Consider the following 69,768-nt stretch of genomic DNA (forward strand, 5'->3'; position numbering starts at 1 on the left):
GACTTTAATTTTAATTAAAAGAATAATATATTTTCTGATTTGGCAGAATTCAATTGGATGTCTGTGTAAAACTATTTTACACTGTCAGTGCATATCCATTAAACTCAAAAATTATATCTAAGGTGGAATTTTTTATAATGGATGAAATGAAATAGGTTCAGAGATGTTCATATATTGTATCATCTTTTCGAAAATTTGGACGGGGTGAAAATAATATTATTTGGAATTTATATCCTTACTTTGATAGTTTTTATAAGTATTACCTATGTTTTATTCTTAAAAAAATAATTTACCTTTGAGTGTAACAAAAAATAAAATTAATGTGATTACTGGTATGTAGCAATTTACTTTTGTTGATATATTATTTTTTTATAAGCATTTTTTAAAATTATTTATGTATTGTGTATGTGGCCATAATATTATTAAATTTAGCAATTCATGAGATAAAAAAAAGTTGAAATCATTTTTTTTGTTTTCGAGGGAAAATAAATTACTTAAGAGGATACATGTGGCATAGGTCTTCTAGAATAAAACTTTCTTACATTCTTTTCATATTTATATAAATATAGATATAGATAAATTATTATTTGGAAAACGTAGCTTTTAAAATCAACTCTGAAGGAAAGAATCACTTTCTTCAAAGCATCTAGTTAATTATTATGAAGCAACTGCTACCTAGAAGAAACATTAAAGAGGAAAAATTTGTATGGCACTAATTTTAAGGGTATATTATCCAAAAAAAAACCATTTTAAAAGTACCTATAGAAAATTAACCCTGCATATGAATGAAACTAACCTTGAAAGAAAATATGATGGAGCAAAAGGAAATGAGCGAACATAAGTACGGTAGAGTGAATGATGGGGGAAGAGAACGTGAGTGAAAAAGAATATACCTTTAAGAAATTGTTATTGCATCTAAACAAACTCCTTAATGATACCAAAGATAAACATGAATGAGTAAAAATAACGAAGAATCGTGAGTTACAACGAATAAGAAGGTCTTGCGTTTATAATTAATAGTAAACATATAAGAATTACAATTTAAATTAGTGTGTTTTAATTGCTAACAAAAAATATAGTCTGATTTGATTTATTATTATATTATACTGTATTAATTAGAATAACTAAATAAGAAATTATTAAGAGTTTTTATTCATTCCATGGAATGATTAGGAGTTGATATAACTGAATAATGGAAAACATTTAAAAGTGTATATTTTATAATTGAATCACAAAATTGATTGTGCTAAATAAATTATTTGAATTTGAAACACTTGCTAATTTAAATGTTTAAAGTATTTATAAAATTAACTAAATAATTTAAATATGCAAAGTAGATGACTTTTTTTTTTGAAAGTAGAAGTAGAGAACTTGAATACGGGGCATTAATAATTTTTTGACCAATATATGCAGATATATCTTTGTAAGAATAAGAGTCATAAATGTAGTAATAATTATTTGAGATTGATTGCTCTTTATATTCCTTAATTGACTAATTTGAATTTAAATTTTAAAAAATTTACTTATATAAATTATTTAATATTTATAACTTAATTTAAATAAATTACATCATATTTATATGTTGATATTTTCGAATTTCTTATTTTTCTTATAATATTTGATATATTTAAAAATAATTTCAAGTAAATTTTACTTTAAAAATATGAAATTTTATAATAGTAGAGGATATTAAATATGGTGAGAGATGATCATATGCTCTTTTTTTGAAATTTTCCGAGATGATCATATGAAATAAAAAACGTGGGAGTACCAAAATTAAAAATTTAATTAGAAAAAGAACTAATATCCTTACCATATAGTTTTCATAAGTAATATTGATGTTTTATTCTTAATTTTTTTTACTTCTAAGTGTAAAAAAAAATGAAGTTACTGGTTTCAAAATAAATTTCTTTAAGTTTATATTTTTATAAACTCTTTTTCAAAATTATTAATTTAGTGTGTATGTTGTCATGGGTATTATTGAACATAGCAATTAATGTGACAAAAAAAGTGGAAATGAGTTTTTTTTGTTTTGGAGGGAAAATGAATCATTTAGGAAGGGACATGTGGCATTGGTCTTCTAGAAGAAAACCTTATTTTCATATATATATATATATAGATTTTATTTTAAAATAATTTTTTCTATGGTAATTTAAATTCATATCAAAAACATATTAGTGTGGTTGGATGACTAAGTGCGCAGCCACTGTTAATAAGCAAGCGTAGCAGGGGTAAATATGTCAAACCAAGGGAATTAGGGTTTCTTGGCTTTCCCTATATAAGCGACCCTGCACCTCTTCTCCTCCATCATCCTACTCCTATGTGCAGATTTTCAATCTCTTGATTTTTGTTTTGTTTCTTCTATGTCCTTGTTTGTTTTTTCTTTTTCCATTTCGTTGTTTCAATAAACATCACATTGAGTTGAATGGGCTATGATGAGATATAGAGATAGTCATGCACCACTCTGATTTCGTGCTGAGAAGTTTCTCAAACCCATTTTACTCTGAGCTCATTCCTTTCATCACAAACTGAATCTAGACAATTTTGTTGTTACTTTTTCTTTTCTTTTTTAATCCAAAGTTTTATTCATGTATTTGATCTACATAGTGTTTGTAGAATTTTAAAATTGAAAGTGGAACCGTGTGATGCGGGGTTTCAACCCCAACCATGATGCGGACCGTATAGCTTTATAGCTGCTGGGGATGAAATTTGGTTTCTGATGGTTCCTGTTCTTTCTGATTTGATTTCTTTTTTATTTCATTGACATTTAGAAAACTAAAGATTTTTCAGAATGTGATTAGTAGTCAGTGCTTAAATCTTGTAATGTCTTTCTGCATTTTTTTATCTTGGTATAATTTCTCATCTAGAATTTAAACAGCCCAGTCACAATTTTAATGTAAGATCTTAAGTAAACAAGGTTTTAGTTAATATGTTTTGTTGCTGAAAGGTGATTTTTCGAAGTGAAATTTTGATTGCTTCTTTTGGTTTATTTTTTGTTGGTATGCCTTATAATAATTTGATGTCATACTATAGTTGTGTGCATAGTACATGCTGTAATTTGGCTGAATTGATTGTGATCATGGAGTGACTTTTGTATGGTGTTCTACTATTAGTCGTGCAGTCTGTATAATGAGCTGAAAATCAAAGCAGTGGATTAAGCTGACATTATAATAACCCTCTAATTGGTTTAATCCAGTTCTTTGATTTTCAGCGTCATTTTTCAGAGTATTCGAGTCTGTGAGCGCTGGTGGATGGTAATTTGGCTGAATTGATTTTGACCACGGAGTCCATGAAAGGTGTATTTACTGCGGAGGCCCATAAGATATGGAGGAATCGTAGTTGTAGTTTAGATGGCGTTGTTCATGATGTTGAATTGATTGATTGATTAAACTTATATTTAATTGTTTTCATTTGTAATGAGTTGTATGTAAATTTCTGTTTCATATCAGCACCTCTACCAGCGATGATGGGGGCTTTAATTTGTACAGGACATATTTTATACAAGGCATATTTTTACACTCGCAAATGAGTATTGTATCATTTAAGTGAAGGCATACTACAATTTCTTTAGAAGAAACTTCATCGGAAGTGCCTTTAATCTTAAAGACCCCTCATGTTTTCTTATACACAACGGGATATATTAACATCCTATCTTCTAATAAAAACCATCCTAATTCTTATACACAACCGGATATATTAACAATGCTTTGTTTTTATACTAACAATGCCCTGTTGGGAGCTATTTTTTGATCAAATTTTTACTATAAATTAAGATTTTGATACTTGAGTCACCCAAGATGGCATAAAATGCAACGCACATTGTAGGGCTTTACTGATATAGGCTCCTAACATCAATGAGGTGTTGAAACAATTGGCTGGTTAATTTTCTTGATAGTAATTTCAGTCTTGTGCCTTTGGCGTAATTTTGAAGCTACCTATTAACACCTAAATTAATTCTCTACCCACTTAATGTGATTTGGGCATTAGTCTTGTACCCACCGGCTGTGGGGAAACAAAGGGTAATTTCATCAAAGATCTGTCCTTGCTAACGAAGGGCGATTAAGAGTGTAGGCCTACCTTATTTCATAGGTCTGCGGTCGTCCAATCCATGTTATGAGTTGAGTTCAGTTTTGTTGGGTCTTGGTTTTGCTTAGTGGGTTCATACCGTAACAAAAATGACTGACATTGCAAATATAGAAGATGAAATCAAGCCAATCAACCCAACAAAAAAAAACCTTACAAGTGATTAAAGACTAAACCATCAATTCCAATACAAGTGCAGATAGGTTGAGAAATTTTAATATAAGAGTATCTCCAATGTTAGGTTCTTAGTTCTTAGCACTATTTATGTGGGTCTGTACTGCCACATGTGCTTAAGTAACTCTTTGTAGATTTTACTCCAACCATGAGTTTATGAATGAAAGAAAAAATTAATTTTTTATGCTAAAAACTCAGTAAAATTTCTTATATAAGAACTGTTCTTATTTTTAAGAACTAAGAAGTCCACGTCAACACCCGCCAAGAAAACAATATTACAATGATCTGGAACTTAAAATGTTGCAACAGAAAAAAGTTGTGGTGTTTATTATTGATCTGGAATGTTATGCAGCAAACTTCATCTTCTTCAGCGAATTAGAGATCTGATCTTGGTGGGGGTGGCTAGAGAGACTTGACTGCACCTCCAAAATCTAGAAATTAGTAGGGAAGAGAGGAGAGGTTGGATCTTTAAAGAAATCCAGGGGATAATATCTAAAAAAATCCAGGGGCTACTCTCTCTAGTTTACCTACTCTGTTCATTCCTATTTGGGAATCAGAGAGCTAGCAATATAGAATTCTCATTCAGTTTCTTTTCTAGTTCTTGGCTGTTCTTATCACAATACATCAAACTGTGGAAAGATCAAGCCTGGACACAATTCTTTTCCATGTTTATTGGCAATATCTGTAACATAGAGTCAAGAAAACTTGTAACAAAATGCGTCTCTCAAGGCAAATGCCAGATATCTCATTCAACCTTCAATTTTTGAGTACTCCTAAGTTTTCAACAAACCACAACACAACCTTAATAAGCTTCTAATCAATTCACATTATCATTTCCATCTCAGTAAACAAATTTAATCTTAAACAAATTCATGCAGTGTCAAGTCAGTGTGATTTGTATCTAATATCTCTACTTTGTTAGTTTACACATGTATAATTTGACCGAGCCAGGGTGACTATGCCCATGGGAGTGCACCAGTATAAGTAGTTGGTCCACAATATCTAAATAAAGCGGCAATTTCAGGACACCCATTAGGATAAGGAATTGACCGATGAAAAGGGTCACGCTTTAGTTTCTTGTGATATAGTGAACCTCGACATCCATATGGATCTCTTAGGAATTGAGTTCTCACTAATTCTTCACCTTTAAGAGCAGCAGCTTTTGCATTTGATGTAGCAGGAGTGCCAGCATAGAAGAACCTTGACTCTGGAAAGCCCATTGCGGATCGATGTAGATGTGCAAATCTTTCTTCCTTGAAATCGTAACTTACAACCTGGATCCAAGATTCAGCATATCAGATTGAAACTCATGATGCAACTAGAAAAATACTGCAATTCATGATTAAAACAGTAATTTAAAAATTCCAAGGTTCTATAAACTGACGAAGAAGTCTAAAATCACCATTTAATTTTCTTTTACTTATAGAAGCATGAAACTCGAATAGAAAATGTCGTTCGAAAAGGAAAACTTAATATGCTGTTATATATCTATTGATGACACTATACATCTCATATGCCACAAAAATGTAAGGGCTGCCAGTCCAATATGGATGGAATTATAGTGGCCATCATGTAAAGAAGGTCTAATTCTAACTGCAACAACATAAGCCAAAACTTTATAGTCCAGGAGAGTTTACAGACTAAAAAATCATAATTAACATATTTTTCATATGGTGCAATTCAAAAATTCCATCAGTTAACAAAATGTTAATGAGGGGGAGCGAAAAATGCTCTAAATCATTTTACAAAGGCAAGAACGTGAGCTACATCATTTTTATGCCTTCAATAGTTTTGATTAATAATTTCCTACTTGTTTTTCTGCTATTTCTGCTATTTCACAAGCTTAGTAATTTCATATGGAATGTAAAATGTGGAGTACATATGCAACATGTAAGCTGTATGCAAACTAAAAATACTTTCCACCAATTAATTTGATGTATTTGTCACAAGCCATTACAAAAACTTGAGGAGTTTATGAGTTTTCATGCAATAAAAGTATTGCCACAGATTCTAATAAATTCCTTTTCCTCTTTCGTTTTATATTCACCATTCCATAAAATTAGTGCATATTCTGTCTTTATACAAAAAGGAACCGAACAGTTTGCAACAACAGAAGCTAAAACTTTCAATGAGTTAACAAATTGTTAGTGAGGGGGAGTGAAAAACTCTCTAAATCATATGCAACATGTAAGCTGTGTGCTAACTAACAATACTTTACACCAATTAATTCGATGTATTTATCAGAAGCCATTACTTAAACTTGAGGAGTCTTTGAGTTTTCATGCAATAAAAGTATTGCCACAGATTCTAATAAATTCTTCTGCTTTCGTTTTAAATTCATCATTCTATAAAAATAGTGCATATTCTGTCTGTATACACAAAGGAACCAAACTGTTTGCAACAACTTAAGTAAGGGCTACATACAGTTATATTTTGGGGATAGGCGCCTGTAAGCTCTCGGAAACGACAGACACTAAATAGAAGATTTTCAAAGCTGTCCCTTGCATGCTCCTCTGTAAGTGCTCTCCATTTCACACTTTCTTCCTTACCTATTCAAACAACAAAAAAGAATGAGACGATTTCAGAGAAAAATAGGTTATTTTTGAAGCATATAAAATAAACTAAAGGTGAGACACGTTAGGTCATTCATTACAGCAACACCCTGAGAAAACATAGATGTTTGATGAAATGGGAATCGTCAAGCTAATATTACAAAGTTGTAGGAAAAAATTGAACAGCTAAAGAAGTGGTTTCATTCAGTATGCATTAAAAAATCACAAAGAAAAGAAAAGATGCAAAACGACTTTATCAGCAACGTAAAACATGATAGCAGCTCAAAGACGACTATCAGAGGTGAGACACTAGTAATCAGAGCACAAATGATGAAACTAAATTCAAAATACAAACTGATAAAAGTATAGTCCCTGTATCTCTTCCTAAAATATAACCAAGGGCAAGAAAACACTAAAGGAAGTCTCTGTCTGTGTTTCTTTCCCTATCAAACATCCTCGGATTTAATATGGGACTATGGGTTTAAAGTCACAAAAGTTAGACTCATGGAAACGAGTATACTCAAGCTGCAGCATTAATAAATATTGGAATTGAAGCTGCTTTGATTTGAGTGCTTTCTATAAAACAACTTTTCAAATTTATATGCCTAATTCATGCATTAATCCTACATAATATGCATGGATCTGTAAAACGATAAAAAATTGTAAAGCATGAAAAATAACCCAAAGCAACTTCCCATTAGTTTTGATCAACTACAAGGATCAAACAACGCCAAAATGTTTTACAACAATGAATCATAACTAACAGTAGAATATTTAAGTCCAAATAACCAATGATGGTTTGGCCAGTATTTATCCTTGGTCTCTCTCTACCTCTAGCCATTTTGCTATCCTTCATCTAGTTTACTCTCCTTATTTGTGTTTCTCCCGGTTTTCGTTACTTATGCCTTGAGCATTTAAGATGAGACTCTACCATTTCTCTATAACGGAAGCTATCTTGACTTTCTCTCATGATTTCTGTTCCTAATTTTATCTGGTTTTGTGTGACCACTGACCACTCATTCATCGTAACATTTTTACCTTATAGTTGTTCATTAAAATTTTCATTTAAGCTCGAGTAGCACATTTCTATCCTTAAATAGATGTGAAAAAGTTCTCCATTTCATCCACTTTTAGATCCAAGATATTTAAACCAAAAGACTCATGCTATAAATGTTAACCTTTTTTTTTAAATTCTATTAAAATTTAATTTTGCGAAAAAAGAACGTGATATTGTAATTAGAATTTTGATCAATATTGTGGCTAAGGAAACAAGGTGTGCGAGAAAAACAACGGTGCATTTATCATGTTATATTCACACAGACGGGTTGAAGAAGTGCACCAAAAATACCAACTCAATTCATTAGCTAACCTACTATGCTCTACTTTATCATATGACTGTCATTTGTAATTTTGTTTCTGGATATTCACATCTCACATGTAATAAATGATACACTAGACAGAAACAAACTACACTGTAAAGCACCTTTGCCAAGCATGATAAATAATAATAGTACAATCAGTCAAATATCAGTAGCTAAGAAATGGAATAGAGTAGAATGGAATGGAATGATATTACTGTTTTCTGCATTGCCGATTGTTTAAGTTAGGATGAATTCCGATGAAATGAAATTGTATCTGCTGGTACACATTCTACTTCGTTTCATTCTATATCGAATACCTTTCTTTTTTCTATCATCCAATTTAGGGACATGACATAGAATGAAGGAGTCATTCTCCCATTGTGGCATAAACTATCAAAGAAATGGTACCTTCGTTTTATTCTATTTCACTTCACTCTCCCCCTTTCATTCTATTCCATTCCATTCACAATAATACATTAAAACATATCCAAAAAATTTCAACAATAAACACGAGCAAGCATTGAATTTCAATTCAAAACTCACCAAACCATCCTTTCGAATCCGCGACAGCCCAGTAACTCTGCCCCTCGCTGCGAGGGCCAGCGTCTTTCCTAGTCTCCCCACCACTGAAGAGAAGCAAAGCAGCCTCATCCTTAGCCGCAATCTCAACCCCCTCGCGAATATGCGTCACGAAAGTGGCAGCCTGACCGGGATTCCTCTGATAAGACTCCAAAAACCAAGAATCCTCCTTTTCAATCCTCCCACAACTGCTGCTCGTGTAAATAGAATGCCCAGCAACCATCACCAAATTCCGAAGCTTGGGGAAAGGGTAATCATCCAAACCCGAAGCATCATCAACCCTAGCATAAACACTCCCATTACTTAACTGGGTTCCACGGAAAGAGAGAAACACAATTAGTGTGACCCCAAAAGACAATGCTAATATGAACACAACGGTGAGAGGGTGAAGCTTGAAATAGTGAAGGAAACGGTTCCCAAACGATTTGACCATTCTGAAGAGGTTTAGAAGAGGTGAATTTTTAGGTTTTCTGGTTCGTTTGATGGGAATTCCTGATTCTAAATCGAAATCACTTCTTGGGTATGCGTGAAACGATTTGAGGCTTTGGGATCCAAAAGGGTAATTGCTCATTGTATAAAAAATGCTTCTTTTTTATCATTTCGAAAAGGGGAAATTGTGGAACTTACGTGAATAGTGAGTGTGATGAAGTAATGGAATCATTGGATCGATGTTTTGAGTAGAAATGATGATGCTGATTGGAGTGAAGAGTGGTGAGAATGTGATGATTGAAGGTTTGGTTTGGGAAGAATTTGAAGAAGAATGGTGCACTCTGCGAAATGATGAGCTTGGGATTTGGGAGATGGAGTTGGAGATCCAAGTTCGGAGGATCTGTGTCTGGCTGCTAGCAAGAGCAATGGTGTCTTGTCGCACACCATATTGTGTAGAATTGAAAGAAAAAATAGGCTTAAATAACCTTTTGGTCCTTAAAGGGAATCAAATCTGGTCCTTGTAAAATTTTCGCATTAAATTGGGTCCCTAAAATTGTTTTTTAATCTAATTAACTCCTTTTGCTCAATTTTGACCGGTCAACAGTCCAGTGGCAAGCCTAGTCAGCTAAGGACGGCCACGTGGATTTTTTCACATCAATTTTAGTCCCTTAAAAAAATATTTTAATCAATTTTAGTTTCTGTTCTTCCACCTTCATGTTCTTCCACTTTCACCTTCTTCCTCTTTCTCCATAACTCAAATCACATAAATTCAAAAGGAAGAACAAGGTGAATGTGATAAACATATAGTTTTTTTTAGGGTTTTGAATTTCTAGGTTTAAGGATTTGAGTTATGGAGGAAGAGGAAGAAGGTGGAAGAGGAAGGTGGAAGAACAAGGACTAAAATTGATTAAAATATTTTTTAAGGGACTAAAATTGATGTGAAAAAAGTGCATGTGGCCATCCTTAGCTGCTAGGCTTTCCACTGGACCGTTGACTAGTCAAAATTGAGTAAAAGGACTTAATTAGATTAAAAAAACAATTTTAGGAACCCAATTTGATGCGAAAATTTTACAGGAATCAAATTTGATTCCCTTTACAATTTCAAGGACCAAAAAATTATTTAAGCCTAAAAACAAATTAGTCCATTGAAGTTTAGGTTGTGCAACTTTAGTCCCTGAAATTTAAAAAGATGAATTTAGCTTCTTGAGTATTATTAAGTGTGTAAAATAATCATTTCATTAACACGTTTTTTTGGTATCTAGATACCAGTAGGATTTAAACCCAGGACTTAAGAAATTTCAATCCATCAAGTATCATTTATGCTGTCCATACCAGTATTTCATTAACACGTTTGATTTAAAACCAAAATTACAAAGTAAAACATAAAGCTTGGGCGTGTCATATGATATTGTCCTTAAGAATTTATTCGCTCAAGATGCGACAACTCCTTAAGATAAAACAAACTCTTCTAATTAATTGATCAGAACAAAAATTGGAGAAGAGGAAGCACTAGAATATCAATCCAGAAAAAATAATCTTTTCTTGTCTCACACTACAACATCATTACTGTGAAACAACAAAACGTTCGGCTTGTAAATTTTATAATAGTCAGTCACACACAACTTACAAGTATAAGTAAAATAAATATTTTAGCAATGATTCAATCAACTAGCTGATGAGGGTATTGGTAGAGTAGAGTTCTCCACCAAAGCCTACCTGAGCAAAGGAAAGAAGAATAATAAAGGAAAACACCAAAAATGGAAGAAAGTGTTCAGTTTTTTCATTAATTGACTAAAATTGAAAGATCACACATACTTCTATGAAAGTTACTAGGAATAGGTATCGCCTCGCAGTGGCTGTGGATAAGGGCTAGACAAATGGATACTAAACAAGGCTGGGTGAAACCATTCCTGATTAGTTGGTAAGGGGTGGTGCGCATCACTGTTGGTCGCATGGTCTATGTTGTTTGGGCGGTGGATCGTTGGCAAGGAAAATATGACCATTGCATCGCACCACGGGACCCGAGGGAGGGCTTTCTTCATGGAGATTTGAAATCAAGGGTGAGGATGGACCGTGGGAACTCATGATTGCAATAGGAGTAGGCGCGCCAATTGAGTTAGAGAAAGTAAGTATAAGGTCATTATGTAAGTTGGGAAGTGGGATGTGTAAGGAATTTGAAGCTTTAGGATTAAACTCTTGCCTTTTATCATTTGAGTTTGTCTTGGTAACTCCTAAATAACCTTTCTTGTCCCTCACTGTTTTCTCTCTCTGTCTAAGCCTGAAGACATCACCTGCATTCCAATTCTTGATCTTTAGCCAAAACCTCTCTTCCTTTATCTATCCCTCATTTGCACTCTATTCCTTCCATGTTTCTCTTGTCATTGTTCTTCTTGCACGAGGAGGATCTTGAACTCCATCACTCGTAGTTTCCCCTTTTTGTGTCCCTTGCCGGCATTCCCATTTAGCGGTGAAGCAATAGTATACTTATGTGGGAAAAGTAGTTGTGATGACGCTAATATTGAAACCATTGTGGTGTCTAAGAGATTTATGACGAGTGGTGGTAAGGGACAGAGGAAGCAAGGGGATCTCCACGAAATCAGCGTAGGAGTGACACGTTAAACACCAGGTGAAAACAACTAGAAGGAAGAAGGTTAAGCTTGTACACAATGGCTCTCAAACGACGGAGGACCTTGTACGGGCCAAAATGTCGTCGAAAGAGCTTTTTGGCTTGTTCGATGGGAAACTGAATCTTGGAAATATGGTTGAAGAGAGGGGAGAACCCAATCATTTGATTCAAAGGTGATGTCTTGTCTATTCTTTTGTTTTTGAGTTTTCATCCTATATTGTGCTTTGGTCAAATTTCCCTTTAGTGTTCTGATAATAACGTTTATGTTTGTGAGTGTGGTGTCCAAAACTTCAAGCCTTATGCTTCTGGCGTCATAATCAAGCAGTGATGAGGGCTTGCGGTCATAAACAACCAAGAATGGAGTCATTCCAATAGATGAATGATATAATTATTGTACCAAAGTTTTACCAAATGAAGGTACTAGAACCAGTAGAGTGGTTGCTTGTTGGAGAAGCACTAAAGTTATGTTTCTTGCCCCATGTTTACTACTTTGGTCTCGTCATCAGTATCCGGGTGGTAAGATGTACTAAACCGAAGTAGTGAAAGGTTATCACCAAAAATGGCTGAGAAATACCTTGTATCTATCAGCAACGATATAGCGGGGAATTCCGTGAAGACAATAGATCTCAGTGGAGAATCTGGCTACGAAAATTCAGCTGTGAACCTTACAGGAAGACCCACAAAATTCCCATACTTAGGGAGTTTGACAACTACCACCCAAATGACAGTGAGTCCCAGAAAAGGCAATAAGCGAGTAGTAAAATTCATTGATATAGCTCCCAAACTTGATCTAGGCATGGAAGGATTTATAGAAGCCCATGTTTTATCCTAGGCATATATTTATTGAACTAGCAAATTGAACAATTTTTGATGAAGATTTTTTTTTTGTTGATACAAGGATGGATAGTTAAGAGAAGTTGCTACTTGGGCCAATGTTGGTTTCAAACCAAAATGACATGCTTCCGGAGTAGAGTAGAACTCTATTAGAATACAATCATGTAGGCTTCATTGATCTGGTATCTATACCTCCTTTCTTGAAATATAAAAGATCATGATGTTGTGTGAAACCTTTGCCGTGCAATTTCTGACTCAGTTCCTGTTGTCCCTCGTAGGTAGAATAATATTGCTGGAGTTGGGCAAAAATGGATGGAACAGGAGATGACATAACGAACATCACCTACTTATGTTTTTATAGGGCCTGTTGATGTTGACAGGGAAAGTATGTGACAACCACTTTGTTGATATGTGAATATGTTGAATTCCTAGCCAATAAGATACTAATGCCACTTTTTAACTGCTTCAATAATTGCATACATCTTTCGCACATATGTTGTCAAGTTTCTCATGTGCAGGTTTAGATTTTTTTCTATAGAAAATTATTGGATGGCCAAATTGGGACAACTCAACCCCCCCCACAACAATCCCAGAAGCATCAGTTTCAACATCAAACAGTTTCTAGAAATCCGGAAGCACCAGATAAAGAATCAATGATTTATGCGTTTAATTTATGGAGTGCTTCATTTTCTTTCTAATCCCAGGTAATTGCTCCTATATTTAATAAATTAGTAAGGGGAGCAACATGAGGGGTGTAATGGCACACAAAGCGTCAATAGAAATCGGTGAGGCCTAGGAAACCCCAAAGAATTGTGAGAGAGAGCTCGATGTAGGCCATTCAATAATAGCTTTCAAGTTTCACCTTACATGGATTTTGTCTAACGCGAATAACATCAATCACATAACTAAGATAAGTTACTTTAGACATAAAAAAATTTCACACTTAGAGGGTTTTGCGCAAAATTTATTAGATAATAGGGTATCCAAGATGACTTGCAAATGCATTATATGAGAATCAAACGTAGAACTATATATTAATATATCATAAAAAAGAATAGCACAAAACTAAAATACATACGAACTATTTATTTTATTTTACTTTTAAGTAGTATTGATCTCATACCATGCATAGATGTAATAAGAGTACTTTGTCGGCATATATAAGACACTTTCATATTTCCACTCTCGTTTTTCGTTTTAAATACGTATATCACCTATTTAAGTTTTTTTTAATCCTAATTACATTCTAATTCCTTTTTTTATTCCTAATTTTTTTATGCTTTGAATTAATATATCAAAATAATTTTAATCTTCCCAATGTAGATACGAAAACATGAAGTACAAACTTTTTAGTTAATTTTCAAATCAATCCTTTAAAACTATTTGATATCAATTTTTTTATGACATATTTGATATCATTTTGAAGTAAAATTACATTCATTTTTCTATTTTTTTTATATAAAAAATAATCATAATCATTATAAAAAAAAGACATTGTCAACATACATCTTAATGGTAGAAAAAGTCACAATTGACTTTTATAAATTAATTTCAATGTTAATAAAAATCATTAAATGTCAAATTAATACAACAATTAATTTCGGAAAAAGTCACATTGACTTTTGTTAATTATTCTAATGTCATTAATAACTATTAAATGCAATATTAATACAATAATTATTTTCAAAAATATGAAATTACTTAATATTTAAATTACTAAAAAATTAGAAAATATAAATATGACATAATCTACCTATTAATTATAGTATGAGAGAGAAAACTTATGAAAAAAAAACATGGAATGAGGGAGTGACACTTGTCAGAGTTGCCACTTTTTAGTGTCGAAAATAGTATAGAATATGATTTAATACATACATTATTAGTCATTGTTGTTGGCGGGATAGTTTGTGTTCCGGTAATGAACACTCAGAAAATGTGTAGACCCAAAACCCTAGCAGGGCTTAGGAATGGTAATAGCCTAATCCTTTGTCGTAAATGCCAAAAAGTCCCATACAATGTACATCAAACCCCCCTTTTATAAAGGTTACATAGGCCTTAAGTTTTCCGCTAATGGGCTTGTTGGGCCGTACTACGTTAGGCCCAACCCCCTTACATGAGCCTCTTGCCTCCGGCAATCGCCCTAAAGGGGATAGACTCGCTATTCTCCTAGATTTAAGTCTTTGCCTTTGGCGAGTGCCTTATCCCTGGCTTACGCTGTCCATGGGCGAGCCCCTCTTGGGTGTGGGGGCCCTCGCCCAGTCCACAAATTCACAAGACACCAAGCTCGAAGCATGAGAGCGCAGTGTGTCTTTTAGAATGTTTTCAATCAACAATTCCCTTCAATCTTTGGTCAATCGCCTACTGGGAGAGCGCCTTCCATCCAGTCCACAAGATACCGAGCTTGAAACATGAGAGCACAGTGTGTCTTTAGAAACCCTCTGGCGACCTCTTCAACAGATCGCTTGTTGTGACTCGCCATCTAGTACATCGTCCCTCGGTTGGCGATCTCGACCAACACGTAAAGACTGTTCCCAAGTTCGAAATCATAATAGCTTCTTTGTCGAAGAAGACACTCCTCCAAACACTAGTCACTCACGGGAGTTACTACACAATTCATGCTGCTAACTTCTTGAAATCCTGCCAAAAATACCAGTTATAGTTAACAAAGAGTCAAATTTCAAAGATTCAAATTATTTATATCCTATTTACTCCTGCCAGTTGTCCCCCCTTTTCCAACTTAGGCCACACACCCAAGCACCCTTTCACCACGCCCGTAATACTTTTCCTAAAACGTTATTTCTGAAATCAAACGTCACTTCTCTCTTCACCATTACCTTTTGGCTTCGCGACTTCCCCAGATCGTCATCATTAGGGTTACCTCGAACCCTTACCTCTTTAAATTCAAACACACACGCGCCCTTTCCACGCACCACATACCAAGAGTCACTCAAACTATAAGAAACCTCTATCCCCTTCATCATACACTTTTTGCTTGCCCACAAACAGCGTCAAAATGTTCCGGTAATGAATACTCATAAAAGGTGTAGACTTTAAACCCTAGCAGAGCTTAGGAATAGTAATAACCTAATCCTCAGTCATAAATGCCAAAAAGTCCCATACAATGTACATCAAACCCCCCCTTTTATAGAGGTTACATGGGCCATAAGTTTTCCACAAATGGGCTTGTTGGGCCGTACTACGCTAGGCCAAACCCCCTTACATGAACCTCTTGCCCTTGGCGATCGCCCTAAAGGGGTTAGACTCACTATTCTCCTAGATCTAAGTCTTTGCCCCTAGCGAGTGCCTTATCCCTGGGTTACGTTGTCCCTGGGCGAGCCTCTCTTGGGTGTGCGGGGGCTCGCCCAGTCCAGTTTGGGCCAGTGTTATTAAACTTGGACCGGACCTGCCGGTCGAACTGGTCCGATCGTGAACCGGTGACTTAGCCGGTTCGAGTTGACAATCGGGTCGACCATGCATTCAAACCAGACTGAACTGGAACGAACCGGCCACTTTAGATGAAAAACAGGTGACTTGACCGGTTTTTGGTTGAACCGCTGAGTCATTAATTTTGTATTGTTTTCAAACCTGTTTTGTTTTTTTAATATTTTTTATCATATGTTGATAATGGGTCGTACATGAGAGCCCATTTTGGAGTTGTGCAGTATTTGGGCCTTTCAAATTGTTGTAGAGTAGTATAGAAATGTGATACTTATCTAAAAAATAGTTGCAATGCAGATTTGAACACAAGACCTCGAGGAAATGTGAAGAAATGTTAAACATTACACAATCATGCTTTTAATGTTTTCAAATCTCTTTTATTATTTATATATTAACTTTATATTGTATTGGACTATTTTATAATTTTTTAATATACACCAAGTCAAGCATTCGAACCAGTGACCCAATGGTTAGACCAGTGACCCATTGACCTAGTGCCCTGACCGAGTCGATCATCGGACCGAGTTTAATAACACTGGTCTGGGCTCACAAAAAAGTGATAGCTAATTAGCTCTCTCATCTTCAACAATTACTTTAAGAAATTTACTAAATTTTTAAGAAGTAGAGATTATACACCTATAGTTAACATCATATATCCTATACTATAAACTATTTTTGAAACTAAAAAGTGGCAACTCCGACAAGTGTCACCCCCTCATTCTATGTCTTTTTTCATAAGCTTTCTCCCTCATACTATAATTAATACGTAGATGATGTCATATTTATATATATTTTCTGATTTCTTAGTAATTTAAATATTAAATAATTTCACATTTTAGAAAATAATTAATGTATTAATATTACATTTGGTAGTTATTAATGACATTAGAATAATTAACAAAAGTCTATTGTGACTTTTTTCAAAAATAACTACTGGATAATTTGACATTTAATGGTTCTTAATCTCATTAAAATAATAATAAAAGTAAAGTGTGACTTTTCTACCAATGCTAACAAAATATTTTTTTTAATGATTTATTTTTATATAACAAAATAAAAAATTTGAATGTAATATCTTACGTTCAAAATGATATCAAATATGTTATAAAAATATTGATATTAAATAGTTTTAAATGATTGATTTGGAAATTAACTCAAATAAATTTGTATTTTATTTTTTCGTATATACGTCAAGAAGATTAAAATGATTTTGACATATTGATTCAAAGCAGAACAAATTAGAAAAAAAAGGAATATAATGTAACTAGAATTAGAAAAAAAAACTAAAATAGGTAATATAAGTACTTAAAAAAGAAAAAACGAGAGAGGAAATAAAAAAAAGGTCTGATGTATGCCGACAAGTACTCTTATTCCATCCGTGCATGACACGAGATCAATTCTAATAAAATGTATTCTACACCCACATTTTTACTATAATAAAAGTTGAAATCCTCAATACTAATAGGAGATCGTTTATATTGCGAATTGCTAATATCTTATAGTAGAGACGGATTTGTTTGGCAAGCCCCACCCATTTAATATAATTTCAGAATCTCGAGAGGATTAGTGTTATTTTTTTTATAGATAAATGTTAGTTGTTAATTAGTGATGTTAATAAATTTGTCCTCCTCAGAGTTCGAATCCTGGACCCTTCACCCTTCATCCCACCCAACCCTTATGTCCCTAACTCTTACACTTAAGCTATCCTTCGAGGACAAAACAATGTAATTGAATCCAAAACAAACCTTATGTCCCTAGCTCTTACCACATGAGAGGATTAGTCTCATGATTGTCGGTTAGAGATACCTTATCGCAACTTAAAAAAAAAACTCTATAATTGAATTCAATAAAAAAACTGTGTAAAAACAAAGCGGCATTTGAAAAGTGTTATTAAATAATACATAAATTTTATTTAATAATAATATATATAGTGTATAATAGAAAAAAATTGCAGGAAGTAAAATAAAGAGAAAAGAAGGGGAGCATGTCATGAGTGATAAGGGTAGTTCAGGAATTGGACACAAGTAATTAAAAAATAATTAATAGAAGAATTATTTTACACACTTTATAAAATAAATTTTACGGAGCTAAATACACCTTTTTAACTATCAGGGACTAAATCACACATAATCTAAACTTTAGGGACTAATTTATTTTTTCATCTAAAATAAAAGAAGTAATAACTTTATTTTATTAAGTTAAATAATTAACTAATCTAATTGTGCCAATAAAAGTCTATCAAAACATAATTGCTATATTAGCAACTAGTCGACACCTTCAACAACAAATCATTTTTTTTTTTTAAGAAACAACTTATATTAGAAATCAAATTGGCATTGAGGCCATAGCTCAGCAGCAATAACATCTAAAAGTTCCAAAGGACCTTTCTCAATTCACACAGAAAAAATTTCATGCCAAAGAGTTTGCGGTGTAATTGTCATTCTTCATACGAACAAATAAGACAACAAAACGATTAAAGAACAAAGCTAAAAAATAACAATCTTTAATAATTAAATTTAGATACGAAACTCTTCTACTCCAATGCCTCCACCATTTAAACAGTTGCAAAAAGTTCGTAAAAAAAATGAGAATTATTATTCAGATCCCCCATTTATTCAGACCCTGTTAAATTCGTAAAATCCGAAAAAACCCTTTATGAAAAAAAAATTCGCACGCACGGTGAAAGTGCGACCTAAACGCACTTGGAAAGTGCGTCCATCACGCACTTGGAAGGTGCGTCCATCACGCACTTTCAACGTGCGTTTGAGTCTCACTTTCACAGTGCGAGCGAAACGCACTGACTTTTTTTTTCCTATTTAATTTCCGGAAGAAATTTGGGACTGACACTTCTTGATTAAGATAATAGGACCATTCTGAGCTCAAATATGTAGTCAGAATCTTCAAACTCCGACACCTTGTACTAGTCGCTTTAGAATCAGGAGCGGTGCGGTTTGGAAAATTGGACAATTTTGTATCTCGGATGTGAAGTCGAACAACTGCAAAGTTGAAGAGAAAAATCAAACGAGCATAACTTAGCACCTTCTTTGAAGGTCCTAAGATTTGTGTAATTTAGCCAAATTCCTTCATCTGGCATTTTATTTTGAATTTCAAACATTTTTTATTCCATCATAAATCTCCAAATATTCTAACTTGATTTACTGTGCAGTCTCATAATTTTTAAAAATCATCTGACATCAGTTTTGTACAAATTTACAGCAATTCGCCCTTTAAAAGTGCGTTTACTTCGCACGTTATACATGCGTTAACAACGCACTTTTAAAGTGCGTGCGTAACGCACTTCTAAAGTGCATTTATTTGTGTAAAAAAAATAAAAAACGACAGTAACAACTCCATACAATTAAAAAATTTCAAAAACGGCATAAGATGGAGCTTGTGGTGGTGGTGGCGGCGGCGGCCATAGGGGTGGCGGTGGTTGTGGGTGGTGGTGTGTGGTGGTGGGGGGTGAGAGTAAGAGGAAAGAGGTAAGGAGAGAGGAGAGAGAATGTGAGGAGGGGTGGGATTTTTTTATATTTTTTTTCATTAAAGATATTTAAGTATTTTTGCACTTTTTCAGAGGTCTAAATAGTTGTGGGGTCGTGGAAGGTGTGAATAACAATTCCAAAAAAAATTATAGTTGCAATTGTCTTATCTTAATATCACTTCCTGGCTATAAAAGAAATTAGAACACTACTCCTGTAAGTAAGTCTGCGCTAATTTCAACAACTAATATTCATATCAAATTATTTAACAGTGAAATTATGGGGTTAAAGGGAAAGGAATCAAGTTTGGTTAACCGTCTATCGCCGGTGTGATCACCCTAGACATCATGGTTCTAAAATCTGACATTAAGTAGACACGTACCTTGAAAGTGATACCTCTTTGCTTAAAAAAATTTTCATGTATTAATCACTATCATTTTTGTTGTTGCACATATATCTATATGACCGACGGTCATAAAACTAATCTTCTTAAAACTTAAAACACATATTAATAGGTCTCTTAAAAAATTATTCTCCATATACAATTATCACTATCTTCATACAGATAAATTTTACATGAAATATAAAATGAAAGAGATTCAAATGCATTTTGAAAATAAGTTGTAATTGTTTAGCAAAAAAGAATGTCGGGGAAGTTCTATGGCCACCAAGTTCTATACTCTATCTCTATTGAAATTTTATATGGATATCGCTACTTCTATTTCTACAATGATTGACATACGCTGAAATGTGAACATCATAGATTCTTTGGAAGCTTGATTATTGTCATATTAAACACCTAAAGCATGACACTAGTATTTTAAATTTAGAAACCGACGTCAATAGTATTTCTTATAATAAAGTTAACGCTGAAATGTGAACTTCATAGATTCTTTGGAGGCTTATTAATTGTTAGGGGAGGAGCACCGTGTTTTTATAACTAACCTTCAATACATATTACTAGATATTATACCCGTGAACGCACGGGTTTCTTTACAACATTTTTAACATTAAATAATAATGATTATAATTTAAATTATTACATAAATATTAAAATATTTTTCAATAAATATTAGTAGAGTTCAACATTTCAATCATTTCAGAAAAAAAGACTTTTCAATAAATATTATTAGAGTTCTCTTTGTAAATAAATTTATATTACTCAAATTTAATAATTAATATTTAATAATCAGCATTGGATTATTTTAAAAATATAAGATATTTATTTATTTATTTAATAATGTGAAATATAATACAGTCCATTTGAAAAAAATAAGCAATAAGTTTTAAATGCCATCAAAGACGTTGTTTAACCATTTTTTGTACTTTTTACTCAGAAAGTCATTTTTTTGGAAGGACAATCACAATTTCCCAAACAAATTTACACATATTAAAATTGAGAAAAATAAAGTAATATCATCTTTTTCAACTATAATAAGATATAAATTAAATAGATTAAGTATTATGTACATTGTAAATTTATATTTATTTAACTTTGGCGTAATATATCTATTAACCTTGCTCAAAATTGTTTTTACTAATATATTATAAGATCATAAAATTATATTGAGATTTGTTCGTCAAATAAAACACACATACATTATAGTTAATAGTAAATACATTATAGTGTCGTTTTTCAATTTAAACAATTTTATTTAAATTATTTATTGATAACATTATTTTTTCATTAATCAAGTTTAATTTTCGTTATTTTTCCCTAATGCAAAATTCAAGTCAATTTTTAAGTTTATGAATATTATTATTCAATTTAGGTTGTTGAATTACTTTTGACAATACAAATTTTCAGTTTTTTTATTTTATTATTTAATATATTAATTACAAAGAAATTTTTTATTGCTTCCTTTATTTTAATGCAAAGGTAGGAAGATTTTACTACTTAATATATTTCATTAAAATTTTAATGATAATTAAATAAAAAATAAATTACTATGGCTAATATATTTTTTAAAAATATTTTTGTATCTAATTAAATATTTTATTAAATGATTATATTAATGCGTAGCTATTGCTTATTAGAGTGTCTTGTTAATCTTTTTTTTCCGCTCTTTTTTAAAGAACTAAAGTGTTATATTTCAGGAGTCTTTTGTCATGTTCTATTCTACCTTATACAACAAAAATGTAAATTTAGTTGGTAGTTGAATAAATAATTGATCTAAAAAATTTATTGATCAATTTTTAGTTTAGTTTAATGTATATAATACAAATAATTTTTTTTTTAGTTTTTTGGTGTATTTATAACAAAATTTCAATTGTGTTATACATTTTTGTAGGTAGTTGAATAGCTAATGACTTAGAAAAATTGATTCATTTTTAATATTTTAATTTAATTTATTTACTACAAAGGAAAATGTTAATACAAAGGTTAATTAAAAGTAACTTTTACATTTTAGTAAGTAGTGTAAAAAATATTAATAAGTTTTATTTGTTATTTTTTAAAAATTCCTCAACCTATGATGTATAATTATTATAAAATTAATTTTAATTTTAATATATAAAAAATTATAAAGTCTTAAAATTAAAAAGAAGTATAAAAATACTATTAACTATCTAATATTTTTATTAGGAAGCAGGAATAATCAAATTTAGGAAGCAGAAATAAATCTAATATTTTTGTTAATGTAAAGTTAGTCAATTTCAGTTAAATTTCCCTCATGTAGAAATTAATAATTAAAATTAAAATAATATTAATATTTAATTTAAAATATTAGAATTTGAAAAGTTTAACAATCACTAATTAATAATTACTAATAAGTGGATGTATATTGGAAGTTGAATAGAAATTTTTTTAACTTTCTTTCTTTAATGCATTTAATACTTTTAGCTCAAGTGAGCTTTACATATATATATAGATATGTTTAGAATGTGTAAATAATTAAATCTAATTTATAATATATAAACTCTTTTAATTCGTAAATCATATTTTTCTTAGTCCGCCATAGATAAAGTCTTATTGTTATATTAAACCCCCAAATCATGTGGCAGAGAATTATTTCTTCGGAGTTTGAGATGCTTCTCAAAATGAAACAAAGTACACTCAAGATGAATTAATCAATTAACAATTGCCTGATGAATTTGATAAGATTGTATCAGTCAGAAGAAGTGGTCAAGGCTAATGACCAAGGAGCACATTCACGCCGATAAGGCAGAGGGGGCCAAGAGAAGGAAGATTTGACCCTTGGTCCATGTCGAGCAAAGAATGGATGATGTTTATCTTATTAATTTTTAGATTAGTTTAGTACTTCAGTTTATAGGCTATTTCAACCCTTTATTTGATATTTTTAGTTAGTTGAGTTATTTTTCCTTTAATAGAGTAGCTTAGGAACTTTAGTTATTTTTCTAGGAATTTTCACTTAATTTGTGTGATTTTAATGTATAGGAAAAGCAATGTGAGTCCTAGATTTTGCAAGGTTTAAGCATCGATGATGCTACAATGTTTAGTGATTCACGCAGTGCCTAAGCGCAGAGACTTACAACTTTTGAACGTTGTAGCATCGCAATGTTGGAAACTTACCAACCCTGCATCATTGCTGAAATTCATCCATTTAAGGAAAGTTAACATGAATTGCAAGGTAGACCCTGCATAGACACACTTGTATTAGGGTTTTGCACAAAAACAACTTTTGGGAGCTCTTGTAGGGTTTTGGAGGCTACTTCAATGTCACGCCATGGGTTCCAAGGGTTTTCTTGTCATTTCTTCTTTTCTTGTTTGATCATGAATAGTTAAACTCTATTATACTAGGGGATGATGAGTTTAGTCATCAATATGTTCTAATACTTTGCTTTCCCTTGTATCTTCTCTCTATGCTTGTTGAATACTCAAATGGCATTTAGGTATCACACTAATTCTTGTTCTATTGACAAGTTAGCAAGAATTAGGGACCTGGGAGAAAGTAGAATAGGTAGGAGTAAGAGCATCTCCAATGCTAGTTCTTAGAGGTGACTTCTTAAGCATTATTCATGCGGGCACGTACTTCCACGTATCCTTAAGCAACTTTATTTGGTCCCACCACACCACATTATTTATACATTTTATTTTCATATAGTAATAAAATAAAACTCATCAAGCAATAAAACAATTTGGATGAGAGAGAAAAATGTTTTTTTTTTATGCTGAGAACTCATAAAGCAAAGTTGCTTATATAAGAACTAATTTTTATTTTTAAGAACTAAGAAATCCACGTCAACTATCTCCAATGCTTAAGAACCTGATTCTTAGTTCTTAGCTTAAGAACTCACCTCTAAGAACTAGCATTGGAGATGCTCTAAGAACAATAGCTATGTTTTCTTGATTTATGAACACTAATGACTTAGGGGTTAGTTAGAGCAAAAGGAATTTATTCTAATAACTTGACCAACAGATTTTCTTAACCTCAGGAGGCTTCTGGAAATTGCCTGATAGTTGTATAGCTGCCAAAATCGGGGAGTAAGGAGTTAAGAAAAGGAGAGACTCCTCATTGAGGTGTGAGTTGTCTATCAAGACCCTTACGCGGGTAATCATTGGAGCCCGATGCATGTTGTGGATGATCACAGGGATCTCTAAGTGGCTCCCTTAATTATGGGTGGATCCATTTGCACCCTCTCTTGGATACGCCTCTGGATGGTCGCGTTATCCGGTTGGACATGCTAAGGTTGCGCCTAAGTGATTGCATGAGAATTTCGGAATGCGCACGCTGCGCACAAACATTGTTGTCTGGTAGAGGTACTACTAGTATTCAATCGCGTTGCATCCTGGGAGTAAGAAGTAAGGAAATGAGATACTCATTATCTTCATCGAGGCGTAGGCTGTCCGTCATGAGCCTTACATGGGTAATCGTTGGAGCCTATCTTATGTTGTGGCTGATCGTAGGGATCTCTAAGTGGCTCCCTTGGTTCTTCTCTCTTGGTTCTGGGGTGGACCTCTTTGCACCACCTCTTGGATACGCCTCTGGATGACCGCATTATCCGGTTGGACATGCAAAGGTTGTGCCTGAACGACCATATGAGAATTTCGAGACGACACACATTGTGCATAGACATTGTTGGTTAGTAGAGGTACCACTAGTATTCGATTGTGTTCCCTCTCATGTTGCAGTTGTTTCTCTAACTCCTTTATGAGTTCATCGCGGAGGTCTATGGTGTCACTAACAATGCCATTCTCTAACGATGGATGAGGTTGTGGGTGTGGCTACGACAACAATTGGTCCACCGCTTGCACGTGATCGTAATTTTTCTTTAATTTACATGTTCCTCGTCAATCGTGACAGGTATTCCTTCCTAGGAGGGAGGGTCATTCCTTTGTTGTCTTATCTTATTTTCCATAGTAGAGATGGATGAGAATATAACTTATCGATTTCCCACAGATAACATCCATGTTCTAGTAAGGGATTACCGAACCTAAAAAAGAACATTGACAATATGGAAGAGGTACTTTGTTGGACTGCTCTGCAATGGAAGAGTCTTCGTCTTCTTGTACCCAGTGAGCGTTGGAGTTGGGTATCTGCAATGCCTTCTGACGTTCAAGTCAGCACATATTAGGGTTAGATGGTAGTATGTACCCTAGAACTTCCCTTAACGTGTACTTAACAGTTATGATATATACACACCTCATTTTTAAAACACTTCATTTCCACCTCTTTTTGTTTCTATCTCTCTCCTCTTACCATCTATCACATCTCATACTTTCTCTCTCTTACTTTTCCTTTTCTTCCTATCTCTTTCATCATTCCACCTCTTCCACCTCAAAAGAGAGGTGTGTAAGTAACATTACTCTGTACTTAATTATATACTAGGTGTAAAGAATATGTTGATATGTGACGTGTGTAATAGTAGATATTACTTTAATTAGAAATTCTAATGTGTATAGGACAAAATTAATATTGGGACAAAAACGAAGTCTATTGATGTATGTGTTAGGTTAGATAGTGTATAACTCACTTGTGAAGGATTTATCTCAGGTATGACTTTTTGTGAATAAAATTCTCTTTTCTAAAAATTATCCAACTTATTTGCATTTTTTAGATTTTTTAAGCTTATGGTATTCACTGCTGATAATAGTGATTAATTCTTTCGTTGCAGATGTTTACACTAAGAGTAAACAATAGACCACAATATACGCTTTATTCTTATGAATCGAAAATCCAATTCTCAACCTTATGATTAAAGGATGTAATGAGTTAATTAATCACTAAGCCACACCCACTGCATTTCCTAGTTCTAAATAGTTGTAACAGGACCAATGTCTATTATGGTTAGATTACTTAATTAGTCTTGTCATTTTCAGGTGTGGGACCTATACGGGTTTTGTTTATTATGGTAATAGTTGGATTATGATCATCTTATTTGAAAATTCTTACATGTATTATTATGTAAAAAATTTAAGTCTAAATCTTTTCGTATGTATTATACATATAAGACTCTTTAAATATCTATGAAAATGAATGAACTTAATATTCTACTTGACATTATCATATCACATTATAAAATTCAATTCCAGTAGTACTGAGCATATTTTAGAAAACATTGAATATAGAAAACACTCGAAGGTCAAATGTAAGGTCACCGTCTATGGTTCAAAGAGGAAATAGGTAGGACAGGAATCTTATCGCAAAGGAAAGTAATAAAGAAAAATAGATTCAAAGAACAGAAGTTATGTTACCTAAATGAGTAAAAAAATAATAATATTTGGGCTTGCAAGACTCGTTCTTCAAGTGCCACTTGATCTAAACTTGGAATTTCTTTTTGCGTTAGATCTAGAGGTGTTTATATATAACCCCATTTGAGTATTGGAACTCATCCATATCAAAGAACAGAAAGAGAGAGAACGAAGAAAGCTAGTTGAAATGAAGAGTAGTAGGAGAGATATGGAGAAGAGGTCGGAGATTAGCTGTGCAATTGAAGAGCTTTCTGTGGTGGTTATAGTGAAAAATCATGAGTCTCCCCACATTCCCATCAAACCTTTCCTCTCTATATGTTATTTGGTTCTACAAGTTCTAGGTGAGTTTATCGACATATATTGTTGTTTCAAATTTACTTGGATGTCATATAGACATCTAACACATTGCTATTTTGCGTCCAACAGATAAGATAGGTCCATCAATGGCTGTTTTGAGACAAGATGTATACCAGAATATTAAGGTAAAATTAAGGACTCCAATATTGCAGGGTTAGCTAAATCTCTCAATTTAACTCACCCTATACTTGAAGGAATTCTCTTCCCTTTTCGTATTATACAGGGTTTTGATTCATTCACATCTCATCATTAACAAACTGTTCTCGTTTAATTTGACTATTCTAAAGTAAGAGACTAACTTTATAGTTTAAAATAAACTATCACATTCACATCATTGATTGAAAAATAAGATAAATATTTAAAAACCATAGTTTATCATACATGTGTGCAATATATCACCATAATCACAATCCTAATTTCCAAATCAATGGTTATGGTGACTTAACTCTCTCATCACTTTAATCAAATTCTATTACATCACTATATCATATTTTATGTGCTCTCTTTTCTTTTCCCTATCTGTCAAATTATTAGCTTGTGAATTAAATTCCATTTCAATGCAGAGACTAGAACTGATGCATGAAACAAATCCCTCTGTGAATTCAAATGTGGTTGAAATTTTGAAATCAGAAGTCAGAGAAGGCAATGCACGAAACGGGTCTAACTGCACTAAGGCCTTTGTTTGGCTTACTAGGTGAAAAGTTTATGACACGTATAGAGATTCATGTTGATTATACAAAGAATTTAATTTATATAGATAAGAGTTTTACTCACTTTTACACATGCATCCAATCAAATCTCTCAATTTTTTTCTTGGGCAACTATGCAGGGCTCTGGATTTCACCTCTTCACTATTACAAGCACTACCAAAAGATCCAGAAAAGAATATGAAGCAACTAGTGGAAGAGTCTTATGATATAACTTTAAAACAATGGCATGGGTGGATTTCATCATCTGCTTTTAGAGTAAGTCACTTGGTCTGTTTTCCCCTGTTTTTTCCAATCTATTAATTTAATGTCCGATTCAGTATTTAGTGAACAACATATGTTCATTTGTACACTTTTAGTCATGGACAATTCGATGGTGGACCGTGATTTTCTTAATTTATTGTAAACAAAGCCTTCATTAATTAATATCAGTAGAACTAACTGAAATTAAACTGCAGGTGGCCCTAAAACTAATCCCAGAACGTAAGACTTTCATGGATCTCCTTAAGACAGAAGATGAAAACCATGATACCCTAAAAGAGAAAATGCAGATATTGGCTTCCTTGTTTGTGCCTGTTCTTGAGGACATCCATTGTGTTATAGTAAGATTGATTTCAATATTTTTCCTGAAAACCACAATTCAGCATGAAATTTCCTATATAATATACCTTTTCTATTTGTTTTGCAGAGATTGTATAACCTGGACACCATGAAGTCAACGTAGTGTCAAACTTATGTTTTGTGTATTTGTCTTCCTTTAAGTTGTAATATAAATAAGTTGTATTCTAAAATGGAGTTGTCTAAGATACAAATCAAGTGTTGTATATATGGAAAAAGAATGTTCAGTAAGGAACTTCTTTCAAACTCTTCATCTACAAATTTCTGTATCACAAACTGGATTGGACGGGTAAAACCTTAGCAATAGGACCTGCCCAATACGTGCTTGTAGAGGGAGATTCCCCTCAAGACGACATAGGGTTGTGACGAGCAGAATCTATCAAGTGGGCTCAAGGGCGAGCTATCAATATTCAGATCTTGGGAGCGCCCTTCGATGGATGCTTATAAAGGCGCTCCCCCTCGCACTCCTGGAGGGGCGGCCTCCTAGCTTAAGGCCTAATCCTGTTAAAGTGAGTTTTGGCTTAGACATCAGCTTGTAAGGGCTCTTTGGCTGATTGTATGAGGTCCAAGAGTCCAGCTAGGTTTAAGATTTAGGCTTTGGCTCCTTCCCACTATAAAGGGAAGATCCTATCTTGTAATTGGGGTTGGCTCATTTTTATACACTAAGGCGGCTAGGTTGTTAGGGATCCTACTTTTGTTAGAGTTCCGACCTTGTTTCCTCTCTTGCTCACCAAATCGTGAACATTGGCTCCACCTGTGGGTTTCTAGTAAACACATTCCTAGATCTCGTGGATTCTTGGAGTTTTGATGATGCAAACATGTTACGGTGGATTGAAGGGTGGAGGTCTCAAATGAGGGCCACCACCATAGTGGGTGTGGTCCAGGAAATAGACGCTTCGGAGGAGGTCTACACCAGGTGGATTTAGGCAAAGGAGGATCGCAGGGTCCAACCCTGGGTGGAGGAGGCCCTCAGGGTTCAGATCAAGGTGGAGCAGGCCCTCAGGGTCCGGATTTGGGCGGAGAAGGACCCTAGGTTGCTTCCATCAAGATATAAATTGATGACGATGACGTGGTTCACCACCCAATTGGCGAGCTCCATGGCCAATTTCATTGACTTTTCCACGAAGTTTTTACCTTAGTTATCAACGAAGCTGACACAGAGGGCCACTAAAAGTTTTTTGAAGTGCCTTAGGAATCTACATTAACGAACATAGTCTCTTCCTCGAGTGATCGCTTGATTAGGAAATCGTTTTTTTTAATAGGCAAATGTTAGTTGTTAGTAAATTAGTACAAATTATCCTTCCTTAGGGGTCGAACCTTGATCATTCACCTGCAATTACCCTTAGCTCAACCATATGAGCTATCCACACCACTCCTTGATTAGGAAATCGTAATATTGGTTTCTCAACTGACTCACACAACTACCCTAAAACTCAAACTCATTTAAACCAACCGCACCTTAATGCCAAGCCAACGTGGCACATTACTAGCCACATCACTCAATTAGTTAACGTTAATTGACATTTTAAGAGGTAGATACTATTTTAAACGACAATCTCCAACATTAGTGACGACTAGAGGTATTTCTTAAGTTCAATGACTAATGTTTTTTTGAAAAGCAAGTTTAATGACTAACTTCACTGAGTAATTGACGCTCACATTTTCATAATCCAATTTAAGCATGCACTAGAAAATTTGTGATCAACGGACGCAATTGGTTACTAAAATTTTGCATACTTTGTCCGCAGGCCACAGCGATATGTCATATAAAATTTTGAAATGCAAACCTATGATAGGGTGGTGCCTAATAACACCAAACTACCAATGTAACTCCCCTTCTTTCGGTGAAGCAACATCATTTCCTCATTTTATGATGTTGATGCAGTCCTAATCCGATCCAAATTATTCAACACATTTAACTTCTTTCTTCTTTTTTCTTTATGTTTTTTGGTTATCATATATCATATATATCATAATATCATAATGTGCACTAAAAGATAAACCAGCTACTGTTTAACCAAAACCTACGCGTGTAGGCTTTTCTCCAGTTATCATTTATCAAACTTTTCAACGACTGTATTAACTATTTTGATTGGCACAAACTACATAAATATTGAAGAATTCATACATTATGGCAAATGAAATTGGTATAAAGTGTAGAGTAATTTTCATTCCTAACCTAGTTTTTGGAATAGAGTTTGCTCTAACACAAATTCTAATATGATATATTAGAGCCGATTTTAGATTTTTATTTAAAGATCATTTATATATGAGGTTAACAAGTGTTTATTCCTGTAAATTCTACACTCGAAATGTTCAATCATAAGAGTAAGAAAGTAGGTTAAAAAATTTCAATTTGACTAGATATATAACAAAATAACTTCTTATAACATGTAGAGCAATTTCCACACGGTTAATGAGCTTTTGGAATATAATTAGAAACTAAATTGTAATAACTTACATCCCATTAATTAAAAAAAGACTTCATTCAAAGTTGAATCATCATTATTTGACTAACGCTAAATCAATGGTAGAATCTAATCTAATAGACTATGCTATATTGTAGCACATGGGTCACCTAAGAATGTGTAAACTGAGCTCAAGACAAAGATTATGAGGTCACCCCTCCTCTTCTCGCTCAACCGGCATTTTGCTTTATTATTGAAGCTCTCCATTCTTTCCCCCATTCACATCTCCAAAGACAGAGCCACAGGAAGTTCTTTCAGAAAACATTAGAAACCAAGCAGAAAGAGAAGGACGAGAAGCACCAATAGGAGTAGTTACAGTTCGGGTATGACTTATATTTAAGGTTCTGTAGCTTCTAAGTTTGATTTAGTGTCTTAATTTTGTCTCATTACTCCAATGGGTTCCTCCACATGCCACCTCCTATTCTTTGTGGGATAAAATATCTTTAGCCTTGAGCTTCTCTTAAATTTATTTTTTTGCATGTGATGTTATGCTGCAGTTTCTATCAAAGTACATACCAGAAAATCTTAATTAACTTCTAACAATACCATCATTGCAAACAGACCCAGTTGGGATTTTCATCTTCTAACAACTTGTGAAACCAGATGAACAAGTACATGAAAAGGTACTGGTGTCCTGGGCCTATTATTTTCTTGCTTAGCCCCCAATTCACCACTTTGCTTGCTATAGAATTTCCATGATGTGGTTGTGTAGGAAATTCCTGGCTTTCTCTGCATTTTGTACTAGTTGTGATAAATTTTGAAAACCATGGTTTATGAGTTTCCCTTCTCTCTGAAATATTTAGTGTTACAAATAATAATATAAAATTATTTATGTGACCCTTACCCAACAATTTAAACTTTTAGGATAATTAGTTCCGTTTTTATGCACCGGAAATGTTTGTCGAATTGCTGTTTCTAAGTTCCACAATATGGTATATTTTTTCTGCTGATTAGTCCAATTTTAGTTTCAAAGTTTGGTTTACATCGTTTTTGTTGCATTCGCTGGGGAATCAAACAAAGTTGGTGAACCAAAAAATAGCTACTAAAGCGATTCTCCATGTCAAACAAGAGCTGCTTACTTTGACCCAAAAGACACTTTAATAGTGTAATCTTGTTTAGCCTTTATAGATCTAAATCCAAGAAAATAACTCAAATATGTTAAGTAACATACATACTCTGCAATCTAACAAGTCTCTTACTCAATTGTCTTTGTTATTTCAGCTTTCCAAAAGATACTATACATTCATCTTCTTCAAGCTAGAAAATGGATAAGAAGCAGCTAGACCTCTTGTTCATTTACTCTGCAGCAATTATGGTGGGAGCAATGTTCTTTAGTGTTGAAGCTGCACCAGTTGAAGATAAACAAGCTTTGCTTGATTTCCTTCACAACATTAATCACTCTAGTCACCTAAACTGGGGAAAGAGCTCTTCTGTATGCAAAAATTGGATAGGAGTTACTTGCAACACTGACCAATCCAGAGTTATAGCTCTTCAACTACCAAGAACAGGATTGAATGGTCCAATCCCACCCAACACACTTGATCGCCTCTCAGCACTCCAAACTCTTAATCTTGCATCAAACAATATAACTGGTTTTTTCCCTTTTGGTTTCTCTATGCTAAAGAATTTGAGCTATCTCTACCTCCAATTGAACAAAATTTCTGGTCCATTGCCATCAGATTTTTCAGTGTGGCACAATCTCACTGTTGCCAATTTTTCCCACAATTCTTTTAATGGGAGCATCCCCTTTTCATTGTCAATTTTGACTCATCTCAGTTCTTTAGCCCTAGACAACAACTTACTTTCAGGTGAAATTCCTGATCTCAATATTCTTACCCTGCAAGAGCTCAATTTGGCCAACAATAACCTTAGTGGGGTTGTGCCTAAATCCCTTCAGAGATTTCCTAGTTTGGCCTTTTCTGGTAACAATCTTACATCTGCACTTCCTCATCCAAGAAGGAAAAGAAAAAGACTTGGTGAACCAGCATTGTTGGGAATCATAATTGGTTGTTGCGTGCTGGGACTTGCTACGGCGATCGCAGCTTTCATGATCTTGTGTTGCTATCAGGGTCTTAAATTGCGATCTGCAGAACATGGTGAACAAGGAGGACTGAAGTTCAAGAAAAAGGAAGTCTCTGAGGAAAAAGAAGCTTCTGAGAGTAGACACAAGAACAAAGTTGTCTTCTTTGAGGGTTGCAGTCTCGCGTTCGACCTTGAGGACCTGTTGAGAGCATCAGCTGAGGTTCTTGGAAAGGGAACGCTTGGTACAGTGTACAAGGCTGCTCTAGAGGATGCGACAACCGTGGCGGTGAAGAGGTTGAAGGAGGTCACGGTTGGGAAACGAGAGTTTGAACAGCAGATGGAGATAGTAGGGAGTATTAGGCACGAGAATGTAGCTGCACTAAGGGCTTATTACTATTCAAAGGAGGAGAAACTTATGGTATATGATTACTACGAACAGGGCAGTGTCTCAGCAATGTTGCATGGTATGTTACTTCTGTTAACATTTTTTATTTCATCTGCTCCTCCTATGTAGTGTCTCAAATCTCTTAGTAGAACATACAAGTGTTGTTCTAAATTAGAATTTTTTATGTTGGTTAGTTGAACAAATCAGTCAAAAGGAAGCTGAGAAAAACGCCTTTTGCACCTAAATTCAGGTCATTATTTTGATTTCCTTCCATTCTTGAATGGTGATATACAGTTAATATGATCAAGAGCAGGATTTTGGCTAATATTCATTTGTTGCATCTGATGAGACTTTTATATTTAACTCAGTGGAACTATGTGTTTTCCAACAGAATTAGATTCTCTTATGTTGTTGAGTGGTTGAAATTTTGTGTTTATCACTCTCTTTAAGGTACACAAAAGGACCCAAATCCGGCCTGTGACGCGTGTGTAAATTGTCTGAGATTTTTGTAGAAATTTCTAATGTGAATTATGCTTTGGCATGTCCATCTGCAGGCAAAAGAGGGGTGAACAGAATCTGTTTAGACTGGGAAAGCAGGTTGAGAATAGCAATTGGTGCAGCAAGAGGTATTGCCCAAATCCATGCTCTACAAGGAGGAAAACTAATCCATGGAAACATAAAAGCCTCAAACATCTTCCTCAACTCCAAAGAATACGGTTGTCTATCTGATACTGGTCTAGCAACATTGATGAGTCCAGCATCCGCACCAGCATTGCGAGCCACAGGGTACCGCGCACCGGAAGCAACCGATCCTCGAAAAGCAACACCGGCATCAGACGTGTTCAGTTTCGGGGTGCTGCTTCTCGAGCTTCTAACAGGGAAAAATCCCACAACACATGCCACAGGAGGTGAGGAGGTTTTCCACTTGGTTAGATGGGTAAGTTCTGTGGTTAGAGAGGAGTGGACTGGGGAAGTGTTTGATGTAGAATTACTGAGGTATCCAAATGTAGAGGAAGAAATGGTTGAGATGCTACAAATAGGGATGGCTTGTGTTGTGAGGATACCAGATCAGAGACCAACAATGGCAGAGGTGGTGAGAATGGTAGAGGAAATTCATCACACTGACACTGAATCTAGATCAGAATGTTCTACTCCAACTCCTCATGCAATTGAGACACCTTCTACGCCTCTTCCACATTGACCTTCATTTGTTTTTTTGTAGTACGTAGTCGTTAGCAGAGTTTCAAATTATGGTCCGCAAGCGCACTTGCCACCCCAACATAATGCGTTTTAGAGTCCCAACATTGGCAACTGCAACAACGATTTAAAACTCTAGTTTTTTCTTAAGGTTCTTGTCAGTGTTAACCTGTTCGGAATATGATAATGATATCTCCCAACAAATGATTTTTTGGAGTTCAATCTTGTGACATCACATTTACGTGATCTTGTTTACCTATCACGAGATCAACACCTTATTGGGAAAACTCTGGTTGTTAATGATGTAATTTAGTTCCTGCCTCAATTTTAATTTATATTTTTCCTTCACTGAGCAATGGTGCTGCTGATCTAGTGGGTGTAGAGTTGGTAACAGAATTGGCGCCAAGTCCTTAAGCGCTACTCGAGGTAGGTATTGTCAAACTCAAGTAGGGTCCATTGTTTTGACATAGCGTCGTAACGAATCTTCTTTTTGTTCCGTGATTGTGGGGTTGGGCTCCCCAAATGTCCTCTCCTTAAGAACACAATCAAATATAACTAGATCTAGACCTTAATAAAATAGTAATATGTTTTTTTAACCATATTCTATATGTATTTTCTAATGAGATAATCATATTTAACTTGGGTGTGATAAATGTTCAAGGTTTCTAATGAATGTACCTCTTAAGAATTTAACATTCTACTTCAAGGGTTCAAACAATCACTTTAACCACTGCGACTTACATTCATTGAATAAAATATTAATATGTTCACATAATTAAAATAATATTAAGACGGGGTTGTCTAAATAACCCATGCTCAATTTTGGGTTATATCACCCAAGGCCTTGTTGTACCAGCTATATTGTGACACGTGTCACGTTATTATCCACATCACTTTTAATATTTTTTTTCGTAATATATATTTTATTATTTAATTTAATTCTAGAACAACCCCTGCTAATTTAGCTAATAGCTTAGTACTCCTCCCTTTTTAAAAAATTAAAAAATATACTCACAATCCTCTTTCACGTTCTTCCTTTAGTTTCAAAAGAAAAAAAAACGTTCTTCCCATTGCCGGCGGCAACCGCGACCTAGATCGGCGTGGTGTGGTGGTGGACGCTTCTCTAACCAGCATGCCAAAGTCGTTTGCCTCTTCTTCTTACATTCTTCTTGAATTGGTTTGTTTTTCTTCAATTCAGTTGTTTACACAGTTTACAATTTCAATTTTTCTATACTGTTTTTATTTCAGTGGTTGATTGTTTCCATGGAATTTTAAGACTTTAATCTGAGTCTAGTTTCTTTTCTGCAACTGTGGTGTTGCATTTCTACATTTGCACAATCTGATTTTTATGATGCCCTTAAGCTGTTCGATAAAATGCTTCATTGAAGTGTCTTTGTTCAATTACTTTGTAGTAAGATTGGTGTCAATCCTGGCTCTGAGTTTCGAATGATTACATATCATGCTTTTTTCATGTTGAACTAGTTGGTGTCTTCTGTGACATCGAAGATTGTCAAGATGTCATTGAAGTGTTTCATTTGTTGGCTGGCCTTGGAAGGTTGTTCCCATGTCATGGTTCTTCACAAAGCTGTCAAATTCTCTTGGTTTTCCTCTCACCTATTAAGGGTTTCACTATCCATCTTTCAATTTTTCTTTTGCCTTTTGAATTACTGATTTGGATTGATTATGGTATTGCTGCTGTATGTGTTGTTGTGTCTGCTGCATCGGAATTTCACATCAACATCATTATGTTTGCTTGAGGTGGCCACTCCTTCTTTTTAGCAATTTGTTTGCTATGAACCGAACTGAATCAGCTACCACATTCTTAGAGATCTTCAAGTTTCACTGTTTTTCTTTTCTTTCCTGCACTTTTTTCTCGTTTGAAAGGAGTCTGAGAGGTTGACCTGCTTTTTTCGCTTAACGCCAGTGTCACTTTTATCTATTTGTAATTTCATCTCATAGGTATTCATGCCCTTTTTTTTGCTGATCAAGTTTCTATTACTTCTGCCAGGATTAGAGACAAGAGTCCAAAAAAGATGGTAACATCTACGCAATATGAAAGATTTTCAAAGGATTTTGTCATGGGAGGAGTTGCAGCAATCATATCAGAGAGTGCAGTGGCACCAATTGAGAGAGCCAAGCTTTTATTGCAAAACTGAAATGAATTGATCAAAAGAGGACGACTCAAAAAACCATACCTGGGTGTGTCAAATGGCTTTAAAAGGGTTTTCCTGGAAGAGGGTCTGATTGCTTTTTTGGAGAGGTAACCGGGCCAATGTTATAAGATATTTCCCCACACAGGTGAGTTATTCACTTTACTGACATTCTGATTACTGTTCAAGAACTGTATCCCCACATACACCATTTTAATCTCCTCTTTCTTTCAAGATATCATACACATTATCTTTGAAGAAAAGAAAAGAAATCAAAAGAATGAACATGACATGTTATGTGGGATGCTGATATGTAGTTATATACCATTAAATGTATCAGGTAATTATTTCTTGTGCAGCTCACTAAAAAATAAAAATGGGCATCACATAATAGCCGTAAATTCTTGTGTTCATGGGTTTTATATTTGTTGTCATCCATTGATTTTAGATATTAAAGTAAGACGAATATTTGATAACTTCTCTTCCATCCTAGCCTTTTGTCTGCCTAATTCACTATTAAATTGAAAATTATATATCTCAGAGCCTAGACTAATCGCATTTTCTTATACATAGTTATTTTATGGCATGATATAATATGTACCTGACAAATAATCACATTCTTTGATATGTGATCATGTCCAATTTGTAGTTTTGTACATTATTCCCCCTGAACATGCTTTGTGTTTTTCCTGTCATCACATGTGAAATATCATTAGCTGGGCATCTGCGCTTATATAAAATAGTGGCTCATACATATAGAAGAGAAACCATTAATTTGACTGCTTTCTATTCCCATCAACTCATGTGATCATGTTTCTCAAATAATGATTTTCTTTTATGTATTAGAAATAGTATAGTGTTTGAGCAAAGAGTTAATTGGTCTATAGGCTTTCAATTTTGCATTCAAAGGTTACTTCAAAAGCATCTTTGATAGTCCAAAAAGAAAGACGGGCAAATTAAATGGTTTGCTGGGAATGTGGCTTCAGGCAGTGCGGCAGGAGCGACTACTTCACTGCTTTTGTATCATTTAGACTATGCACGTACGCAATTGGCTATTGATTCACTGGAGTGCCGTGCTACTGATCAGCGCCAGTTTAAAGGAGTAGTTGATGTTTACCATAAAACCTTATCAATTGACGGAATTGCTGGCTTGTACAGGGGATTTGGGGATTCAATATTAGGAATCACCATGTATCGAGGGATGTACTTTGGGATCTATGACACTATGAAGCCCCTTGTTTTAGTTGGGCCTTTTTAGGTAAGCATTACTACTTTTATAGAAAAGGTCTATAATTCACAGCCAACCAAAAAACATGTAGTTGATACTCTATACTTTTAACTGATTTTTTAGTGTAATCTGTTTGATCTGTTCCACGGGGTATGTTGCCAAATACAAACATTTACCCTGGATTCTGCTAGCTATATTGATGCTTAATGCTGAACTCTTGATTGTAGCTGTATTTTACAAATTCTTTTGCCAAATTTTAAACCTTCTACACCTAGATAAATGGCAATGTCTGAATAATTAGAAAAATAATATAGCATTTTATTATGTCCAAAATGACACATACTAACATTTAAAATATTGATTTTCTCATTTTATGTTGATGTTTTTTTTTTAAGTTCATTTTATGTTGATGTTGATGTTATATTAATTATAGTAAGTGGATGGCATTGTTGTGCTATGTCTTTGACTCTTTTCCCACCGTTTCTTATGCTCAGCAGCAACTTTGATGATCTTATTAAAATTGGTAAAATGGTAAACTTCACAATCTTTATAAATTTAAATGCTTTGTTTAACCAAAAAATATTTTATATGATCTATATAATATATTTTTTTTGTATATAGAACATAAGTAATATACTTAAACGGTGCAAACAAAGACTATAACTTGTGGAGTCCTGGTGACAGAGTCTTTTTATAAGGCCTCCCGTGTACAGGGTTCGAAGCATACCCAGTGCAATTTTGAGAAATAGTTTTACATTATTATTCTTTTACCTAGCATGCTGGGCAAATGTGTATAATTTCCAAATTTTTATCCCTATTTAAATATTTGTTTTATTTATTTGACATCTCATCATCTACATATTTTTAAACAGTTTTATTAAAAGGTATATATATGAGAACAGCTATATATATTTTTAAACAGATTTTATCCCTATGTATATATGTGTGGAGAGAATACAAAATTGAGAAGCAAATTTTTAAAATATTGACATAACTCATAATAAATTTCTAATATTCATATTATATGAATTAATTGAATCTTTGATTTTTCTTATGAACATATGCGTGTATTATTGATTAATAAGTATTTAATTTAGGTATTGAAATTTTATTGAGACATGTGAAAAAAAAAATCTAGCTCTACCACTGGTCATTATGTGTATAGGTTAACTAGTTTTGATGAGTGTTTCGAGTGAAAGGTTTGTTCTAGACCACCTTACTTTAATGTTATATTTCACTACCAACGTGTGATTTCCATCACCACCACCACTGCTATTTCCACCACCACCTTTGCCATCTACCGCTAAGTCACGCCCGAAACGACCTCCATCACTACCGACATCAGTAGTGATTGACAACGCTAGCGACTGTCAGAGTCGTTGATACCGTAAGGGCCACTTAGGCATGTGCCTTAGATCCCAAAACAAAACAAAAAATTAGTACTATAAATAGAAGATTAATATATTAAGTTTCTTTAAGATTATTGTCGATTGAAAATCACTTTAACATTTTCACCTTAAGCCCCAAAATGTCTATACACGGCTCTGGCGACAGTAAAGGTGGCGACTACGTTAGTGAAGGTGGTAAAGGCGACGACTACGACTGTAAGAATGTTGGTGATGGTGGTGGCAATGATGAAGGTAGGGGAGGTAGTTTCGTTGATAGTGGTAACGGAAGCAGTGTAGGTTGGGGTGGTAGTGACAACACATTAGGTTTCGTTTGATATGTTGTTTTATGCATGACCATATAAGTTATCACCACTAACGCCACCTCGACACCTCCACCATCGCACTCTTACACTGCCACCACCCTCTACAACCACTATACGACCACAACTGCCACCACCACCACCATCACCTTACAACACGACCAATACTGCAACAACAACCTCCTACAACACTTTCACCACCACAATACCCTCCACCACCACCCTCCACCCCCAAAATCGGCTCCACAACCCTCCACCAACAACGTCATCGTCACCTACATAACTTACCACCACAACATATTTAAAAGAGTTTGTTTGGATATTAAGGGTTATTTAAACCAATAAATATGCCTTAACCAAAGTAACTAAAATAATGTCATTCATATTTAAATAAACTTATAGAGGTGATGGTGGTCATGGCTATTGAGGTGGTGGTGATGTAGTCGTGGAAGCGACCATGGTTGTGGTGAACGGTTGTGATGGAGGTGATGGTAGAGATGGTGGTGGTGGTGGTGGTGTTGGAGGGTGGCGGTCGCAGTAGAGGTGACGGTGGTGGAGGCAATGACGGTGGTGGTGGAAATGGAGTGGTGGCGGTGGTGGTGACAGTGGTCGTGCAGGTGGCGACGATGTGGTGGTGGCCGATTGTGGTGGTGGAGGGTGGCGATAACAGTAGGTGATGGTGGTGGTGGCAATGGAGTGGTGGCAGTGGTGGTGACGGTGGTCGTGCAAGTGGCAACAATGTGGTGGAAGTGATGGTAGAGGTGGTGGTGGAGGGTGGCGGTAGTAGTGGATGTGATGGCGGTGGTTATGAAGGTGGTAGTGATCGTGCCGGGGGTAACGATGGTGGTAGTGGACGGTTGTGGTGGACATGATGGTAGAAGTGGTGGTGGTGGTGGAGGATAAAGGTGATGTCTCTACATTTTATTTAAAAAAAACTCACTCGTTTAACTTTTTACTTAAAAGTCACTTTTTTTATATTTTCTTTGTAAAAAAAATAAGTAACTTATATTTTAAGAGCTTAAAAGTCACTTTCAAACAAAAAAAAAGAGCTTAAAAGTCAAAAATAAATTGGGCCAAACACTACCTTCATCCTTAAATTTAATATCCAAGTCAACACAAATTTTCGTGGATCTTTTTTTTTGACAGTAAATTTCCGTGGATCTTGCCTTGCTTCCACTGTAAGTATCTCAACCATGTAACTATTTTTTAAAAAACAAAACATGTAACATGTATATTAAGTTTCCGTTTTAAAAGAGACATCAAATCCTTTATCATATATATCTCAGTGTTTCCATGAATCTCAACCATGTATCCTTTTTCATTTACCCCAAATCAAGTGCGTTACAGATTTCAATTGATTCACTTAGATTCTCATTCTCAAATCCTCATTATGAATTTCAAACAGATACCTAAAATTTACCAAATATTGCTTCAGAAAAATCCTCAATTTTTTCAAATCCTCAACTTTGAAAAATAGTTTCTGTACTCATTATACTGTGTCACAGAAAATCTGATAAAGTGGCTACAAGGTATGTTCTAAGGCATTGTGATTTCTTGATGTGTGCTCTTCGGTCACATAGAAAACGTGTTCTGCAGCAGCTCCTAAGGTTGCAGAAAAAATAAACAGCAAAACAGGGAACCAGATGAGGCGAAAAACAACTCTGCTCGAAAAACAGCTCCTTAGCATCATAAAAAGAGAGGTCATGTGAGATTCCACCTGCTGAATATGCTCAAAACCCAGCCAAGGAAAACAAGAAATTAGCAACTAGGATATTAGAAACAAACTCTTACAAGTGAGTAGATAGTACAAATAAAAAGTAACAGAACAGTACCTAGAGTCAAAAAAAGAAGAAGAAGAAAGCACAAAAGAATAACAAAACATGGTACTCAAAACAGAAACATAAAAACGTAGGTAAAAATATCACCATACTTGTTTGCTTCATCACATGCCATCGGAAACTCAGAGCCAGGATTAACACCATTCTTACTACAAAGTAATTGAACAAAGACACTTCAATGAAGCATTTTATCGAACAGCTTAAGGGCATCATAAAAATCAGATTGTACAAATGTAGAAATGCAACGCCACAATTGCAGAAAAGAAACTAGACTCATATTAAAGTCTTAAAATTCCATGGAAACAATCAACCACTGAAATAAAAACAGTATAGAAAAATTGAAATTGTAAACTGTGTAAACAACTGAATTGAAGAAAAACAAACCGGTTCAAGAAGGACGTAAGAAGAAGAGGCAAACGACTTTGGCATGCTGGTTAGAGAAGCGTCCACCACCACACCACGTCGATCTAGGTCGCGGTTGCCGCCGGCAAAGGGAAGAACGTTTTTTTTTTTCTTTTGAAACTAAAGGAAGAACGTGAAAGAGGATTGTGGGTATATTTTTTAATTTTTTAAAAAAGGAGGAGTACTAAGCTATTAGCTAAATTAGTAGGGGTTGTTCTAGAATTAAATTAAATAATAAAATATATATTACGAAAATAAAATATTAAAAGTGATGTGGATAATAACGTGCCACGTGTCACAATATAACTGGTACAACAAGGTCATGGGTGATATATCCCAAAACTGAGCATGGGTTATTTAGACAACCCCTATTAAGACTGATGTAGGGATGATATTAATTTTTTGTACATCCAAATCTTAAAAATATGTCACGTCAATCAATTAAATTAAGTAAAAATCGCTTCTCCCACGTCTTAAAAATCTGGTTAGTTAACCATGTAGTTTACTTTTTTCCAAGAGTAATTATATTCATCATTTAGTTTATTTAAAAAAATAAAATCATTTTGTTTCTGAGTAAATTATGGCAACAAATACTAGTATAAATTCTATCTATTTATTTATAATAAGGTATTTTGTATTTAGAGAAAATGCCTTCTCCTTATGAAACAATCAGAACAAAATAAAATAAAAACACGAGGAAAATAAAAACACAAGGAAAATACCATTATATTCTCGAGTCAACAAACCCCCATACTAAAACAACAAAAGATGATTGGTTGATGATTTTGTGTATGTGCTTGTTAGTGATCATGAAATAACTGAAAGGTTGGTAGTCCGAATGGGACCTGAAGCATAACCCTATCTATCACTCATGTTGGTAGTCACTCCCTCACCGTGGTTAATATTTTTAGGTAAAGGTTTAAGGTGTGCTTAGGACGAGTCAAGTTTGAGACATGCCGAAGTTATTCAGCCATGGTAGCTGTTAGTGAGTAGAAGGTGAGAAGTAACAAGTGTATGATATAGTGGAGAAGTTGAATAATATCTAGATGACGATGTACTCGTCATTACCGTCGTTTTGACTGTAATATTGCTAGGATTACTTTCGAACGGCTTTTAGGTGAAAATCGGCTCGATAGCGGTGATGAGTTGGCGAATCGAGTCGGAGATGACGATTTTGTGGGCCACACCTTATGGGGAGATTATGGGCATGGTTCTAAGGATATTCCATGAGTGAATATTCCTTTTTATTTTTATTTTTTTAGGGTTTTATTTAAATAAAATGAGTTTTTATTTAAATAAAATGTATTTAATTATTTTTAAACTATGGTTTATTTATAAAATTAATTCTGAAAATATTTTTGAGGTATTATGGAAGTGATGCACAAAATTTTGGAGCCAAAATCATTGATAAGGTTTTTGAATTCAAAATTTGATGCATTAAGGAGGGAAATTGTGTAATTGATGCATTAATTCTTTTTGGTTTTATTTAAATTATTATTTTTAAATATTTTTGGAGAAAATATGCTGAAGATTGTGAGGTTGGACGGCCAAGAGCCTTGGAGGAGAATTAAGGAGACTTCTTTTCCAATTATTTCCTTATTTAACTAGGTTTTTATGAAATGAGTGATTTAAGGGATTGATTCTTTTAACTTTTAATTAATAGATGATGAATATTTACACTTTTGAAACCTTTAAGGATCTTCTTTATATCTGATTTACAAACGTTTGGATTCAGCTTTAAATATTTAAAAAGCTAAGGATTTAAATGATAGTTTTAAAAGGGATTTAATTAGGAAATAAGCCAAATTTTGAGGATTCAATCAAGAAAGGTTGGAAGAGTCTATAAACCCTAGAATGAGCTGAAAATTTCGTGGATATGAGCCTCTTCTTGGGGAGAAAGAAAATCATTTAATGTTTGGCTCTCACACCTCACTATAAATAGAGTCTTTCCCCCTCTCATTTCTTCACATCCAAGAGCTCTCCTCTCCTCTCTTAGTGTGTGAGCTCTCTCTCCCTCTCTTGATCTTCTTTTTATTTTTCTTGTTCTTAGTTTAGTTTCTAAGCCTTGAGCAAGGTCATTCTCAATATGCTCTATGGTTGCAGCTTAAGTTGATCTGCCAAATCCAGAAGAGAATGATTTTAATCGAGTTGCTTAGAGATGTTTGGGAATATGTGGATTTTTCTTAAAGAATTTATTGATGTTTGTATGATGTTCTTATGATCTTTAAAAAAATGATTTTAGAAATGAGGTTTTGATCTTACGAAAGAGGAAGTTTTGGTTTTTTCGAGATTTTAAGGAGATATTTTCGAAAATATGGGGAAGGGATATACTATAGCTAACGATTGACTAATTCGTAACATTACTCTGTCCGTTCGTTGGTAGGACCTTTTTGAGTGTAGACCTAGCTTCAAGGAGCAACCCGAGACTTTTAGGAAAGCGTACCTTCGAGGTAAGGGCACTTCGGCCTCAGCTTAAATAAATTGTTTGTGATTGTGATTGTTAGAAAGCATGATACTAGGACTATCGATGATATTAGTGCTAGATATGCTATATGATGATGATGTACTAAATGTTAGCTAGTGTTATTATGAACATGTTTATGTGCCCAAGATGTTAACTACATTTATTGTTATGCATGCAAGTTACTATGTTATGATATTTTGTTCATATCAGATGAACGTAAAAGGCTTAGGGCCTAGTGATGACGACTGACTTGCATGGCATGCGTATGTGGGCCAAGTGACCTGGAGTGGGCTTCGTTGACCACAGCTTGTGATCTGGACTGGGCTAGTCGGTGGTGACGTTCAGGGGATGGACCTGAACAAAAGACGAATGTGAAACGACGGTGCGTTGGAGAAGTCCAACCTCGATCATCAAGCTGTTGGGCAGCGGTGCGTTGGAGGTGTCCAACTCCGATCGTGGAGTTATGTAAGTCCTGCCTTTCCAAGAGGGATTGACTTAATGGATATTCGAAACGTCTGCATGCATGTGCACGAGCATTGACTAACAATAACTTAGAACTATGAGTTAGTTCCCCGTAATTGTGAACTTAAGAGCTAAATATAGTTCCCTTATGTGTGAATGTTAGTTTGAGGCAGGACTTGTGATTGGTAGGGAAGCATACCCTACCTATGATATGTGTGTGTTAGAAGTTGACCTTTGTTGGTTTCCTTGTTTGTTGTTTGGGGCGCTTAACGCATAGATGACAAGCATGCGTGTGATCAGTCGAGATGCGACCATATACCTGCTTGATGTGGACGACGATAAGGCTCGAGGCATCAACCGTGCGACTGATGGTTCCACTAAGGGATAGGCGAGAGCAGAGGATGCGAGGAAGCGAGACGATGTGATGCGAGCGTTGGAGGAGGCCTTGGAGATCATGCAGCCTATGAGTCGGGTATTGAGTGTGATAATTGAGTTTGTACTTGGGGGTTAGCCGAGTTTGATTTGAAAGAATCATTGTACGCTTCCAAAGCTTTTATTAATGAAATGAATTATTCAGTCTATTTCTCAAGTTACTACTTCTTTATTATTAAGCTATGTTTCAAAAAGGTTTTTATTTCGGCTAAAATTCGTCCACGTTTTTCGAAAAATATTAATAAATTGACCCCCGAGATTTAGGGATGTTACATTCGTGTTTTGGAAGTGGTCACCACACATGTTCAAATCATCAAATCATTCAAGTCATACAATCCTAACAATTTATTTGCACGTTAAGGGTTCGTTTGGTGGACAGGATATGATAGTAATCATATTCTGTTGTTATCTGGTGTTTATTTGCACGTTAAGGATCTGTTTGGTGTACTTTGGAGAAATCAATATTTTTAATAATATTTATTTAATTTATTTAACCTCTATTTTTAATTTTTTATCACTTGTCAAAACTAAGTTAAAAACAATTGATTGACTACATAATTTTAATTAAAATAGACTCCCTTAAAAAATAAGCTAATCAACAAAATTAATTTACTAATAGTTATTTTAAAACTGTTCCATGCTAGAACATAGAGAGGGAAGGTAGTACCCAAAGTATGAGGACGGTGATGAGAATGCTTAGAGAGAGAGGCTCTAACCGCTTAGAGAGAGAAAATGTAACTGAATTTCAATGTTATTATTATTCCGAATGAGCTAAGAGTCCCTTGGCAATTGGTATTTTCCTCCTATTTATAGAGGTGGGGTTGGGCTTTGGCGCCTCTAACTTACCCAAGTGGGCCAGTTGGGCCTCGAGAAGGGAGGCCCAAGATCATGGTGCGTTCCCCGCCCAAGGTCAGGTTTCCTGGGCGAGGGACCCTGGGGTCTCGCCCAGTCCACAAGTCCACAAGACACCGAGCTCGAAGCATGAGAGCTAAGTGTGTCTTTAAACAAAAAACAAGGCAACATCCCTAAGAATACTGACAAAGACCTAAAAAATCTTAAGAATCTAGAAGTGAAAAACAATGGCCAACATGGCCTGGTAAATAAAGCCTTTACAATCAACACTCTGGATCTTCAGTCGTGCCCTCCTCTTCCAGGCGATCCAAGTCCACAAGCAGGCTTGTGGCGAAGGCTTCTAGTCCGCCCGCCTTAACATGGTTACGCACGTGCTTTGAATCGTGGTACCCTGTCGCGTGTTGCGTCCATCCCACGCGCCAAGCCTTGAAATAACGCCAGGGTCGGTGAATCCCCAAAATTTCAACCGCTACCTTTGACATGTCCCTTCTAGTCACATCACAACTTTAACAATTTGAATTTCGACCAATCGGCAGCAACCGTTGCGGCTTTCATTTAATGCAACACCCCCGCTTCCCCAAAATCTGTGTCACGTCTCCCGAGGTAATCATTCCACCTTTGCCCTGATGAGACACGTTCTCCCAACCGCCTCTTATCCTAACCTTTAAATTCAACTTCTTTCTCTCACTTGCCACTTTTGAAACCCTCCACAGCCTTGCAAAGCTAACCAAGCTATTACCTCAGCATCTTCTCCTCTTCCGTCTCAGTTCCTTTCTGCAAAAAGATGACTCCTCAACGCCGCACCAAAAGATCCTCACGACTTCAAAGCCCCGCCCAAACATCCCGCGCCCCGACCACTCCTCCTCCTGCCGATCCCCTTCATGAAAATGAAAAGAATGCCTTCTGGCACAAAATTCTTTCTACCCTCCGCCCGTCCGCCACCAGAGAACCCGTTCTGAAGGCTATTTGCCAACCCTCCGAATTGTCCACCGACAAATCTATCGCTGAGTTGGCCCACCGAGTCGGAGGGTTATGCCATGAAAAATCTCTCGAAGATGTCCTCATTACTAGCCGGGGCTTGAGCAGCCGCCGCCCCTGGAAATGCCGCACACTCGAGCAAGGCGCGGAAGAGCCCCACTTCTTCTACGTTTATGAGTACTTCTTTCTTGACCTGGGGATCAAACTACCCTTCTCCCCCTTTCTTTACCAGGTTTTTAGAGAAATCAACGTGGCCCCAAGTCAACTTCATTTGAACGCTTGGGTCTTCACCCGATTCTACGAGATCCTGTGTGATGCCATCAACCTTGAGGCCAAAACCTCCCATTTCTTTTACTTCTATGGCGTGGAACCAAGATCCTTAAAAGTTGAGACTCCCGGGTGGGTATCCCTAAAGTCTCGAACGGGTCGACAGCGTCTCCATCCATATAAGAGTAACATCAAGATGGGGCCCGGGCGCCGATATTTTCGTGTAATCGTGCACCCTTCCTATCCTGAAGCTTTCACACGCCGGGATGGGACTGCTTCATTTCCTCTTTACTGGACCGAGGATCCCCGCGACGTTCCCCCACCAACCGACGCATCACTGGACAGTGAAGACAAAGCCATCCTCTGCTTCCTCGCTGGGTTCCCCATCCTGGAATGCTCCCAGTTGCTCGAAGCCGTTCGCGAAAACACACTCCACACCCTCCTAGAAGGGATTGACTTTACTGCGGCCGCACTGCAGCGCGCCCTAACTGCCGATCCACTCGAGTTTCCTCCTGTTTTCAATACCCAGGTGATCAAGAGGAAACGTGTCGCTGCCGATTCTGAAGCCGAGGCTGCCACTCTTCCTTCAAAGAAGGCCGAAGGATCTTCTTTAACTGATCTCGTTCCCGGCGCAGCTAGGACTGATGAGGCTACACCGGGTGTTGCCCCATTGCAGCCTACTGACGACCTAGCTCCCAGATTCCATGGTGATGCCGCTCCCCCTTCCCCCCCGAAGAGGTCCCAAAAATCCAAAGAAGTTAACCCTGGCTTAGAGGAAAAATCCGGGGTCGAGACTTTCTCGCCCCGAAAGTTGAAAAAGAAAAAGAAAGGCGAGAAATCTTCGACTAGTGAAGCATCCGCCCCACGCCCGGAGAAAAAGAAGAAAAACAAAAGCGAGAAACCTCCAGCTGACGAAGCGTCCGCCCCACACCTGGCGAGCGAAGAGACGCCGAAACACGTGGGCGGTGATGAGTCCTCACCTTGTCCGAAGGGGGTTTCCGCTGGTCTAAAACCCTCTGAAAATTCTCCCCAAACAACTCCTTCTCCTGATCCAACCGAGGCGGGCCCAGCTGGAGAATCTCTCGCCCGACCGGCGAGCCCTCAGGACGAAGGTGCAAACTCCCAAGGGTCGCCATTCTTTTGCTCCCCAGTGCAGAAACCAACCATGTTATTTCCGGCGACCAAGCGGGACCTTCAGCGAGCCAACAACCTTCCCTCATCGCATTTATGTTGTCCAACGCCTCCCTTGGTGATATGAGAGCAGTCGAGATTCCTGACCTTGATATTGCAGCGCAGGAAGCCCTCAACCACCTCTTACGAGCGGGGTGCCTCTTTGCCCAATTATCTCAAGACTCAACTTCCTCCGCAGAAGTGGAGCAACTTCAACAAGAGGCTGACAGTTACCGCGTTGCCACGCAGGAAGCTCACAAAGAATGGGACAAGTTGCTGACCCAAGTGGCAGCTCAAACGAGGAAATTGACCAACGTGGGTGTCGAGATGAGTTACTACGACGAGGACATGGCTGCTTGCAAGGAGAGGACGGATGAATTGGAGTTGGATTGGTATGAACTTCAGGAAGAGGTGAAGGCAAAAACAGAGTCAATCAACGCCGGCAAGGCCACTTGCATCCTTCAAGGCCAAGAGATCGCTTTTCTTCAGATCGAGTTGGGAATGGCGAATGAAGCCCTGGCTGACGTGAGGTCGCAACTTGAGGCAGAAAACCAGGCCCTCGCAGATATGGACTCCAAGACCAAGACCTCTCAAGCCAGGTTGGTAGCTGACGTTGCGGCTGAGGTCGTGGAAGAGCGTGGCCGCGACTTCTTTCTTGCCAAGACTCAAGTCCAACATCTCTATCAAGGAATTAACCTTGATGGAATGGGAGCTTTCAAGAAGATTACCCTACATGGGCTTGTTGGCCCTGACGATCCTCCGGGCTTCACCGCTGAGCATTTCGCTGCTGCTGAAATTGAGAGGGAAAAAATGTCAATGTAAAGATAACTATGTTTTGTCATCTTTTGTAAATATCATTTTTGTAATGAATTAGTGTTGTTATATTTTCTTTATTTTGACTTCGTCTTGCGTCTTTCCTTCGCCATTTAGGCAATTTTTGTTCGCCCGTCGCCATTTAGGCAATTTTTTTTGTTCGCCTTGCGTTCGTGTAGCGATTTGAAGGTGCGCCGAAGAAACTAGGACTTTTGCTCATTTTGAGGCTTTCTTTCACACCAATATTTCCTGTAAGAGCAGGTGTGGCCTTGGCGGTTTCATCCTACCAAGGGCTTACACTGCTGGGGGCCCAATGGCCATATGGGTTTACCCAGACTTATGCCTAGTTTAGTTTCTCGCCCATATTTCGGGGAGGCCTCGTATTCCCAGATTTCGGGGAGACTAAGGGGATAAGGGACCCACCCCATTTTGGGGATGAGTCGCTTTCCCGCACACATCACCAACGAGAGGTCAGCGTTTCGCGCCGGACTTTCCCGGAGCAATCCCCAGACTTCAAGGTCGTGTTGGGATTGCCACCTTCGAGGAATTTTTCCCACCGAGCGAACGTGACGTGTTAGTTGAGTTGCTATTTGGATAACACCGGTTCGTGCCGGACTTTCCCAGAGCAATCCCTAGACATCAAGGTCGTGTTGGGATTGCCACCTTCGGGGAATTTTTCCCACCGGGCGACAGTATCTCTTGAATTAGAAGTATTGTTGGTGAATATCCTTTTTGTATTTCATTTGTAAAAGATTTTTTGTACATCGAGGAATGCCTCATTAAAAAACTCCCGTGTCGGAGAAAAAGAGTGTATCTTGACTTTTGATCTTACTGGCTTTTATCCGACCCTTCCGTTGCGCTCTCGCCCTTGTCAATGAACTTCCCTGTCAAAGTATCGTGCCCAGAAACTCATCCTTTGTTCATCCCGTGCTTGCCACCCACTCCACGCCGCCACAGATTTGGCGTTCTTGCCAGCGGGTCATCAACTCGCTCTCTTGCACGCTCCTCTTACCTTTCTTGCCCCTGAAGACCTCTCCTCTCGCCGATTTCCGCTGTCTCGCCCTGGCCTTAACTTTATCCTTGATGCGGTAGGTTGTGCCTCCTCGCTCTGCCTCTAGCTTATCCCAATCCTGTCCAAACAGCTCAGTTCTTCTCTTCCCGCCCTCCTGGCGTTGGAGAATTCTTAAGTCCGCCCCTGGGCTCACCGCCCTTCTTTTCTCCTGCACGCTCGGTCCCTTGCTTATCAAAGCTGGTGTCCTGAACTGCGGAAGTTCCCAGAATTCCATATCTTTAGGGCTCCAACTGAAGAGGTCAAAATTTTCCTCTACCAACTTTTCCAAACGTCGTTCTTGTTCAGACGTGAGCCTGGGCTCAATTGCAAACACTCCTCTACTGAATTTGTACATTTCTAGATCATCAACTATCCCTGCCCAGCGCTCCTCTGCCCTAATGTCTGTGAACGGTCCCTTTCTTTCTGTTTCCTCAACCTCTTTTGCTTGCCTTTGATTTTTCCGTTGTCTCTTTACCTTTTCCCCGACAATCTCTCCTACCCTGCGCTCCTGCTTACCCCTCTTGTTCTGATTTCCCTCTTGAATCTCTATTTCATGACACCGATGTCCCTCGCCAGCTTCTTTTCTGTCGTACATGCTGAGGCAGTTATTGTAACATTCTCTAGCTCGCCTTTGGTCAACCGCAATCTTTCCCACTCTTCCGCACATCAGCGGATATTTAACCGCCAGGTGAGCCGTGGAGATCACCACACAAAGACGGTTAAGTGTGTTCCTTCCTATAATGACGTTGTATGAAGCTACGACCTATATCACGAGGTATCTCACACGAAGGAGCTTGGCATTCTCATCAATCCCGAAGATTGTATCCAACTCTATGTATCCGCGCACCCAAACTTGCTCGCCCGAAAACCCCACCAGAGTCCCTGTATAAGGCATTAAATCTTTATCCGTTAATCCCAGTTGATCGAATGCGTCTCCGTAGATGATATCAACAGAGCTTCCTTGGTCTAGAAGAACTCGGCGGACGTTGAAACTGTTGATCCTGATCATGACGACTATAGGATCATCCTTGTGCGTCTTAACCCCCTCAAAGTCTGCCGTTGAAATTACTATGTCAGGATGCTGGAAATCGAAAGGAGTTTCGTATTGTTGCACCGATGTCACCGCCCGAGCGTGTCTTCTTCTAGCTGAGGTTATTGCACCGCCCCCGCCGAAACCACCTGCAATTGTATTTATCATGCCAACCGGCGGTTCAAGATCTTTATTAAAGGTTTCCTCTGCTCCCTTCTTTCGTGCAGCCAACGTCTCCTTTTTGTCAGTAGTCGGCGTTTGGCGACGATCCTCTCGTCGGCGTTCATCTTGTTGGCGAGACCCCCTGTACATGTTCCCCTGATGTCGCTCTCCATTCCAGCGTTCGCCACGTTCATTCAGCTGCGACCGGCCTGCTCGGATGAGCCTCTCGATTTCATTCTTCAGAGTAAAGCAATCCCCTGTGTCATGTCCCGCTGATTGGTGGTACTCACACCACTTGGTCTTGTCCGTCGTTGCCCGCGGCGGGTCATTCCTTCTTTCGCCCTCTTCAACTGCATGCGTCGCCTTAACTTCACGTAGCAGCTCTGTCAGGTGGGCGTTCAAGCTTTTTCCTGCCTCCTCTCAGCGACGAGGGTCAGCCTGATGCCAGGGCCGGCGTCGCTCAAAATTTTCCTTTTTGGGATACAAAGATTCCCTCGGTACCTTTTCCCCAGTCCGAACCTTCTTGTCCCGTCTTCTGCTTCCCTCTGTTTTCTCCTTGCTTGGCTTGTCTTCTGGTGACATGTCTCTCTCTTCGCGCGCCTCCGCTTAAAAGCGGCATCCTCCTCGTCGAGTATGTACGTCTTCGCTCGGGCTCGCACCTCCGCCATTGACTTGGCTGGCTTTCGGCTCAATTTACTATTTAGCTTTCCTGGCTGCAATCCGTTTTTAAAGGCGCGAGCGCAGGCATTTGGCTCGGATTCCTCTATCTTTACTGACGCAGTGCTGAACCACTTCACGTACTGCTTCCAAGTCTCGCCCTCGGATTGACGCACATTATACAAATCTTCAATCGTCACCTGCTTAGTTTTGCTCGCCGAGAACTGGACAAGGAATTTGGACGAGAAGTCACGAAAGTTCGTGATGGATCCTCGTGGTAGAGTCATGAACCATGCCATTGTCGTGCCTTTGAATGTGGCTGGAAACATCCTACACTTGACCGCATCAGAAGCGGCGCTGATCACCATCTTCGTATTGAAATACAGCAAGTGCTCCTTGGGATCAGCCTTTCCACTGTAGGTTTCCAGCACTATATTCTTCATATTGTCTAGAATGACAACTTCTCTCACTGCCGCTGAAAATGGTTCGAACTCCGCCACAGCCTCTGCCTCGTGCTCTCCCTCATCTTGCTGCTCAATGCGGTAATACTCTAGCTGCTCTTGGAGATACTCGTTTCGCTGTCGTATATCGTCAATACTACTAATCAGACGCCTCCAATCTTGGCTGGAGATCGGTGCCTGAGGTGCCTGAGTCTCTTCTCTTGACGCCATTGGTGACCTCTGCTGCTCTGGCGAGGACGGCAGTGAGGGCAAACAGAGGTGTTGGAGAAGGAGGAGGTGGAGGCAGAGCAGGAGGAGTCACCTGATCCGTCTCCTCACGTTGAACCTGCATATGTCGTGGCTGAGTCCTTTTTCCATACATAACTCACCACTCAGGCTCCCATTCACCAAAATAGAAACCGTGGCAAATTTAAGGCATCTCTTGATCCACCCAATCCACTTTAATTTGCGCAAAAATTCATTCTCCCCATCATGTATTCCAAAACCCCCCACTCTACAGAGTCGTAAGCTTTCTCAAAATCAACCTTAAAAATAATACTCGGTCACTTCTTAACCTTAGCCTCATGCACCACCTCATTCAACATCACCACGTTATCCAACATATTCTGTTTACCCATAAAAGAAAACTACCGCTCATCAATCACCTTCCCAATTACCGACTTCAATCTGATAACTAGCAACTTTGAAACCACCTTATAGATACAACCAATTAACGATATAGGCCTAAAATCATTAAGAGCTTGAGGAGTCTTAACCTTCGGGATAAGAACAATGAATGAAGCATTACATCCCTGCGGCCAAGCCCCCCTCCGCCAAAATTCCTTAACAACCTTGATTGAACCCATCTGGACCCGGGCTCATAGTCCCACCACACTCCCAAACTGCTTGCTTAACCTCGGCCTCCTCCAAAGGACCAACCAGTTCGAAATTGTCCTTCTCAGATAAAGAATTGAACCGCACACCATCAAGCTTTAGCCTATCCTCAAAAAAGTTATGAACTGCCGCCTTTACCCTCCTTGGTTCTTCCTCCCACACTCCATCCACCATCAAACCAACAATAGAATTCGTCATTAAAATCTTTTTTAAATTGACACAACTTTTTTTTTTCTTGAGTCACTACCGGAGACATTAATTGGGCTTGGCTAAGTACCCGTGTCCAACAACATCAATGCTATTTCCTGGATTTATATTTCCTATATCATTTTGTCCAACATTCCCAGAAGACGAGGTGTTATTATTTATTGATCTATTATTAGTTGTGTTAAAAAACTCATCACTTCTTAGAGCATCTTCAATGCTAGTTCTTATTTCTTATTCCCTCCGTTCCCTATTATAAGTCACATTTTTTGAAAAAAAATTGTTACAAAATATAAGTCACTTTCTATTATCTAGGAAGCATTAAATAATTTTTTCCAAGTTAACCCTCATATTTAATATGAAAGAGATGATAAACTTTAGAAGTATTAACTTGGAGAGAGAAAATCATAGGAAAGTAAATAAGGGTAATCTAGGAAAGTAAATCATTTTTATTTACAAATTTATTACTAGTAACTACTTTTCTTAATCTAAGAGAATTAGTTATTTGTGACTTATATATAGGAACGGAGGGAGTAGTTTTTAGTACTATTCAAGTGAGCTCGTATTGCCACATGTGTTTAAGCAACTCTAAAGCAATTTTGCTTCAACCATGAGTTCTTAGTTCTTAGTTCTTACCACTATTCATTTAGTCCCACCAACCACATTATTTATACTTTTTATTTTCATAAAAATAATAAAACAAAACTCATAAAGAAATAAAATAATTTGGATGAGAGAGAAATAATTAATATTTTAAGCTAAGAATCAAAAAGCAAAACTTCTTATATAAGAACTGAGTTCTTATTTTTAAGAATTAAGGAGTCAATGTCAGCACCTCCAATGGTAAAGTTCTTAGTTCTTAACTCCAAAATAAGAACTAAAAACCTTACATTAGGGATGCTCTTATAGGCATACAACAGTTCCACAATGAATTTCAAATGACACTTAAAAAATATTTTCACAAACAAGACTTACTAGGCGCCAATTTGTTGACTCTGAATTTTTTTTTTTAAGCAATTACGAATACATGAACAGTTTGGGGATTGGATTCAAATTGTATTTGATTACTTTTATTGGAAACTTTTAAGTGCCACTACGAAGTTCATAAAAGAACAATGAGCAAAAGTTCTTTAAAACTATGAATAATTTCAAACAAGTGATTCTAAAAACCAGAATAAGGAAGAAGCAAAAGGGAAATGGTAAATGAAAGAAGTAGATTGCATTGAATGTAAATTAAGTCTCACTACAACATACTCAAAATATCCTATTAGCCTTTAGTCACTCAAAATATACTATTAGCCTTTTATCACTTGGATGCGTGTGTTGGTTTAATTTTTATTTCTTTTTCCTTTTGGCCACCAGTCTTCACGGGGAAAAGGGCCTGGTCTAACATGGGCGTACCAATTCCTAAGCCACTTGGGCTGATCATTTTGTATACTTAATGGGCCGGGCAACCCATGGTTCGTTCGGACCAAAACCCAAGCTATAAATAACAGGCACCGCCCAAGCGGCAGGGGGACCTATCATTTCACGCAATTTTATTAGTTTTCATTTACTTCGCTTGCTCTCAGTTTGTTTAGCCCAAGTCTAAGGTTCCATACCGGAACATTGGCGCCCACCGTGGGGCCGAAGAATACTTTCCTAGGCTTCGCTTTTCACCGCGATGGTGACTCGATCCGGGGCGAACGGAGAGAGGAATCACGTTCAACAAAATGATGTTCCTCCCGATGTTCTTCAGCGGATCATGGACGATCTCAATGAACTTCGTCAACATAATCAACAGTTACAAAATCAACTTACTGATCTCAATCAGACTCAAAGGTTACAAGAGGGCGATCGAAGAATGGCTGAGACGGTGGTGGACTTTCAACCTTTCACAGAGGAAATAGCGAACACCGCCGTCCCAGATAATTTGAAGACGTTAAAGCTTGATTCTTATTATGGCGACTCAGATCCGAAGGACCATTTAGTGTATTTTAACACAAAAATGGTTGAAGTGCAAAATGCTGCCATCAACTTTCAAGAAGTCAGCGATGATTTGGTTTACAACTTTGCCTTCAAGGTCAATTGTCAATTTCACAGAGTTATCTACAAAGTTCTTGTCTCAATTTTCTACCAGTCGTGCACAAAAGGTGACTCCGGCGACATTATTCAATGTTCGTCAAGGACCAAATGAGACTTTGCAGTCTTACATGGGGCGTTTCAATCAATTATCTGTTCATTTGGAGGATAAAATGCCGGAAATCTGCATTGCAGCTTTTGAATTGGGTTTGAAGCCGGGTGGCTTAAACAACAATTTAAGTAGAAAACATGTGGAGACAATGGCGCATTTACGCGAAAGGGTGCAAGGATACATCAGAGAGGAGCAGAGCGATCAGATCAAAAACAACCGCCCAAATGCAGCGGTTACAGGGCAGAAACAGCAGTTTGAGGCGAAGAAGGGAGCGGTTGCAGATCAATATTCGAAGGGATGGACTGAACGTGGCAACGCGGGGTATAACAATCGCAACCGTTATGACGGTCGATTTGATAACCGTTCTAATTTCAAAAATCGTGCTCAGCGGTATGGGGCCGTATGGGGTGCGTGGGCCTGGACATTCAATGGCGTGGACCCGGAATCAAAATGATCGTGCAGTGCCTTTGGCGGTTAATTTGACTGAAGCTTTACACACGTGTCTGGAGGCGAACGTTATCCGTTTTCCGCGGCAGCCAAAGCCGTCAACAGGTTATGTGGATAAGAAGAAGTGGTGTGAATATCATAGGATCTCGGGACATAATACTGATGATTGTTTTACTCTGAAGAAGGAGATCGATAAATTGGTAAAGGCTGGGTGTATGAAACAGCTTGAAGGGCGAAGCAATTCAGATGAAGCAGGAACTTCAACAAGGCGAACCGAAGACGGAAAAGAGATTGAGAGTGATGGACAAAACAGACAATCAGAAGGGAAAGCGAAGGGGCGGATTCATTCTATTTTTGGTGGATTCCGCGGTGGAGGAATGACTAATTCAGCTCGTAAGAGGTACGTCCATTCCATTAATGCTGTTTATTATAACGATTGGGGAAGTTGGGCAACCAATCAACCCGATATAACTTTTACTGTGCGAGATTTTGAGGGTGTTCAACCTCATGAAGACGATCCAATTGTTGTAATGCTGAGAATTGCTGATTACGAAATTGAGAGGGTACTTCTGGATCAAGGATGCTCGGCGGATTTGATTTATGGTGATGCTTTTGAAAAGTTGGGGCTAAATGAATCTGACTTGTTGCCTTATGATGGCTCTTTGGTGGGTTTTTCTAAAGAAAAAGTATTTGTTCGAGGGTATGTGGAGCTGAAGACTGTCTTTGGAGAAGGGAAAAATGCGGAGACATTTGCTATTAAGTTTCTGGTAGTAAAATGTACTTCGCCGTATAATGTACTCATTGGGAGGCCATCATTAAACAGATTGGGGGCGATCATTTCTACACGACACTTAACAGCTAAGTATCCGTTGAGCAAAGGAGGAGTTGGAGTTTTAAAGGCTGACCAAATGGTTGCCAGAAAGTGTTATTCAGAAAGTTTCAAGCAGTATGGGCATATGGGAAAGAAGGCAGTGAAAGAGGGGCATCGAGTATATGAGGTGAATGTAGATCAGACAGACATTAGTTTGGATCCTCGTGATGGATTCATTGAGCACAAGATGACATCAGAGGAGGAAACTAAGGCGATCCAGATTGGTGAGCGAAATTTGAAAGTTGGTGTCAATTTAACTACAAGTCAAGAGAACAGGTTGGTAAAGTTGTTATCTGAGAATATGGATTTATTTGCATGGAGTGCAAAGGATCTACCAGGAATCGATCCGGAATTTATCTGTCACAAATTGGCTTTAAATCCCGGGGCGAAACCTATTGTTCAATTCAAAAGAAAGATGGGCGAGGAAAAGGAAGAGGCAGTGAAGGTGGAAACCAACAAGTTACTAGAAGCTGGTTTCATTAGGGAGGTTAAGTATCCGACATGGTTGGCGAATGTAGTAATGGTGAAGAAGGCTAATGGAAAGTGGCGAATGTGCACAGATTATACAGATTTGAACAAGCATTGTCCTAAGGATTCTTATCCTTTACCGAATATTGATAAGCTTGTGGATAGGGCGTCTGGATTCAGAATGCTTAGCCTCATGGATGCATATTCAGGGTATCATCAGATAAGAATGTATCAGCCAGACGAAGAGAAGACAGCTTTTATGACAAATCAGGCGAACTATTGTTATCAGACTATGCCGTTTGGGCTGAAGAATGCGGGAGCAACATACCAAAGGTTGATGGATAAGGTGTTTGACAAGAAGGTGGGGCGGAACATGGAGATTTATGTAGATGACATGGTGGTCAAGTCAGAGGAAATGATGGCACACTGTTCTGATCTCGAAGAGGCGTTTGGCGAGCTAAGAAAGCATAACATGAGACTTAACCCAGAAAAATGTTCGTTTGGAATTCAAAGTGGAAAGTTTTTGGGCTTCATGATCACAAAGAGAGGAATTGAGGCGAATCCTGATAAGTGTAAGGCGATACTTGATATGCAGAGTCCAACCTCAGTTAAAGATGTGCAAAAATTAACAGGAAAGATAGCAGCTTTGTCCAGGTTTCTTCCGTGTTCTGGGGAAAAATCAGCACCATTCTTTCAATGTTTAAGGAAGAACAAAACTTTTCAGTGCACTGAAGAATGTGAAAGGGCGTTCAAAAGTTTGAAGGATCATTTGTTCAGCCCACCAATTTTAGCCAAACCAATTCCAGGTATTTCATTGTCAATGTTTATTTCCATATCTGATAATGTAGTTAGTTCAGTTTTGTTGCAAGAGAATAAAGATGATATGAGGATCATATATTTTGTGAGTCATGCTCTTCAAGGAGCCGAGGTTAGATACCAGAAAATTGAAAAGGCTGCATTAGCTTTAATTATATCCGCCAGGAAATTAAGACCTTATTTTCAAGGCTTTCCAATTGTGGTAAAAACTGACTTGCCACTTCACCAAGTTTTACAAAAGCCTGATCTGGCTGGAAGAATGGTTTCCTGGGCTGTTGAGTTGTCAGAATTTGAAATCACTTTTGACAGGAAAGGTCTGGTTAAAGCACAGGTATTGGTAGATTTTGTCAATGAAATGTCTTCCAGTGAGAAAACTATGGAAATTGGAGAATAGAGTTTGTCTGTGGATGGTTCATCCAATGTCAAGGGAAGTGGAGCCGGAATAATCCTAGAAGGACCAGGAGGTGTGACAGTCGAGCAGTCAGTCAAGTTTGACTTCAAAGCAAGTAATAATCAGGCAGAGTACCAAGCTATAATTGCAGGTTTGAAGTTGGCGATCGAGATGGGGGTCAAGAGCATAATGATTAAAACAGATTCTCAAATAGTTTCCAGGCAAATTCAGGGTGAATATCAGGCGAGGGACGCACAGCTGGCTAAGTATTTACTGAAAGCTCAAGGATTGATAAAGCAGATAGGCACAGTGCAGGTCAATTATGTTCCGAGGGAAGAAAATACAAGGGCGGATATTCTGTCAAAGTTAGCAAGCACCAAGAAGCCGGGGAACAATAAGTCAGTCATCCAGGAGGTTTTAAACAGCCCAAGTATCGAAGAGGACGAGACAATGATGGTGTTGACTGTAGTAGATTTAGATTGGATTGGGCGCATCAAAAAGTGTTTGGAAGCAGAAGGCTCTGATGTGCTGACATTTTCTAAAGATCAAGTTCGCGAGGCAAGTCGTTACACATTGCTGGGCGATCAATTGTACAGAAGAGGGATTGGAGTACCTTTATTGAGATGTGTCTCTAAAGATGAGGCAGAAAGAATCATGTTTGAAGTTCATGAAGGTGTGTGTGCAAGTCATGTGGGAGGCAGATCTTTGGCGGCGAAAGTGCTCAACGCAGGGTTCTATTGGCCAACTTTAAGAGGGGACTATATGGAATATGTGAAGAAGTGTGAAAAATGCCAAATTTATGCAGATTTACATAGGGCGCCACCTGAAACTCTTAGTTCAATGAGTTCATCGTGGCCATTTGCAATGTGGGGAGTGGATATTCTGGGACCGTTTACTCCAGCAGGTTCTCAGATTAGATTTATTTTGGTTGCGGTAGACTACTTCACTAAGTGGATTGAGGCGGAATCAATGGCGAAGATAACAGCAGAAAAAGTCAGAAAGTTTTATTGGAGAAAATTGGTTTGCAGGTTTGGCGTGCCCGCAACTATCGTCTCAGACAATGGAACACAGTTTACTAGCAGGAGCGTGAAGAATTTTTGTGCAGAAATGGGAATTGAAATGCGCTTCGCCTCAGTCGAGCACCCTCAGACAAATGGTCAAGTAGAGTCAGCGAATAAAGTCATTCTCAATGGAATTAGGAAGCGGCTAGGCGAAGCTAAAGGATTGTGGGCTGAAGAGTTGATCACGGTAATTTGGGCGTACAATACTATTCCTCAATCAACTACTGGCGAATCACCTTTCAAGTTGACTTACGGGGTAGATGCTATGATCCCAGCAGAATTGCAAGATGTAACTTTCAGGGTGGCGACTTATAATGAAGACCAGAACGACATGAATAGATTAGTTGATCTCAATTTGGCAGAGGAAACGCAAGCAGAAGTTCGCCTGAGGCAAGCAATGGTAAAACAGAGGTCGGAAAGGCGATACAATTCCAGAGTGGTTCCGAGGAAAATGAAAGTGGGTGATTTGGTGCTGCGTAGTAAGGCAAAGGGACCTGATGATTCGAAGTTATCACCTAATTGGGAAGACCTTACAGGATTCTGCGAGAGCTTGGTCAAGGGGCGTATCATTTGGAGGAACTATCTGGGCGAAGGGTCCCAAGGGCTTGGAACGCACAGCATCTCCGTTACTATTACAGTTGAAGTGCAGGGTGATCGTCCAGTTTGCTTTGTGTTGTACAGTTTGGTTCAGTCTATGTGTGTCTGAGTCTATGTTTCGTTGTTTCAGTTTGTGTGTGTTGAAGACTACGTTTGTTCTTTGTATCGTTTAAGACTATGTTTGTTGTGTAGGACTAAATTTGATGCACTCTTTTCTCTACCCCAGGCGGGAGAGTTTTTAACGAGGCATCAACTATTAATGAATAACAGGTATGCACTCTTTTCTCTACCCCAGGCGGGAGAGTTTTTAACGAGGCATAACCTTTTTAAAGTGATCAAGGGCGTATCATTTTATTTATTTCCTTTACCCATAGCGGAAACTTATCAGCTAAGGTCTATCAATTGGGCGACGTCAGACAATTGAGAAAACAGTAAGTCTCTTAGAACAAGAGCATCCGACCACGAATTCATAAGCACAGCCTTAAATTGGGTTTAAGCTTGTCCAAACTAAGCACAAGTCTCCACGCGAGCATACTAATGAAATCAAGTATCGTGACTTTGATTTCCATGAATAACTAGGTCAAAAATGAAAAATTTGACTAAGTTATGTACACAAAGGCCTTATGATTCCAAAGTAGTTGATTAAGTTTAAACTTTACAACATTTAAGAGATTCACTCAAGGGTATTTTACTATGTACGGTAAAATGTGAGGGTAACGTGCTCAACTAAATGATGAAGGCGGATCGATTTTGGTGAAAGGTTAGTAAATGACATTTATGTTAAGTTATATTTTGAAGCTATTATGCTTATATTTTGAAGTTATATGATAACTTGGATAACTAAGTAAATTTATGCTTATATTTTCAAGTTATATGATAACTTGGATGACTAAGTAAAGTTATGCTCAGTCATAGAATTAGTTATTGTGATAGTTGTTTGGGTGAATAAGGGATAGTGTTATTACAGAAGTTATGAAAATTTTAGGTTTTAGGCAAAGTAATTATGATATGTGTGGGTTTTTAGGCGAAACAATTAGAATGTGAGGCACTCATGTAAATACTGAAAAGAAATTCATAACGATAAAGGAAAGTTTGTTACATAAAGCAAGGAACATAAAGTAATTTAAAGCAAAAGAGGCTCGTAGCCTTTTACATTGAAAGTTGAAAGAAAAGGGGTTAACAAACTAAAAGCCTAGATCATTCAGATAGTTTCGCCACCTCCTTCCTTGTTGTTGGCATTTCCTTCTTCATTTTCTTTGTTTCCTTCTTCCTCTTTTTCTTCTTCTTCTTCTTCTTCATCAACTCTTTCCTCATCCGCGTTATCCGGGCTGATCAATTTTCCGTCAACAATGCGAGCATAAGGGTCTGTTCCCGCCAAGTTGATCGCCAGGCCAGGATTAAGGAAAGTAACTTGAGTAATTGCTTTAGAAAAGCCAGCTTCAAACTGATCTAGAACAGAAATTTTCAAATCAGTGATTTCGGTTTTCATCTGGGAATTTTCTTCAAGCACTTGATTGTGCACAGTAGTCAATTGAGCGCAGTCAGCCTTAATTTTTTCATTTTCTTCATTCAATGCTTGGATCGAAGCATTGTTTTCGTCAGAAGTTTTCTTCATTTTCTCCAACTCTAAAGCCAAATCCGCGGCTTTCTTTTCATTAGCTTTGTTCGACTTGTCCAGCAACTTGAGTGTAGCCTTCATCTTTCCAATTTCTTTTTCCTTCTCTTAAACAAGCTTGGCTGAAGCGAGACCATCGAATCCGGCGGATTCAAGGTCGATCATCTTGGAGATAGCAACAATCTCCAAGCCCTTTGTCATCATGGCTTGACAAGCTTCCTTCAAACCTAGTTTCCTCATCTTATCACGGTCCGCCTCGAACACCAGATTTGTTTCCACCAACGAGTTGAAGTCAATTTTGGAATCCCAAATTGAGGTCACATCGTCCGAGGATAACTCCTCAAATTCTTTCAACAAGTTTTTCCAGCAAAGGGGTGGTGTACTCGACGAACAACCTTTGTTCGCCACAGCGGATTCGCCTTTGCTCATGAACTTTTGTAGCGAGGTTTGGTTCGAAGCTTTGCTTTGGACAGAGGCAGGATCTTCATTCTTCTTTTTCTTTTTTGCGGGGCGGCCGGATTCAGTACCGGAGTGGCTGGTGGCATGTTCGACCGCAGATTTCCCGGAGTTTCTTTTCTCACGGGCCGCCTGTTGTTCACGGCGGAATCGAAGGATGTCTTCCTCAGATAGGCGAGCCATTGTGCCTACAAATAAGTGAAAAGAATTAGAACTTAAGAAAGGTTTCTTGTACAATTTAAGAAAGGGGCGAAAAAGTTAAGATGCCTTACCAATGTAATTACCAACTGTGTTCTTAGAGAGAGCAACCATAAAATCTTTAAGGTTCAAACCTAGGTCAGATAGAAGTTGGCAATCTACTAGTTCCTCTGGGGTAAGAGCATCATCGGGAATTTTGATGACGCTCTCGTATTGGTTCGTCCAATAGAAGGGAAATTTTGGGCTTCCATCGGCAAAATAAAAAATGTCTTTGCAGGCATCAGACTCGCGAAGTTTAAAAAATTTACCTTTGAAATGTTTGTAATGGCTTTTGTACAAGGTAAATAATCCTAAACCCCTAGCGGTGGCAAGTGAGACATATTCGCCTCTTACATTTCGTCCACATGTTTCAAAAAAGTAAAAAAAATTTGTTGCTGGTGGGTATAATGTGTAAGGTTTGACACAGAACTTCAAAAGCTTTTAAGTACGCCCAGGCGTTGCCATGGAGCTGAGTGGGGGCAACGTTTAAAAGGGTTAATACAGAGTGTTGACTCGGGGACATAAGGGTATTTTTGTGAGTCTTTTATTTTATTTTTAATTTATTTTATGAGTTTTAATTAGTTTCTGTTGTCTAGATTTGTTGTCTATCAATTTTTTTTTGTTATTTCATCTTTATTGAACGGGTGCTTCTAATTAGTGTGTTCAGTGTATGCGAGGTACAGTTGATCCAGAGGCATTGCTTTTTGATCCAGAAATCAACCGCACCTTTCATTACCGGTTAGCACAACAAAGAAGAGCCCTTGCATCTGCAATGGCAGCTGAAACGAATGCTGAATTGGAAGCGCGACTTCGAGCGGAGTTCGCGAGGACTCAAGAGGAACAGGTGCAGGAAGCCGTGCACCGAATCCTGCAAGAAAGAGAGCTAGAGGAGGCCAACCGCCCCCTCAGGGATCTGAATGAACCTGTCATGAGTTATGATTACCCAGGAAGTATAGCCCCTCATAATGCCGAGGCTCAGAACTTTGAACTCAGACCTGCACTCATCAACCTGATCAGTCAACATCAATATGGAGGATCTGCCACTGAAGATGCCCATGCTCACCTAGAGCGGTTCATCAGAAACTGCAGTACTACACGTCTTCCCAAAATCAATGGTATATTAGAGTCCTCATCCATATCAATTATCACGAAGTCCACCGGGAATTCGAACTCTCCTACTCTTACTAGCACATCTTCAACAACTCCCCATGGAGCCACTATGGAGCGATCCGCTAATTGAAGCATCATCATTGTCGGCTTCAGTTCTCCAACATTAAGTCGCTCAAACATTGATAGGGGCATTAAGTTGACGCTTGACCCTAAATCACATAAGGCTTTCACTTGCTTTGAAGCCCCAAAATTAACAGGTAGGGTGAAACTACCTGGATCCTTTCGTTTGGGTGGAAGCTTCCTTTGTAGAATAGCGCTACACTCCTCAGTAAGCTCAACGATCTCATTCTCTTCACTCAACCTCCTTTTCTTTGAGAGTATCTCCTTCATGAATTTAGCATATTGAGGCATTTTTTCCAAAACTTCAGAGAATGGGAGCTCTACACGCAACTTTTTAAACATAGATACAAACTTGGAGAATTGCTTCTCCAACCTTCTCTTTGCTATGTTAGTGGGGAAAGGGGGAAAAGGGACTTTGGTAAACTTTTTTTCTAATTCTACTTTTCTCTTTTCCTCTTCTTTTTCTTTCCGTTTTTTCTTATTTTCTCCTAAAGGTTCAATATCTCCTACAAACTCATCATTGACATTATTGTTTTCTACAATTTTCTGTTTAGGCTCACTCAAGGTAGCACCACTCCTAAGAGTTATGGCAGAGCAATTTTCTTTAGGATTAATGACAGTATCTGAAGACAACATACCTGAGGGTCTTTCTGACATTTGCTTGGCCATCTGTCCCACCTGAGTCTCCAAATTTTTTATAGCAGCTTCATGATTTTTGAAACTAGTATCTGCTTTGTTAATGAAATTCTCCATCAATTCTTCTAAGCTCTTCTTCCCATTGCCACTGCCTTGATCCTGATTCTGTTGAGGTCCTGAATTCTGAGACTGGAATCTTTGATTTGAATATTGCCTCTGATTATTTCCTCCTTGATTGAAGTTGTTCTGTTCCCTCCAGGAAAAGTTAGGATGATTCCTCCACCCCGGATTGTAGGTGTTGGAATAAGGATTATTTTGGGAATTTCCCAAAGCCTTGACTTCCTCGTCAAAATCTGCACCGCAATCTTCACTGGCATGACGACCACCGCATGTTCCACAATGGATATTATCCACATTAGATATCTTGGCTGCCTGGAACTGTCGTTGCATAGCTGTCATTTGTTGAGATAATTGCTTGTTTGAAGCAACCATCCTATCATACGCTTCTATTTCCAGTACACCCCTTCTGTTTTGGCGGTCATTGGTAGAGTTCACTGCACTTTCAGCCATTTTATTGATTAAGTTCCAACCTGCTTGAGCTGAAAGAGCTTCGAATTCGCCACTAGCTGCTGCTTCCAAGTTTGATCTGGCAGAATCAGCCAAGCCGTCATAAAATCTCTCTACCTGTGCTCCCAAAGTGAGGTTGTGCTGAGGGCACTTCCTTAACAGTTTCTTGAACCGCTCTAGAGCTTCATGGAGATTCTCAGTATCTTCCTGTTTAAAAATCAGGATGTCGTTCTTCAGCTTCCTCAGCAAGGTACGAGGGAAAAACTTTTTAGTGAATTTCTTAGCTAAATCTTCCCAAGTTGTTATGCTGCCTTGAGGTTGGGAGTTGAGCCACTCCTCAGCTGTGTCCCTTAGTGAAAAAGGAAAGAGTTGCAAACGAACAAGCTCGGGGTTGGGAAGACGTGTAGTACTGCAGTTTCTGATGAACCGCTCTAGGTGAGCATGGGCATCTTCAGTGGCAGATCCTCCATATTGATGTTGACTGATCAGGTTGATGAGTACAGGTCTGAGTTCAAAGTTCTGAGCCTCGGCATTATGAGGGGCTATACTTCCTGGGTAATCATAACTCATGACAGGTTCATTCAGATCCCTGAGGGGGCGGTTGGCCTCCTCTAGCTCTCTTTCTTGCAGGATTCGGTGCACGGCTTCCTGCACCTGTTCCTCTTGAGTCCTCGCGAACTCCGCTCGAAGTCGCGCTTCCAATTCAGCATTCGTTTCAGCTGCCATTGCAGATGCAAGGGCTCTTCTTTGTTGTGCTAACCGGTAATGAAAGGTGCGGTTGATTTCTGGATCAAAAAGCAATGCCTCTGGATCAACTATACCTCGCATACACTGAACACACTAATTAGAAGCACCCGTTCAATAAAGATGAAATAACAAAACAAAATTGATAGACAAAAAATCTAGACAACAGAGATTAATTAAAACTAGTATTGGAAAGACAATCCCCGGCAACGGCGCCAAAAACTTGATAGCTCCTTTGCAAGTGTACAAAGTTGCCCGTAGTAATAAATATCGATCCCTCGAGGATTGTGATTCAATACTAATTCTCTTAACTTCTAATATTTAGATTATGAAAATAAAAACCAATTTTAAGGATTTTAAAGATTGTAGCAATCACTCATAAAAAGTAAAAGCGAAAATCAAATAGTTTATGAAATCAGATGAGAAAGATAGTACTTGGGTCCTGTTTCACCTATTCGGCTTATGCCTTTATTCTAACAATGTTCATATGAATTTAATAAACTCCTCTACAGCGATTTAGCCTATGTTCTAGGATGTTGATAACTCACACGCCCTAGACTTTCAATTCAATTACTAAGTCTGTTTTACGAGCACCTAGACCAGGGAATTGAAGATTAAGTTCTATTTAAACTAGTCAACGCAATTAGGTTCTACTCTTGAATCAAGCAGTAGGGAACGCCTAATCTAATTGTTTCCTTGTTTCTCTAATTCCTAATCAACTTCCGTTCTCATAAGAATCAGTAAATCACTCGCATGCATTCAAGTATAATCAAAAGATAAATTGAAACAACTACGTAGATTAATAAACAAAATTCATATGAAGCAAAGGTTCGAATCAAAACATAATCCTAAAAAGGATCCACATCCCAAGTACTAAAAGAAGTTTAGCCTAGCATGACCATAATCAAGAATTCAAGAGAAAGAAAATAGCACCTAAAATCTCCAGGAGAAACCTTGAAAAAGCTCTCAAAACCCTAAAAAGTCTGTGCTCAATTCCAATCACCAAAAGCTACCCAAATAATACTTCTACCAAAATATATATATTAAGTTTTTCCGTATTCCTTTAAACTGCCCCCGCCTACTTTACCTTCTGTTTCTTTTCTTTTCCACGTGATGGCCCCGCAAAAGACAAAACAAAACCTATCTAACGCCACGTGTCGCTTTTGAATTGGTCCAAGCTTTAAAGTGAGTAATCCAGCGCTTCGCGGGTGCATGGTCTTATGGTGGACCTCTTTCCAGATCATGCCGGATGTCAGAGAACAAAGCAGCAGCCGTTGATCTCCTGCGGGTACATGGCACCTCCTGTGAACCATCAGCTCCAGTTTCAGCTCCTTTTCCTGATTTTCTCTTTTCTTTTTATGCCGAAAATCCTAAACAAAATAAAATAAAAATAAAAACATAAATCAAAATAAAATACTAAAAAGATAATAATTCAAAATAAACAACTTAAATCCTAACTAAATTTATAATTTAAAAAGTACTAATTAATAATAAGATAAAAACTACAAAAATCTACCAAATCATAATAAAAACTCCTAAAATCCTAAAATAATTAAAAATACGAAAATTAAATAAAAATACTATAAAAACTAATTAAAACTCATAAAATAAATTAAAAATAAAATAAAAGACTCACAAAAATACCCTTATGTCCCCGAGTCAACACAGAGCAGGTAAAGTCAGAGAATGGCAGGTCGTATTTTAGATCGGAGAATAAACTTTCGAATAAATAGGTGAAGTTTCGCCCTTGACCATCTGTTTTCCCAAAACAACATGGTTCATCAGGGGCGCAGGGAATTATGTCCAGGTGGGCATCTAGGCCATCTTTCCTAAAATTATATTTGGTGACTAAATCAATGACAGCTTTTGGGGTACAAATTTTAGAAAATTGTTTTTTGATTTTACTGGAAACCCATAGAGAATCAGCGGAAGATGGAGTGGTGGAGGCAGAAGCTTCTTTACGAGTACGTTTGGTAGCCATTTTTAAAGGTTCCTGAGAGGAAAAGTTTCAAAGTATGAGATGAAGAGGGAAATTAGGTTTGAATTTCTGGGTAGAAATGTGAAACATTGAATTTCTGGGTGGAAATGTAGCACATTGTTGTTAGGTTTCTGGGTTTAGTAGGATAAGATGTTCATAAGAGGCTAAAAGTTCAAATGCAAAATTAGGAACGCAGACATTAGAGAAGGAAAGAGGGTGAAGTTTACCTGTGAAAGATGGAAGCTTGGACGATTTCTGGGAATGTTGATGATGAATGCAGAGAGAAGCGTTGAATGTTGAGCAAACTCGGTGGGAAAATAGAAAAGGTCTACTGGTTTGAGTGATTAAAGAGAATGATGTGAGTAAGAAATGTGAAAGTGAGGGTGTGAAGAAAAGGGGAAAGTTTTGGACTTTATATAGAAGGGTAAGAAAAGATGAAAAGGTGGGTTGAAAGGGTGAATTAATGCCGGCATTAAATGCTAAGTGGACGCGTCGTTTCATGCATGCCTTTAAAGGACAGAGTTGACGATTGGGTTCAGAGGACACGTTGGTCCAAGATTTGATTTTAAAGGGATGTGATTTGTGGTGAAGTTCAATTGAAGGGACAATTTAGTCCAGTAGTTGTGACGTATGGATATGACTCTTTGCATGCGAATTTAATTGTTTAATCATATTTATGTTTGCTTTGATGATGAGGCTAGTGGGTTCTGAGGACGCATAGTAACATTATGGCTCAAGTTCCCAAATATTTGTGGATATTTTGTTGATGTAATTATAGCAGGTAAAAGCAATGATGGCTCTTGCCACAGTAAAGGCATAGGAAGTGACAGGTAAAGGGATTTGACCAGCTGATTCAACACGCAAGGAAAGGAAATACAAGAAGAGTTAGACTGATGTGATTATTGTTATCTGTTTTTATCCAAATAAATAAATGTTATGATTTATACGCCCACTTTAGTTACTTTATAAAGGTTGTGGGCTGATTAAAGACATTTTCGTCTTATTCTAAGTCTTAGTGTCTTGTGGGCTTGTGGTCTAACATGGGCGTACCAATTCCTAAGCCACTTGGGCTGATCATTTTGTATACTTAATGGGTCGGGCAACCCATGGTTCGTTCGGACCAAAACCCAAGCTATAAATAACAGGCACCGCCCAAGCGGCAGGGGGACCTATCATTTCACGCAATTTTATTAGTTTTCATTTACTTCGCTTGCTCTCAGTTTGTTTAGCCCAAGTCTAAGGTTCCATACCGGAACAGGGCCTTACGTGACTAATCTGCCTCGGGATACGGTATTATTTTTTACCTCAGAGGGGATCGAACCCGGGGCCAGAAGCCTAGGTGAAATCCCTTAAGGAAATGCACATTCACCACTTGTGTCACCCCTTGTGGTTGGTGTGTTGGTTTTTTGCATGTAGAAAAAGATATTGTTGCTTTTAAAAAAACATTAAATGTTTATTTTTTTCTCAAGGTATTCTCAGCCAGCTGTCATGAGATTAATCCCCCAAGACTCTAGATGACATTAAGGGAGGTTAGGTTCATGGTAGACGGTAATGGGGATACCTTGGAAAACCAAAAAAATAAACAATTAATATTTTTTCCAAAGTTACCCTCATTTAATATGTAAGAAATTGTGACTTTGAAAAGTTTTTGATTTGGAAAGAGAAACTAGTGTTTTTTACCCGCGCGTTGCACGGAGAATTTGTTTATTGTATTTGGTAAATCGATTAATATTTTAAATTATAAAATATTTAAGATGCTAAGAATGTAAGAACAATCATAATAAAGATGTAGATATTTAAAGAGCACAAATTAAGACACTCAATTTTAGTGTTTTGTAAGCATACACTTCATTAACTAATATAAAGATTTTGAAAAACACAGAAGTTAATAAGCCAAAAGCTTTAAGTTTTGCATATGTGAGGTATAACTGAATTTTGTTTGTGAAGATGTATACTCGTGTTGCATAAAGGGTAATGCTTTTGTGTTTTAGATATGTAACAATACATAAATATATAGTTATTGTTTAAATTATTAAAAATACACTTAAGTTATAGAAAAAATGAATTATTATTCTCGTAACTCTAATTTGTTAGCACTGATAAATTTAGGTCATAATTTTATAGTACATATGTATTAATATTTTTTATTCCTCGTACTTTTCTTACTATCCAATTATTATAGTTATATACATATATAAATACACACTCCTAAAATTTTGAAAACAATACTAAAATTAATTATATTAAATTTTTTCTATTAAAATAATATCAATCAATTAGTTTAGAATATAATGATTGTATAAAAAAGTATAATGGTA

The 69,768-nt window shown here is 37.3% G+C and overlaps 5 protein-coding genes, 1 long non-coding RNA gene, 2 other non-coding genes and 1 pseudogene across 10 annotated transcripts; 5 read left to right on the plus strand and 4 right to left on the minus strand.

The window, feature by feature from the left end:
* Window positions 1-2,427: 2,427 nt before the first annotated feature.
* Window positions 2,428-2,511, plus strand: LOC130734906 (small nucleolar RNA Z221/R21b). The gene has a single exon (XR_009018241.1). It is a non-coding gene; the product is annotated as a small nucleolar RNA Z221/R21b (small nucleolar RNA).
* Window positions 2,512-4,962: 2,451 nt separating this feature from the next.
* On the minus strand, window positions 4,963-9,634 carry LOC130734430 (uncharacterized protein C57A10.07). Of its 2 annotated transcripts, XM_057586857.1 has the most exons (4): window positions 9,377-9,634; window positions 8,714-9,056; window positions 6,682-6,806; window positions 4,963-5,531 (listed from the first exon to the last, which is right to left on the minus strand). In XM_057586857.1, the coding sequence occupies exons 2-4, from the start codon at window positions 8,970-8,972 to the stop codon at window positions 5,214-5,216; spliced, it is 702 nt and encodes a 233-aa protein (XP_057442840.1). In that variant the 5' UTR covers window positions 8,973-9,056; window positions 9,377-9,634; the 3' UTR covers window positions 4,963-5,213. The 2 variants fall into 2 exon arrangements, with proteins under 2 accessions (XP_057442840.1, XP_057442839.1); XM_057586856.1 differs by having other exon boundaries at window positions 8,714-9,634.
* Window positions 9,635-26,342: 16,708 nt separating this feature from the next.
* LOC130731799 (glycolipid transfer protein 2-like) lies at window positions 26,343-28,575 on the plus strand. Its single transcript, XM_057584017.1, has 6 exons — window positions 26,343-26,548; window positions 26,634-26,689; window positions 27,128-27,258; window positions 27,394-27,529; window positions 27,730-27,873; window positions 27,960-28,575. The coding sequence occupies exons 1-6, from the start codon at window positions 26,395-26,397 to the stop codon at window positions 27,993-27,995; spliced, it is 657 nt and encodes a 218-aa protein (XP_057440000.1). The 5' UTR covers window positions 26,343-26,394; the 3' UTR covers window positions 27,996-28,575.
* Window positions 28,576-30,443: 1,868 nt separating this feature from the next.
* On the plus strand, window positions 30,444-34,296 carry LOC130734431 (probable inactive receptor kinase At4g23740). 2 transcript variants are annotated; one of them, XM_057586859.1, is made up of 4 exons: window positions 30,444-30,680; window positions 30,919-30,980; window positions 31,579-32,843; window positions 33,319-34,296. In XM_057586859.1, the coding sequence occupies exons 3-4, from the start codon at window positions 31,622-31,624 to the stop codon at window positions 33,963-33,965; spliced, it is 1,869 nt and encodes a 622-aa protein (XP_057442842.1). In that variant the 5' UTR covers window positions 30,444-30,680; window positions 30,919-30,980; window positions 31,579-31,621; the 3' UTR covers window positions 33,966-34,296. The 2 variants fall into 2 exon arrangements, with proteins under 2 accessions (XP_057442842.1, XP_057442841.1); XM_057586858.1 differs by lacking the exon at window positions 30,919-30,980 and having other exon boundaries at window positions 30,445-30,680.
* A 652-nt stretch (window positions 34,297-34,948) lies between these two features.
* LOC130734432 (ADP,ATP carrier protein ER-ANT1-like) lies at window positions 34,949-37,600 on the plus strand (annotated as a pseudogene).
* Window positions 37,601-40,477: 2,877 nt separating this feature from the next.
* Window positions 40,478-41,441, minus strand: LOC130731800 (uncharacterized). The gene is made up of 3 exons (XR_009016829.1): window positions 41,270-41,441; window positions 40,978-41,034; window positions 40,478-40,767 (listed from the first exon to the last, which is right to left on the minus strand). It is a non-coding gene; the product is annotated as an uncharacterized LOC130731800 (long non-coding RNA).
* A 9,925-nt stretch (window positions 41,442-51,366) lies between these two features.
* LOC130733102 (uncharacterized) lies at window positions 51,367-52,296 on the minus strand. Its single transcript, XM_057585176.1, has one exon. It carries the CDS (start codon window positions 52,294-52,296, stop codon window positions 51,367-51,369), a length of 930 nt encoding a protein of 309 aa, XP_057441159.1.
* A 9,414-nt stretch (window positions 52,297-61,710) lies between these two features.
* LOC130733103 (uncharacterized) lies at window positions 61,711-65,564 on the minus strand. Its single transcript, XM_057585177.1, has 2 exons — window positions 64,164-65,564; window positions 61,711-62,246 (listed from the first exon to the last, which is right to left on the minus strand). Exons 1-2 carry the CDS (start codon window positions 65,554-65,556, stop codon window positions 61,711-61,713), a joined length of 1,929 nt encoding a protein of 642 aa, XP_057441160.1. The 5' UTR covers window positions 65,557-65,564.
* On the plus strand, window positions 64,862-64,968 carry LOC130734856 (small nucleolar RNA R71). Its single transcript, XR_009018194.1, has one exon. It is a non-coding gene; the product is annotated as a small nucleolar RNA R71 (small nucleolar RNA).
* Window positions 65,565-69,768: the final 4,204 nt, after the last annotated feature.

The sequence above is a fragment of the Lotus japonicus genome, chromosome 1, assembly GCF_012489685.1.
Source record: "Lotus japonicus ecotype B-129 chromosome 1, LjGifu_v1.2".
Lineage (NCBI taxonomy): Eukaryota > Viridiplantae > Streptophyta > Magnoliopsida > Fabales > Fabaceae > Lotus > Lotus japonicus.

What these genes read in the sequence shown, in the direction of transcription:
- LOC130734430 (XM_057586856.1), bottom strand. Translation starts at nt 9,320, where the DNA reads ATGAGCAATTACCCTTTTGGATCCCAAAGCCTCAAATCGTTTCACGCA. An exon ending in GGATTCGAAAGGATGGTTTG is followed by an intron (nt 6,807 to 8,713) that starts GTGAGTTTTGAA and finishes TTGTTTGAATAG; the next exon opens with GTAAGGAAGAAAGTGTGAAA. An exon ending in CCTATCCCCAAAATATAACT is followed by an intron (nt 5,532 to 6,681) that starts GTATGTAGCCCT and finishes TCTTGGATCCAG; the next exon opens with GTTGTAAGTTACGATTTCAA.
- LOC130733102 (XM_057585176.1), bottom strand. Translation starts at nt 52,296, where the DNA reads ATGGCGTCAAGAGAAGAGACTCAGGCACCTCAGGCACCGATCTCCAGC.
- LOC130733103 (XM_057585177.1), bottom strand. Translation starts at nt 65,556, where the DNA reads ATGCGAGGTATAGTTGATCCAGAGGCATTGCTTTTTGATCCAGAAATC. An exon ending in AATGTCAGAAAGACCCTCAG is followed by an intron (nt 62,247 to 64,163) that starts GTATGTTGTCTT and finishes ACTTATTTGTAG; the next exon opens with GCACAATGGCTCGCCTATCT.
- LOC130734431 (XM_057586859.1), top strand. Translation starts at nt 31,622, where the DNA reads ATGGATAAGAAGCAGCTAGACCTCTTGTTCATTTACTCTGCAGCAATT. An exon ending in TGTCTCAGCAATGTTGCATG is followed by an intron (nt 32,844 to 33,318) that starts GTATGTTACTTC and finishes GTCCATCTGCAG; the next exon opens with GCAAAAGAGGGGTGAACAGA.
- LOC130731799 (XM_057584017.1), top strand. Translation starts at nt 26,395, where the DNA reads ATGAAGAGTAGTAGGAGAGATATGGAGAAGAGGTCGGAGATTAGCTGT. An exon ending in ATGTATACCAGAATATTAAG is followed by an intron (nt 26,690 to 27,127) that starts GTAAAATTAAGG and finishes ATTTCAATGCAG; the next exon opens with AGACTAGAACTGATGCATGA. An exon ending in AGGACATCCATTGTGTTATA is followed by an intron (nt 27,874 to 27,959) that starts GTAAGATTGATT and finishes TTTGTTTTGCAG; the next exon opens with AGATTGTATAACCTGGACAC.